Source organism: Chiroxiphia lanceolata, chromosome 5 (assembly GCF_009829145.1).
Source record: "Chiroxiphia lanceolata isolate bChiLan1 chromosome 5, bChiLan1.pri, whole genome shotgun sequence".
NCBI classification, from domain to species: Eukaryota; Metazoa; Chordata; class Aves; order Passeriformes; family Pipridae; genus Chiroxiphia; species Chiroxiphia lanceolata.
The window spans coordinates 37,463,812-37,535,900 of NC_045641.1; the positions used below are offsets into that span (position 1 = coordinate 37,463,812).

General features: G+C 37.1%; 1 long non-coding RNA gene across 3 annotated transcripts; it reads right to left on the bottom strand.

Annotated features, from left to right (window-relative positions):
- Nucleotides 1-28,890: 28,890 nt before the first annotated feature.
- LOC116787157 lies at nt 28,891-53,967 on the bottom strand. Of its 3 annotated transcripts, XR_004357194.1 has the most exons (4): nt 53,788-53,967; nt 47,262-47,388; nt 43,862-43,992; nt 28,891-29,065 (listed from the first exon to the last, which is right to left on the bottom strand). It is a non-coding gene; the product is annotated as an uncharacterized LOC116787157 (long non-coding RNA). The 3 variants fall into 3 exon arrangements; XR_004357195.1 differs by lacking the exon at nt 47,262-47,388; XR_004357196.1 differs by lacking the exons at nt 28,891-29,065; nt 43,862-43,992 and adding an exon at nt 46,986-47,137.
- Between the last annotated feature and the right edge of the window lie 18,122 nt (nt 53,968-72,089).

The following is a 72,089-nucleotide window of genomic DNA, read 5'->3' on the forward strand; positions in this document are numbered from 1 at the left end:
AATGATGACCTGAACCACCAACTCACTGAAATAATTTATCAATACTGATAAAATAAAGTATCAGTAATGTAGGATAGAGGTTTAAACCATTCTCTAATAGTCTCAACATTTCCTTTTACCTCCTTCCCTACATTTTATAGTCCTCAGTGAATATTCAGTGAATAACTAACAGTTATGATAACTGTACCACCTTGCTTCTCAAAATAAAAAAAAATATTTACGGAGGAACACTGAAGCATTATGCTTATTACTATTATTAAAGTCCAGATTCAAGATATGCATAGTTATGGAATGGTTTGGGTTAGAAGGACACCTCGAAGACTTCTAGTTCCAATTCCCCTGCTGTGGGAAGGGACACCTGCAAATAGACCAAGTTGCTCAGAGCCACATTCAAGCTGGTCTTGAACACCTGCAGGGACTGGGCGTCCACAGCTTCCCTGGGCAACCTGTTCCAGTGCTTCACCACCTTCACAGTAAAGAATTTTTGTCTAATATCTAATCTAAACCTACCATCTTTCAAATTGAATGCATTTCCTCTTATCCTGTCACTACATGTTCTTGTAAATAGCCTTGCCCCATCTTTCCTGTAAGTTCCCTTCAGGTACTAGAAGGCAGCATAGAGGTCACCCTGAAGCCTTCCCTTTTCAAGGCTGAGTATATTTGATGTAGTATTTTTGGAGATGAAAATGCAGTACCAAGTATCTATTGCCAGCCTCTTGAATGAGCTACAAGAAAGCTGTTGTTGGAAAAGACACAATTTCTGTCCTATTGCCTAGAGTAAATGCTATCACGATAACGTTTGTTCAGAGAGAGGAACAAGTTATTTTACTTCACACTAAAGGAGATATGACCTGGAATGATGGTTTGGCTTTATCCAGTCTAATGAACACACTGCCAGGCTATTTATGTACAGAGGGGTAGTTCTTCAGGCACTGCAATGGTGTAAAAGATCACTAGAGAGAAAACTGGATTTTGATTTGCTTATACTATGGACGAAGCTCTTTGAAGGTATGCTTTGCAGCTTTACAAAGTCAAACTGTCATCCAGCCTTAGATCAAAGAAATTCAAATACTTTTTTTGATAGTTGCACTGGGCTAAATTTTACTCTTTGAAACTCTGTGTGTTTAGTTATGGTTGACTTCTGTGCCTAAGGCACAAATAGCCAATTCATGGGTATGGAGTTGCATATGGCACTTAAGCAGATGAAATATGATTTCTATACTGGAACCATATCACGCAACTGCAGCTTTCTTTACTGGCATGAAATCTGCTGCATACACTACAATGCTGGCTGGAGGAGGTAGCAAGCCAGCAAGATAGCTCCAGAAAGTCACTTTTAGCTCCCGAGGTTCCCCAGGACCATCTGTACACTTAGTCCACGTCCATGCTACTGCAGTAGTTCCCCACTACTGATCAGAATCAGCTGTGATTCTCCCTCAGATCTCTTTTTCCCCTCAGAATACTAAAAATAGAAGGTACTGCATAAAAGAACTAGATTGTGGAGTGATGTTTTAATCTGATTAAAATAGGATAGCTGCTGTTAGTATTTTTAAAAGTAAATTTCATAAAGAGATGCCATGAAAATAATAAAATGTTGACATTGAAAACATTCATTTAAAAACTGGAACAAGTTAGAAATGTTTTCACTTTTCCAGTTTTCTTATTAGGGAAAAAAAAGAATTATTTTTTTCTTCTTTTCCAATTACAAATATCTGTGAAAGATATACAAGTATAAATGAGCCAAGTAAGTAGCTAGAACCTGATTGCAGCAACTTTTATCATCCTGGTTTCCTACACTTATAATTTTTAATACATGATGATAATTAGTGTTTCTGTTGATCATCAGCTTACTAAACAACAGATGTGTCTTTTGCTTACAAAACTAGAGAGCAGAAGATAATGAGGATAATACCTTTAAAAGTGTATCTGTGTTCAAAATAGAGATAAGCTCACCTTTGGGTCTTTAACTTAATAGGTTTTCTAATGTAAGAAATATTTCTGTTTATTTAATTCTTACAAATGCAGGACTGTATCAACTGCCCATCCGAGCTTCTTTCAGAGAGATTCAAAGGCAAGGAAGTCAGCCTTCCACCTCTTTGTACTGAATACACTTTCTTACGCATCCAGATTTAATAAAATAAAAAAAATTTTACTTATCTCTTTCATTTTTAGATATCACTGTGCACTTGCTGTGCAGTGTTACTGAGAAGATGTTAAATTCTAGTTCCAGGGTTTTAATTGCCTAAGAGTCTGTAGATTCTTACTGTCCAATAAAGATCCTGTGGACTTGCCTAAATGTTATTAGTATGACTCACAACATAACTGAAATACTTCTGTTCTACTTGCATTCACCTTATTTATGTGATATTACAAAATATTTTAAAAGTATATTTTGTTTTTAACTTCAATTTGCTGAACAGTGCCAAATGGCGATAAAAATGAGGGCAAAAATAGAAGATCATGCAGAACAAAAAGTCTCATTTTTCAGGTCAGAAAGTCCAGTCCTCCTAAACCTGGTATTATCCCATTTCTAAGCTAGTTCATATACGAAAGTACCAACAGGTAATTTTCTTGGGTACTATCTGAAGTCTCATCTTTTGATCTTTACTGTAAATTTTTGTGGGCATTTAACCTGTGCCACGAATGTGACATTTAAATCAGCAGAGGTTTCTTATTTTGATCTGCTTCTTGTACAGCTTTTACAGAAGTGCCTTAAAGCTTTAGTGTCACACGTTCCTCATGTGAGAGGGAGATTGGCAAATTTATGAGGACATATACACACTCAGTCAACAATTGATTGCTATTAGAATGGTTGAAGTATGTTCACACAGATGTGGAATTCAGACTGTGTAGCAGAACTGCTCTACCAGATACGTCATTTTAAAACTGTTATTATACATTCTTATTTCAAAGCATTTGATATACAGCAGCAAATTTATTGTGTTTGGTTGTTTTGTAAATCTTACTCATATAATAACTCCATGCGTAGTTCCTTGTGACATAGCAAGGAGTTAAAACCAGGAAAAAATACCTCTGTCTTCTTCATAATTTTCTTATTTCCAAATATCTTCAAGCATTTTATAAGCATAAAACAATACTGAGAAAATTGCTTTAAGGCTGACAGGTTTTAACCATTCTACAGGCAGATAAATGCAGACACAGCGAAACTCCATAAATTTTATTAGGAGCAGAGAAGACATGGCAGCTCATATTTCAATGCAGTCTGGTTAAGAGCTGAGAGTACACCTCTTCTCTGGCATGCTGGAGAAGTCTATGAAAAAGCCAAGAAAACCTCTGTCTTTTTTTTTCATGCCTATGGCTGCTAGTTAAGCCACATTAACACCCTCTCCCATATGCGTATATCCATAGTGTAACAACCACCCTCCAAAACCCATCTAAACAGCCACATAGAAGGATACACAGGGGAGGATTTGGGACAGGCCGGTGTCACACAGCAGAACAAGTTCTACTATACAGTGAACTTATGCCTTTCCTTTCTACACAGATTCCCAGATTTTAAACTAGCAGGTGCCACTGCGATAAGCTGGCCTGATTTTTTACTCAGACGTTCCAGCTCATCAATAGGCATTTTAGGGCTGGAGTAATGATCTGAACTGGAACTGGAATCCTCCTAAACCATCTGTGTCAGAGACTGCTGGACCAGAAAATAACACTTAGAGATCTGATGAATGCACAGGCATGTCATCCCACAATATGATACCCTGAAGGACCATATGGAGTACCCAGTGATTTTTTTTTGTGCTTTGTTTTGTTTTGTTCTGATATATTTTCTCAGCTCCGCTTTTACTGTGGCTACTGAGTGCTCTACAAGGAGAAATCTTTGAACTGGAATCAAGAAGCTTAAGGTAAGATTCATTGTGCACGTCTAGATCTGGGCTTGTCACCTAAACACCCCTTATAATCAATGAAAAGACATAAGCACTTGCACGATGTGATTGATTACAGCAGGAAGCTGATGTCTGAAATATGTCAGATGAACCACTGCTTTTTTTCTCTTCCCTGATTATAAAAGGAACATGAGTCACCTATAATCAGACATCTACACTGGAGATTTTTGGTTAAATGGGTTGAATCCCACTCTGAGCTTCTTCTGAGGCTGTCAGACCACTTTCTGAAAAATTTAATACCTGAAGATGTTGGATTCCAAAATATGATATCTGCAGAGAGAGATTTGAGTAGTCTCTGCAGAAGGCCATGGGCTACAGAAGCTGTGAAAACCCGTCTTCACTAACCTCATCTCTGTGGATTCTTCCTACCTTCTTCAGCAGGATGTAAAGAGACTCCTTACATGATGTTATCACATGCCCTGCCCCAGCTAGAGAGTCTACACCCTGATCTCATCAGACCTGTGCAGAAGAACCATTCTACCTTATCTCTCCCTTAGAATCCTGGCATTTTGAAGACCCAAATACCCACTTCCCCCCTAAGATAAAGTGGGTTTTTCCACATGAGGTAATTCCTAAGACCCCAAGATTTGTCAGCCTGGGTTTTTCCCTATTGCTTCATCCTTGTGAAACCCTCCAATTTTAATAGAATGAATATGTAAACCCTCAATGAATATGTAACCCCCCTGTTAAATATGTAAACCACAAACCCTTTAAATATGAACTTGTAAGTCCAATAAAGCATTCCAGTTTTTTCATCTCCCTGGGATCATCATAGATTTTGACTCGCTACATGAAGATGAGCAGACCTGTCACCTTCCATGTATTTAGAGCAGTGGAACCTATCCCTGAGCACAGTCAACAGACATGGGCAGTTGTCTTTTGCTCTTAGTGAAGAAGACGATTGACAGGTCAAAGTAAAACATTTGAAAAACCTGTTCTCCCAATATTACTGTGGCAGGGACACAACAGCCTGCATTTTATTTGGGAAGATTGGCACATGTTGACACTCATGCATTGCCAGAAATAAGGAGCACACAAAAGTGTTTCTGTATACGACAAACAGAAAAGACCTGAATTCATACAGAAAAAGCATCCTAATTTCCTTGATCTAAATGAACAATTCTTTTTTTTTAATGAACTGCACAAAATGGAACTCCTAAGAAAAGGAATTTTTAGAAACAAGTTTTTTAAACATAAATTGCTACCAATGTAATTAAACGTATATACTAATGCTTCTGTGGAATTCACTAAAATTTTTTGCACCTGTCACAGCAGTCTGGTTAGTGGAAATGTTTTCCAATATTGTAAGCATTTCAGCACTGTCTTTCCTAGTTTACCTCCTATTTGTTTCCATTCCTGTGTATTGTCACAAATTTATAGCATCTGTATGACTGTAAATTTTTCAGCACTGGGAAATACGAGGTTGCTTTTAGGACATTTATTAATTTTCTGCCATCTTTTTCATTTCCTGTATTTTATTTGACATATTAGATTATTTATGAACTGCTTCTTATTGACATTTACTTTAATCTTGTTTATTTCTCTGTTTTACTTTAATTTAGGAAAAAGCTCAGCTGGTCAGGTCTAAAGGGTACCTATGACAAATTATTAAGAACATACATCAGCACCAAGACAGCTGCTTTTCAGACACCGAGTAATTTACTCAGTAATAGTGTAAATGCATCACAGCAAATAATCTAGTCAATAGGGTACATTCTCTTTTTCCTCACATTTATTGAACAAATAACATGTCAAAACCATAATATCCTTCAGACTGATAGGTTTGAAAATCTGAGCAATGCTGCTTGACCAATAGTCATCATGTGAAGTTATTCCTGTTCTTTTATTTAATAAGCCAACTCACTTTTCCAAAAGCCTGCATTTCCCCTCTTGCCTCTGATGTGCAGGGAACAAGACTGCACTGTAATTTGGATGGATGGCTGCAGCACAGGTTGCTGCAGTTGATACCTTTAGCTCCACACATGCTCATTCAATAACTGAGGTTGTGCTTTTACATAAGCACAATGTAGCACAGAGGCTTCTAAGTGCAAAGCTGAGGTTTGATTTCAATGATTCCTGAGAGGTGCTGCTCTGAAATTTTTTTTCCATGTACTTTTCTGGAAATGAAAGGGAGTCTTTGTGGAGAAACAGTGCAGTACAGAAGGAAAATATCTAAAGTAAATAATCTTATTGTTTAAAAAAATCATCACAGACATTTTTTGCACAGTTGCCATCATCCCAATATGAGTCTTGTTCTGTAATTGAATTCACTTCTTCAAAAAAACCAAATATGTGTTCTATAAAAACCCTAAAACTCCAGATTTATTTGTAAGGATTAAAATACAGTCATCATCCTATTCTCTGTGTTAACTGATAAGGATGTCTGAAGGGTGTCATGGAGCTACTTCGCAAAGATGTGCTTTTAAATTAAAATCAAAGGGATGAACTGTGCCTGCTTAAGAAAGGGCTGATGTTTTCTGTCAGACCTCCAGTTGGGTACAAAGAGAAAGAGCTACACATGATGTGAGAGTTTTGATGTTCCATGTTTCGGTGCTGTGTCCTGTAGATTTTACTAACAGAGAGACTGCCAGTGAGACTTTCAACAGTTTGGGTTGAGATGAATATGGTCATGATAGTTGAAAACATGTTACTAAGTGTGGTCCTGTGCTTGTAAAAGGAAGGGAAGCAGTTGTGAGATTTATCTAATTCAGTGTGCACCTGGTGGAATAAGCTTTGTCACTGATGGACTGACAAAACTGTAGATATTTCTGTTAAAAACTGTTCAAAGACAAAAGGGGTGAATATGTGCTGTTGGTGTTTTACAGGGCTGATCAAAGAAGGCATATGTTTCGCAGCTCTCAGTCTGAACTCTGCTGAACTCTGCAATTCTACATTCATGTCGACAAACTTTTTTGCCATTTTATGTCTAGATTCCCACTTTTTAAATTTACTCTTTATTTTCGGAAAAGAAAAGAAAAGAAAAGAAAAGAAAAGAAAAGAAAAGAAAAGAAAAGAAAAGAAAAGAAAAGAAAAGAAAAGAAAAGAAAAGAAAAGAAAAGAAAAGAAAAGAAAAGAAAAGAAAGGAGAAAAAGTAAAAAAAAAAATTTACTCTCTCACAAGTTACTGATACTTTCTAAATTCTAGTTTTGATATTTGTTTCATTTGGGATGGTGGTGTGGCCAAACAACAGATGCTCTCTGATGTTATCAGGTTACCAAAAGAATTCACAGACCTTGTGTCAACAGACTTGACTGATTGTGTAGGGAACATAGTAACTTGAAATGTATCACAGAATCACAGAATATGCTGAGTTGGAAGGGATCCACATGGATCATCAAGTCCAACCCTTAGCCCTGCACAGGATGATCCCCACATACCACATGCCCAGGAGTATCATCAAAGCACTTCTAAACTCTGTCAGGCTTGGTGCTGTGACCACTTCCCTGGGGAGCCTGTTCCAGTGCCCAACCACCTTCTGGGTGAAGAGCCTTTTTCTAATATCCATCCTAAATCTGCCCTGACATGACTTCAGCCTTGAATCCTATCACTGGCCACCACAGAGAAGAGATCAGTGTCTGCCCCTCCTCTTCCGCTCACAAGGAAGTTGTAGACTGCAGTGAGGTCTCCCCTCAGTCTCCTCTTCTCCAGGCTGAACAGACCAAGTGACCTCAGCTGCTCCTCCTATGGCTTCCCCTCAAGGCCCTTTATCATCTTTGTTGCCCTCCTTTGGATGCTCTCTAACAGCTTAATATGATAGATGTAACATTATTACATCTTTGCTCTTAGAGCTGCCAAATATTCTTATGTTTTCCCCTTGCTACCGTTAGCTCTGTAATCTTTCAGTCACCTGTTAGATTTTTATGGCATTTACACTAAAAACCAATCATTTTGTTGTGTCTGACTCTATGCCTTCAAATGTAAATACCTGCAGGTACCACAGAAAATGGCTGGGTGGACATTTTTGTGGCTGTATAACCTCATTATCTCTCTGTCCATTACCTTCTTTCACAACAAGCAGCAATTGCTGCCCTGCTTTAGCCAGGCATCTCCAGCTTTGTGCCTGCTCAGCCCCTGTCCTGGTATGTCAGGAGCCTACCCTTGTGACACAAGTGTCTCAGCCAGCTCTTCATTCTGATTGTTTTTCCCAGGTAATAGATGCCAGTCTTGAAACGATAGTTTACTTCTTTTTCATGCCAGATATTCTCATCTTCTGCCTGGTATACCAGTGCCTGAAAATACGTACCATGTGCTAATCTACACCAGAAATGATTTTTGGAGATAATGTCTTATATAATATAGAAAGCAAAATTCAGATATCAGCAGAAGTACAACCCTTACAAATGCTTTTGAAGTATGAATATTCATTTGATCTTCATTTTTCATGTTCTCATGCAAAGCTTGCAGCATTCATCATTTTATGAAGTGTAAATGGGAAGTCTTCTCTCAGGAAAACCCTATTTATATGACATCAGAACTTGAACTGGAAACCTTCCACTGCATCAGTCCTGTCAAAGTCACCAAATTTCATGGTAAGCCAGTAAGGATAGTATTTTAGAACATATAGAAAAATCAGCCTTTAAACCAAGACTATTTGTTAGCGTAAGTGGCTTTGCCAAAATTTCAGCTGGCCCCTATCCAGCTGACTCACCTGTCTGGACAGATATATCCTAGTAATGATTATCAATTTCCATGCTGTAAAGTTGTGGACACCTGTCTGTGGTAATTCAGCTCAAGTTGTTAACAGCATTATCTACAGCTCTATCTCTATATTGAAAATATAGAGGCGTATCATGAGAAAAAACGCTGCATTCTGAGCCTGCACAACCTAAAAGTGAAAGATTTTGCGCTCATGAACAATTCCTTAATACTGAAGTCTTTGTTATCCTTTGAATGTGTTCCATGTTTAGGTCCACAGAACCCTTTCCTGAAATGAGGGCTATAGAAATGTCATCACCTTTGTGCCTGGAGTGAGTATAACTGTCATTGCCTGGTCGTATGGTGAAAGCTTACATTAGCTTTATGCAACATCTGTAGTGGAAGCACAAATATGGGGTATAGATCTACAGTAAAACTGACTTATAAAATCATATAAAAATATAGAAATTATGGCAAAGCTAATTGAATAGTATAAACGATTGCTAAAATCTGATTAAATATCTTATGTAACTTTACTCTTTCTATCTTAGTCTCATTTAGAATATTTTTTATATTCTATTCCAGGATTGCTATTATTTGCTATCTAATTATGTAGTTCTTTATAATATGCAAGAAACTCCAGAGTTGTAAAAAGCTGTTCACTGAATAATTCACTACTTTTTATGAATATCAATTTATTCAAAGAATCATATAATTTCTTATTAAATCACGTAGGTAATGACTTTCTTTTTATTTATTACCACTTTTCATCAGACTACAGCAGCATCTTGCTGGATAAAATAAATTTCTTCAAGAAATACCTGCAGTTAGCTTGTAGAAAAGTAAAAAGATCATGCCAGTTTTCAGAGAGTAAGCTTAACATAAATGAAACTTGAAGCAAAGTTCTTAACATCTCTGCTTTATTTTCTACCCAGGCATATCTTTTTTTATTCTTACTATCAGAAAGAATCTGAAAAACACATGTAAGTTATGTATATATCCTCAGGTTTTTCTAACAGTAGGGAAAGCAAATCTTCCACAGCCTCCAGTGGAGGGAAATGGAAAATGGAAAGCAAATTGTACAGCAATTGGACCATCAAATATTTTCATATTTGACACCAGAGTAGCTCTATGATCCTAACACCTCATCTGGAGAGTTGAGTGCTACCCGAAGACTGAAGGGATGTGGCCATTAGAATTAGTTCGGAGAAAACCATATAAGTTCTTTAAAGTTTCATTGACGTTACTCAAAGCATATGAATTACGGGAAAGGAAACTTAGGAAACTAAGGATGAAACTTAGATCCCTGCATTAACATCTGTAGTCATATTCAAAATTAGAATTAAAGTTTCTTAGATTTTTTTTATGTGCATCTCTCCCTGTTTTTGGTAAAGAGTACACTCCAAATCTTGAGTGAGGCATGAAAATACCATGCCTGACAGATACTCTGTGTAGGTAAAAACGGCTGGGAATGAAATTTGGAACTAACCAACATACTGGGCAGCACCATAAAACAGCACGTACAGAGCCAAGGAGCCTGGCTGGAGGTAGCTGGCTGGAAATACTGAGCAAAAGCAGTGAGTTGAAGTTGTCCCTGTTTTCAGACCTCAGGGAGGAACTGCAATGGATTTTGGATACTTGTAGACACTGTTTGCTCCCTGGCTGAGTGAGAAATCACTCTCGCCGTTTAAGCATGGTCAGGAAAAACATTCTGGCAATCAGAGAGCCAGGGCCAGTTTCAGTGTATGAATAAAGCAAAGCTTGTGTGTTTTCCCATACCATCAGCAAGTGCCCTAAGCCTTGCAGGGCAGGACAGGGATGAGGGATGGGCATTACTGCACCTTCCATTGCAGCTCTTGTGCTGTGGTGCAGAAAAGTGTCCTAGCTCTTTTATAGCCAGAGAAAGAAAAAAAATCAAGAGGATGATTACTGTGCCTCTGCTGGTAAAGGTGTGTTAATGGAAGGTGCAGTTCTGGGTTGACGCTCTTCAAGAAGCGTTTATGCATTTTACACTTACTTACCGTATTCAGACAGTAATTTAGAAATACTTTTGGCCAATGAAGCCAAGACACAGGTCTTCCAGCTCCCAACCGAATGTCCTACTTCCCAAAATAAGCATGGTCTGTTTTACATTCAGGGTAGGACAATGCATCTAAAGCAGGACACTGCAGTCAGCTGATTGGTTTTCCCCACTCAGTGCAGCTTCATTTCCTGCAGATTTCTCATCCCCCTGTCCTGAAGCATTCCATGAATGGTAAAATTGTTTCAAAGGAATAGACTTGTCAGTGGGACAATCTCTGGAAAGTGTGGGATTGGCCCCTAAGCATGCCAGGGCTTTGTTTTCCCTTTTGCAGATGAAACTAGCAGCAATCAAGTGAGAGTTTTTTGGATCACATTGTCTTTTTACATTGGCACCTTAATTATCGACGAAGAAGTTCAAGTTTAGCAGAGCTCAGCTTTAGCCCAACTCTGGACCTGATTCTTAAAGGTACATTTGTGCCTAAATACAATGCCCTGATTTAAAAAAAAGCTGAAGAGGTTTTGGTTAACAGTTGCTAACTGGATTTTGAGATAGGTTGTATATAAGTCTAAGTAGAGGAGATTTGAATTTAATAGTACTTTAAGTAAAACAATCTGCAAAAGCTGAGATTCCATGGACAAACCCATCCATATTAAATATTTCCCCTGCCAACTTAGTAAATATTCATCCAAGTAAATAGCTTGGAAAAATTATTTGGCCCATGAGGAGCTGTCATGTTAAATTTGTATTCTAGAGTCAGAGTTAGAAACTGTGAAATAGAGAGTTTCTGTTCCTTTTTAAGGGCAAATCTAACGTATTCAGGAGTTGGTGACATGCCAGAATAATAAACCAGTTGTCAAAGAAGTAATATTACCTATTTAGATTGGTAAGGTGCAGGTTGTTTGTCTTAATCTAAAATTTCTAACAGCATCTGGCCATTAATTGAGGACATGGAACATGTACAAGTTAAAATGAAATGAAACTTCTGTTTATTAAACATTTACACAAACTTATGTTACTGTTAAAGGTGGAGCTGAGTGGATGATTGATTTTTTTTGTCAGCGAATGAAAAGAATGAAAAAATGCAATCCATATAGATAAATAAGGTACTGATCCTTGTGATCCCACTCCATTCTTGCCTCACTAGAGAGAGTGAAAAGGGAAGCTTGGGCTCGCTGCTGTCTTAGCACAATGAGTTTGGAAGCCTGACTAAAACGAATACACTGCTTAAAAGAAATTGTCATATCATCATAAGTGGAGGTTATTACAATTTGAAAATAATCCATAGTATGTTGATAGTTTCCAGAGCAGGACAAGTAGTCATCTTAGGAAGAAGAGGGAACCACCTATTGCACCTGCTGTTCATGCTCCAGTTGAGGCAAAATCTGATCACAGATTTGTATTGGGAACAAATTCTTTCATAAAAAAGAAAAACACCAAGAATGGTGATGGTGTAATGAAAACTGAAAGTTAATCAGGTATCTCCCACAGAAAGCAAATCTGATATTAATAGAAAGTGAGTCAGTCATGCTGTGACAAGGTCCTTAAAGAGCTGCCAGGGCACAGCACAGGATACACTGATCCCATAGTCCACAAGTTTGGTTCACAATTTGGGCCAAACTCTGATTTCCTCCTATTTCATGGGTTGTCAGAACCTTATCATACATGACAACTAGGAGCTATTATCCTTGCATTTTTGAAGAAATAAGATGTGACAGTTCCTTTTATCACATTGATTATATTTTTCTCCTTTACTGTAACAAAAGGAAGTGCTTTTACTTTCAGACCTGATGATGGTGTCAAAATAATCTTGGATGTTTTAGTTAATTTAAAGAGAAAAAGGTGCAAAGATGAATGCATAATATCCCTGGGAAAGTAAAAGTTTTTTAAAAACTTTGGATATATCCTTCATTAAATATTACAGAAAAACTCTTTCAAGCTATGAAGTAAATTATACAGAATCATATTGCAGATTCTCATAATGTATGGTACTCAGCTGAATACCTGTATCTAATTTTAAATTATTTGAATCACCACAAAAATCCTTTACTAACATTCATTTAAGTTTTAATAGAGTTTTTATTAAAATAGATCTGCAAATTCTGTAATTTTATAAGAAGCTTAAATCAAGGCCAGTGTGGGAGAGGGACAATATTACATTGCTCAGGGATATATATTACTTTGGGAGATGATTTGTTCCCTAGTGATATCTTATTCTTATCTCACTGCACATACTCAGCTACTGCACTTCGTCCCCTGAGGATGTCAAAATTACTCATTCACATCCTTCCAATGTCCTCTGTAATCTGGTATCAGTCACCAACAGTAACTAATGTTAGGTATTTCATTGAAGCATATATGTTGCTATAATCAGCCTATCTAGGCATTCATCAGAAACTTATCTGACCACATCTAGTTAACAAGGATCTGTAAAATCAAGACTGCTAAGTGCTGTTACCTGTAGAAGCTGACTCCATACCAGATGCTATCAGATACCAAAATGACCATGTTCAAACAGTAATCTCTTGAAACTGACTATCAAAATTCTTCTGATCTATTCTTTAAATAAAGGAAATATATTAACCTCTCTTTATAAGTAATATTTACTCCTTATAAGTACCATGTTTTTGTATCCACAAAGGAAAAAAAAGAACATGGTCCACAGTACCATTCAGGAAAAACCCTAGCAACTGCATAGATGTATATTTAAGTAAAACATCCTTCTTTGTGGGAAAATTTGGAAAGTTTTGTTCTACTTTTTACAACATTTAATACATTGAATTCTTATTCTATATGACTCCCACCTATTGTCCACTGTCTGCTGCTGGTACTCAGGAGGTGTCACAACATCTAGAGGTGCACTTTGAGAGAGACGCTTTCAATATTGTCAGAAGTATCAGCGGATTTCGGTTTATTCCTTTGCAAAAATGTACTGATTTCAGCTTCATTAGTAAATGGGTACAAATATTCTCTTTAGAGTCTACTATAGTTCAAATCACTGCTGCCACTGACCATAGACGGCTCATAAACTGACGAGGAGTGGCTGAAGGAGCTGGGGTTGTTTAGCTGCAGAAAAGGAGGCTCGGGAGAACTTATCATTCTCTACAACTGCCTCAAAGGAGGTTGGAGCCAGGTGAAGGTCGGGTTCTACTCTCACGTATCAAGCAATATGGCAAGAGGAATTGGCCTCAATTTGCACCACAGGAGGTTTAGATTAGGTATTAGGAAAAATTTCTTCACAAAAAGGTTGGTCAGGCATTGGAATGGACTGCCCAGGGAAGTGGTTGAGTCATCATCCCTGGACTTATTTAAAATATATGTAGATATGGCACTTTGGAACATGATGTAGTAGTGGACTTGGCTGTACTGGGTTAACAGTTGGACTTGAGGATCTTAAAGGACTTTTCCAACTTAAAAAATTCTATGATTCTATGTCATAGGCACTTTAGAAAATCTAGGTTAAAGCATGAATGAATATGCATGTATTGTCTTTTAACTATGAAGAATTTCCCCTGTCATCATGTTTCTGAATTATTCCAATATTTTGTGAAATCAACATTCAGTAGTATTCATTTATCTTGGTCATTCATTAGTGACAATGAGTATGATCATGCGTGTAAGGCCAAATCTGAGTCATCATTCACATAGCTATTCATGAACTATGAATCATAATTTAGGAATGAAAAACCAATTTTTTTATCCATAGTTTCTTAGTCAGTCTGAATCCTAAACAGAAAGCCAAAGTCAAGTATCATTGCATGCCTTCCTCAGTTTTTCACAGAATCACAGAATGGGTAAGGTTGGAAGGAACTAAATCTTGTCCAACCTCCCTGCTCAAGCAGGGTCATCCTAGAACACATGGCACAGGACTGTGTCCAGATGGTTCTCGAATATCTCCAGTGAGGGAGACTCTACAACCTCTCTGGGCAATTGATTCCAGTGCGTGGTCACCCACACAGTAAGATTCTTCCTCATATTCAGGTGGAACTCCAGAAACTCTATGTCTCTCTTGTCCTGAGGAGTCCAGAACTGGACACAGTACTCCAGATGTGGCCTCATTAGGGCTGAGTAGAGGGACAGGACCACTTTCCTTGACCTGCTGGCAATGCTTTTCCTAATGCATCCTAGGATACCATAGGCCTTCTTGGCCACAAGGACGCACTGCTGGCTCATGGACAGCTTGTTGTCTGTCAGATCCTTCTCTGCAGAGCTGCTTCCCAGCAGGTTGTCCCCCAGCCTATACTGGTGCATGGGGTTATTCTTTCCCAAGGGCAGGACGCTGCACTTGCCTTTGTTGAAATTCAGAAGGTTTTTCTCTGCCCATCTCTCCAACCTGTTGAGGTCCTTCTGAAGAGGTGCATAGCACTCTGGGGTATCAGCTACTCCTCCCAGATTTGTGTCATCAACAAGCTTACTGATCTATTTATCATTTGTTAAGATCTTGAAAAATAGTCAACTTACCTCGTTGCACACGAGTTCCCTTTTTATGCATGTTTACTCCATGCAAACTTATGCTGTTTTATGACTGTTTGAACAAGGTGATCTGTATCTTTTAACTTGATGTATAATCTCATCTCTGACCCCCTTCTCACCCAACAAGGACAGCTTGCTTACAACAACATTTTGCATTTAATGAATTTTGAATTGTCCCCTTTATGTTCTAGAGAGCTTCTATCTGTCTTTTGTCTGAAAGCTAAGCCTTCTTCCCCAAATCCATATTTGTTTCCATGCACAGACTTCTATCCTGTCTAATTGATTGATCCTGAGAGAGAGCTACTATCACAGAACAGATGCTTTTAAAACTTTTATTATTACTTGTTTTTGTTGAGGAAGATTAGGAATTAGGTACTTCTTTTCTCCTTTATTGTTTGTTGATGTCACCCTAAATGACACCTTGGGGGTTGGTTGCTGTAATGTTATTTTTTGTAACATTACAAGTTATCACTACCAAAATCCTATCTCAATACAGGAAGGGAAAAATTATAAATCTCTCCCATGATTTCTTGTTTCCACCAAGGAATCTTGTGCAATAGAATTAAATTATGTTTTTAAAGATAAAGTGATTTTGATTATGCTGACATTCTTTAAAGAGATATACACACATTATGTGACATTTGACATATGCCTTTTTGTTCTGTGGAGATAGGCCACCTCACACTTGACCTTGAAATGCAGTGGAAATGGCAATATAAAGGATTTGCAGGAGTTTAAAGGAAATTTACACAAACCTTCTGTGATTCATTCCTAACACAAGAGCATTTGAAAAACAATGCTTATTTCATGAAGACAGTTATAACATGAACTCAAGAGAGTTTCAAATTCCTTTATGAGTCCACACACATACATCCATCTTCTGTGTATATGCCTCCAGATAAAATTTAAGACTGGTTCTATTACATTTATTGTTCTCATCCTAAGGAATCTCAGACCAAAAATTTTCTTCCTGGGGAACTAGTAATTTATTCTTACTCTTAATTTTCTTCCTATCAACTATTTTTTAATCAATATGTCACCATATTATGTTATAATATATGTTAATCACTATATTAAATGTCATCTGGGGCTTACCGTATTTCTCTGAAAAGGTCTTTAAAGGAATTTTTGAAAAATATTTTAAAAACCTGGAAAAAAATTACGAAGACTTCCCCCTTTTTTATGTATAGCATTTTGTTAGCTCTTTTAAACAGAGTTTAATAAGCAGGTACAATTTGTTGTTAAAATATACACTAATTTTTGCTAATTAAGCAAATAACCTTTGAGTCTCACTTCACTTTTGGCCGGCCATAACCTCAGCCCTTTTCCCACATCTTCTTTGTGCTCTCTTTTCCAGCTACTCAGAGCAGATAGTTCACTATGGAAATGTTTGTCCAGGGAGCAGTGCTTACTGCAATGGTTTGGGACAAGCCAGAGGGAACAAGGTGAGAAAGTATTATGCAGCTTGCTGAACCAAGTGGTTGGTGTGGCAAAGGAAGCTGCCAAGATGAGGAGCATGCTCTGGTCTCAGAGAAAGTTATTATGGTTTCATGATCAGATCTGACAGTTCTGTTCTGACTAATTTCTGTTTTTCACTTTTACCTCTAAAGTCCTCCCTAACTCACGAGCCCTTTTATCTTGTTTTGTAAAATTAACAACAGCAGTTTTTCAGATTTTTTGTCTGCCTTCTATTTTCAAACTTCAGCAGAAATTTGAAGCAAAATCTATTCAACTTGTGCACCAAATGATCTCTTCGGTCAATATTAAGTTACATAAATAAAATATAGAATATTGTCTTCATTAGGAGTCATTGTGGAAGATGTTTCTGTGCTAGGATACAGTTCTTATATACTCTGACCTCTGCACTTCAGAAGTCCAAGTTGCCATTTCAAACTGCAGTGGATTATATATAGTGAATCAAAAATCAATAAAACATAAGTCCTCTGATACATTTAAACTCTTTAGTGATTTTTCTGACATTATTCAACTTTGTATAAAAGAAGCAGAATATCATATCTGCTTAAGACTCTAGGGTTCTTTGTTGCTTAAATTACAAAATTATCAGGAGATAGAAGAGTAATTTTGCATTTTGTATCACTATTTTTCCGTGCTCACTTTGTCTTAGATATTATGTACCTTTTTTTCAGGCAATATCAGTCTTGCTACTCATTTCCAAGGATAAATAACTCCAGCTTGAACTTTATGCAGACCTAGACACAGGAGATATATTCAAGGTTAAAAATGTAAGTATGGAATTCATAATTGTCTCCAGAGATATAATTATGTGATGAGGAGAGGTGTTTAAATTGCTGTCCTAGATAAGGATTGCATATAACTACTGTGTTCAAAGGTGCATGGAGAACAATGAAATTGTACAAACTACTCCTGAACAATTTCAGAAATTCTTTTTATATATATAGTACATGATTCTCTTTCACTTCCTTTGGCTTAAAAGTCATTTCTAGAAAATTTTCTCAGTCATCGAACATTTGATTTTGTTGCTTATGTTTCCAAACTGAAAAACTCTCTCATGGTAACACATTACTATGAGGCCTCACGAAATTCAATTCAATATAAGCAATTTTGTTAAATGAAAAATATAATTTTCTTTTATGGTTTTCCTATTTTAAGCCTTGTTTGCATTTACAAATTCTGCTTTCTCATTATTCTCAGTCTTGAATCACAGAATATTCTAAGTTGGAAGGGACCCACAAGGATCATTAAGTCCAACTCTTAAGCAAATAGCCCATTCTGGGATTGAACCTGCAACCTTGGCATAATTAGCAGCATACTCTAACCAACTGAGCTAATCTCAGGATCTAATATGTTTTGCTTCTATGGGACATCCAGGGAGGCCCTCTCTACAATGAAGGGGAGAATTCTTGTTTCCTTTTCTTTCTTTTTTTTTTAATTCCCTGACCTAAAACTACAGAAATGCTGAATAATGGGATGGCTTTTAGAAAGGCCTATACATTCTAGAAAGACTAAACATGCTCCTTTTTTGCAAAGAGTGGTGAAAGTAAAAACTAGTCTTGTGAAAATTTCCTATCTCTCTAATTCAACAGTCACAATAGAATATAATAATTTGATACTGATATAGTCAGTCGTTTTCACTTTTTCTGAAGAATACTAGTGAAACACGCAAATAAACAAAAAGGGTTGACTACAGAAATTATGTAGAAAAATCAATGGTATGTTTTACTTAGTCTTTCTCTATCCTGATTTTATCTGCCTTTTTTGTAGATTCAAAGTACTTTGCTTATGAAGCCTTTCATATCTATTTCCTTAGATAAACTATTTCATTAATCAGCATAGTCAATTATGTCTAACTGTTAGCTTCAGTGATTAATGAAAAGGTTTATCTTAGGAAATAAATATGAGAGATGGGTGTTCTGGTTTGATTGGCTTTTTATCTTATTTTATTTTATTTTATTTATTTTATTTTATTTATGACAAGTCAGCAAATGCAGGTTATTGCCATAAAAATTACAAACACTGAGGTGTCATACTTTTTTTTATGATTTAGTATTCATCAATTCCTCCTGGCTTGAAACACACAAAAAAAATCACTTAACTAAGGTTCCTCATTAAAGAAAGAGAAAGATCTAAATGCTTTATTTTTGCTTTTTATCTTGTTAGTGGTATGAAAATAAATGCAAATCAAAGTTCTGTTTTTAAAGAAATTGTGTCTTCTTGTACAGCTTTGTCATTCTGCGTGTGGAAATACTGTGGGTGCTACAACTAGTAAGTAGCTTGGTTTGGATAAACCCTCAAGTCTTTCTAAATGAATCATCAGTTAGGAGGGAAGCTCTGGGAAGGTGGAGGCAGGGAAGAAAGAGGGGAAAGGAGTCAGGCTCAGGATTCTCAGGTGTTTTAGGAGCTCAAAGCATGAAGAAAGTCCTGGATCATTGAGTCTGGTAGCTTGGTACCACTAGCATCATGTATTCTACTCACTCATATCTTGTACTCAGTCATCGTTAAAAATTGTTATTTTTCTGCCCTCCCTTATTCTTGTTTGAATGTTTTTATACTTTCTGTTGTGATAATTGAAAACTTTTAAATCACCAACCTAAGTTCCTTACAATAATTTTGATCACATTTTCTAGACTTCTACCCGTCTGTCTCTATAGACTGTCATTGTATACTAGACTTCTTGGTTTGATAGATCAGATGAACCAACATTCTTTTCATCTCAAGATTTTCTGCTCTTGATCTCTTTCTACACCACCTACCTATATGAAAAAAATCTTTCAGGAGTAAGAGCATTCAATACTACGTTCTCCAACAGCACTAGACTTTGTCTTGTGCTTCTCTTCCTTACTCTTTAACTTTAAACTCTATCAGTTTAACCTGTGTCGATACCGAGTTAGTGTGCAGTGATACAGCTTACAAAACAGTCAGTGCATAAAAAATTCTTTTTAGACAAATTCAGGATCTATTCCATAAATGAAAAGACAGCATAAAACAAAAATTACAGAGTCAAATTTAGATGCTTACAGCATAGGTCTCAACTGCTGAGGGGGTTAACCTATGCTCCATTTATGGGCAATTTTAGGCAATGACTCATCTGATTTAATTTGGATGCCTGCTTACTGTAGGCCCAAATGTTCTTTTCTCTTGACTTCAGTGATGAGCTTTCTACTAACTGTAAAAGGGAACTCAAGTGACTTATTCCCATCTAAGTATTCTTATTATAGGCATGTAGATTTAAATATTTAAATCTCACTCATTAGTTCTCATGCAATGAGAGAGTAGAGAATTAGTTACACAAACGTTGAGAAAATATTTAGAATGAATTATAATTGGGGAGAAAGTAGTTAACTATTATAATTATCTATATATTCAACAATAAAACTATTAACTGTTTACTAGCTATGCAACGAAATAACAATATGCACATGACATCAATGTATTATGCTTGCACATGACCTGTTGAAAATCAAACCAATATCTGACTAATTCTTCCATCAATTTAGTTGTTGACAGGCCCATGTTAGAACAGATTACAGTGAGTAACTCTCTGGCTTGTATAAGTAAAGATATTCTTGAAAACACTTTGTCTCGAGGAATTCTGGTCTTTGGAAAAACAAGAAAAAAATAAAAAGGAAAATCTTTCCTTCACTTTAGGTGAATCTTCCCTTTTCTGGGTCTCTGGTTCTAGGAGAGAAAAGCAACAGTGTATTTTGTGAGCTTCAGCATCAGTTTTTCCTGAAATACTTGTGTACGGGGTGACTCCCAAGCAGAGATTAATTCAAAAATTATCAAGAATAAAAGGAGTGATAACATATTAGTAACACTTACGAGCAAGCAGATGAAACACTCCTAAGAATCCAGGCTAATACTAAATGTTTGCAAATTTTGATTACATTACTCAGTGTTATTCAAAACTTTCACCCAGATGTGGCGTCCCAAAATGTTCATCACCCAGCCAGTGTCTAGATAACTTGCCAGCATGAGTGAGAGCAACATGTAAGTGCCAAGAGTGGTTCAGGTTAACTGATCTTATTGTTCAGAATAAGGGCAACTCACTGGAAGGAGCAATTTGCACACACATTGCAGGACTGCTGCTCCGAGCCAGACAGACTTGTCTGCCCATCCATCTGAATGATGGCTATGGGTAACTCCAGGCAGTATTCCACAGTCATTGGTCTTGGGTAGTAACCAAGGACTGCAATTGGAATCTATCAACACATGACAGTTAATGGTCGGACTCGATATTCAGGGTCTTTTCCAATCTAAACGATTCTGTGATTTCCAGGAGTATTTCTGTGCCTGTTACAGTAATATATTCTACTTAATATGACATTGTGTTAGTATCATCATGTATCAGACTTCCACACTGTACAGCTCAGTTAGTAAGGGAAAGTTGGAGGGTCTAATCTGGAATCCAGATGTTTCCATTTTTCTGAATGTATGGCTGTCTATATTTTCAGTGTTCTGATACAAATGCTGATGGAAACATTGTTTTAAACAGTAGCTGTACTGTATCGTTGGTAAGGCTGAACCCTGTGGTGAAAATTTGGACACATATTTGGAGACTAATACCCTTCTCCTGTCAGAAATATTTCTTGTATAATTAAAGTTATTCTAAAAGCTGCATGTGCATGGAAAATGGTGTTGAACAGAAGTTTGCTACCAGAGTTAAAAGAAAAATGTTACTAAAGGGCTGTGAGTATGGGAGTGCAGATGGAAATATGACCATAAACTCTGAAGACAGGTCACCATTTGGAAAGTCTAGAGACCTTTTTTCCTGGAATAGAACAAAAGGTACAGAACACTCCCCTCTAATAATTATTGGGTCTGGATTCAAAACAGTATAAAATACAGAGATTGATTTCCTAAAAAAATACTTTTGTTGGATTTTTGTCAGGCTGTCAAACAAAATTAAGCAACGGGGCCAAGCATCCTGTAAATTCACTATCACTTAGCACATAGGAATAAATATCTTTTAGAACACAGACTGGAGAAGTAGAGGTAGTCCATCAGCCATTAAGATGATAGAGTTTTGCTTCTCTCTGAGGGCTTGCTTTCATCTGGCATGTCAGCTAATATTAATCTGAGAAGTAACAGGTATGTAAGAATTTCTTCATACCTGTACATTCAGTGGAGCATTCCTGCAGTTGGAATTTTCTCATTTTCATGCATTAAATGAAAATAGGTTTTCAGTTCCAGCCATTGGTCAGTCATCTTAAATAGAAGAGAATCAGTGGACCTTTATTTTGTCTTGGTATGACTGGAAAATATTTTGAATATTGTGGCCTTCAGTGATAGTTCATAAAATGTTTGGTTATTTGATGCACTGATGATTTGGAAAACCAATTGTTCATCTGGCTAATAAGTAATTTCAATTTTCTGAACAGTGTTTCACCTGCTGCACTAGATACTTCCAGATGGAGTAAATAACATAACTGGGAAGCTAAATGCTTTTTTAGCCTCTGCTGCTGACACTGAGTACTGCACTTACGTAGTTTTGTTGATTCTTTGCTCATTTTTCAGAGTGACATAATTTTTAATAATTTTTATTTCAACATCTAAAAATTACTTTGTACATCCCATCAGTCACATTCAATCAAAGAAAGAAAGCTGTCATTGCCTTTCATGTGGTTACTTTTAATATAAAAGAATTATTTCACATAAGTTTATTATATTGATGTCTGTAAATGCCTTTGAAGAGAGATTTCCAACATGGTTAGTTGTTCCAACATATACTTAGTTCTCTATGCAGAGAAGGTAAAACTTATTTTCTGGTAGGACGTAACACCTTCTTCTGTGAAGGTTAACCTTACTTGTAGATTCCTGTGCCTACATAGTTCATCCAACTGAAAATATGATAATACAATACAAAAAGTAGCAAAAAGCAACACCAGAACACCTTCAAAAGCAATTGTTTTACTTCCATATTTTGCTGTCATGAAGTGCAATTCTTTTTTGCCTAGCACATGAAAATTCAGACAAAGTGCATGTACTTTCTTGGCACTTAAATACAGCAGTAAGTCATTATGCCTTGCATTCAGGAAGTGCAAAACACAAAAGATCTAAATCAAACTATATGGACATCACTGGGAACCACCTTCAGCTACTTGGGTTTTATTTGTTTCTGTTAAACCCTGGTTCTGAATTATTTGGTTATATTTCAGGTTTTTTCTTCATGTCATATTCATAGTCTGAACCATGTAATAGTATTAGAAAACGATGCATATTCAATAGTTATTGGTGGGAATCACTCATATGCCAGGTTTATAAGTCTACAATGCTTTACTGTAGCCAAAACATATACTCACACCTGTCCCCAGAGCAGATGTTCCTATTCACAATCTAATCTATATTGGGAAATACAATGGTAAAATAAGTTGACAAAGACACTTGGCTCAGACCACCTCATACCTGGATATTAATAATTAGAAATAATATTTGCTGAGGGGAGGAAAAGAGAGCATACTTAGTTGAAACTTCGCTTGATATTTCCTTCAAATTAAGTTTTGTGCTAACTAGTAGGTTGCAAATCTGTTTGCCAGATGATGCCCTAAAAAAGCTGCGGTCACAGAGAAAACAACTTAAAAAAGCAGTCTGTCCAGTGTATGTTCCCTCTGTTCTCTATTTGGCCTCTTGCCAAAAGGTTGATCTTTTCAGGTTGTTGGTTACTGAGTTTTCTCTCCTGTCTTGCCACCTGGAATATACTTGGGACAGGAGTGCAGAGAGATCAAGAGTAAGGCAGACTTATCCACTCTTTCTCCATCTCCATCTATCCTTAGCACTATGGGACTAGGAAAATTAGAATTAAGGTAATATCTTCTACACCATTTTCCTGCATTCTACTTAAAATCATTTTAAAATGGAATTGTCTTGATATTTAAACATTTTCTAGAGAAGAACACAAGGCCTATTTCCCACAGTCTTTATTACCTATATTCTTAGCTACTGTTCAGCCCATGACAGTGAATTTAATTTCCCTATTGGACTCTGCAAGGTCTATCAAGTAAACTAGCAAGTGCGACCAAAATATTTCTCCCTTTTTTTTTTCACTTCTGTGAACTATAGATGGTTAGAATGAATAGCATATATTTGAAAGTATGATCACAGTCCTGTTTTTACCCTTTTTTTTAAAAAAAACCCAATCTCTTATTCTTCAAGAAAGTATTTGACTTTCAATTAAATCAAATCTGACATAAAAGAAATCTGTTGTAAAAAGGTTGAATTTTTGTTTCTTTTCTTAGGCCAGTGCTCTCCTGACTGTTTTTAAAACTGTGTAGAAAATAACAGGCTTATGATGTTGATGTAATCTCTACAGTTTTTAAAGCTTAATGACAAAATAATCTGTTCAAAAACATGGTCCACAATCATTGTCCCCTTAAATGCATGTTAAGGACAAACTGTAACAAGCAATCCAAACGCCATCTGACAGCTGAAGGTTTTACCACCTACATGCATCAGTGGCTGATTTTTTTTTTCAGGACGTTGTATAGGCAGATTATTTTTAATATGCTAGTAGCTAAATACTAGCCACCTTTACCTAGTTGTATAAGAGAATGAGCATTTGTTTAATAGCTTGGAGACCAGGGATGAGTGCCTTTCCTTGAGTTAAAGGCCTAAGTCTCACTTCTCCCTGAAGCATATTGATTACCACATTAAAGAGTAGGTAATAATGACCAAAGGATAGATTAGATCATAGTCTTCATTTCCTTGTCTTTCATCCTTAGTAGTTAATCCAAGACTTGTGGAGCTAGGAAAATGAAGCTGAAAGGAAGACATACTCTGCAGTTTGTTGCTTAGCTTAGTGCCTTGAAAGAATAAAAACCTGGACTCAAGATTCTTGCTTCAGGTTTAATTTTGGATTTTTGTGAAGTGACTGTTTAAAGTAAAAAATCTTGTAGGGGAAGCCTAACTGAGTTTTAGATTACATTCTACCTCCAAGAAGAGTCAAATGCTGCTGTGTAGGCTTCTAAATCAATTATATACCTTCACCCTTTTCTAAGTACTCTGTTCATAACTTGAAAGGAAAAAGCAACAGTGTATGCTTTAGTCAATAGGTCCTTTTCATTAGTTTGTCAATTCCCGTGGTGTTTTATGTAGAAGGTGGCAAATTCTCTTCTGGAGTACTGCTAAGGAACAAGGCTGGTGGAGAGAATAATATATAGAGATTATATAGTATTGTAAAACCTTTCAAAATTAAGACAACTCAGAAAGAAGTGCCTTCTATGGGCAAAAGAGATATCAAATATTTTCACCACCTTGAAATTAATGCAATACAAATTTATAAAGTAGACAGAACAACTTTAGAAATAGGTCTTTTCTACTAAACCTGATTTATATTGTAAACCTTGTTAAACTTTGTTCAAATTATGTGATTGCTTGAACAACCTTTCTTCCCCATTTCATGCTGTGTTTCATAAATCACTAAGGAGATTCTTTATTGTAGATACTGGCAGCATGCTAAAAAATTCTTACTTCTTTTTAAATACTTTTCTTGTTTTAGAATGGCACATAATTATTAAGAAATGCTGGATAAAACCTGTATTACATTTCATCCACTGATGAGGATGGATTAGCATATTCTACCTATAAGTTATGAAGTTGTTTTATTCATTAAAAGCTGAATTTTTCTCTAATTAATTACTATAGTATATTTAGCTCTTTGGTGAATAATTGGATTTATACTGAATCAAATATTGAGTTCTACAAGGAAAAAACCTGGTGCTAGTGGTAAGAAATTGTCACTGAAAATGTTACTAATCTATTTGGAAAAATTTTATATCCTAGAATAATTTAAATATGACTCTGGATTAATCAAGTTATCTATGCTGTGCAACTGTGAATAGATCAATTAGGTTTCATGGCTGTGGATTTGCAACAGTTGATCTAATTTTACCTGACCAGAGCATGTCCAGTGCTCAGAAGCTTCTATGAAGATTACTTTTCATGCTAGTCACACTGTCTCACTGTACCCCAAAACCACAGAAGTCTGGGGAATTAGATATGCAATAGGATTTGAGTATCTCATACCCCAATTAAAAACTGTTTGAGAAATGACAAACAATTTATACTCTTTAAAATGGACATCAATCTGTTATTTTTTGTCCAGAGGAAAGCATGAGATCCCTCATAAGATTGTAATATTAAGACATTGTACAGTGACTATGTACAGATACTTTCACTTCACATTTCAATTCAAGGTTTTGATAACTGATAAAACCTTATGCTACTTAAGCTGTAGTTCCAGGTTAACTTCGTATCTCTCCCAATGAAAATGGTAATTCTACCTTGACTCTTGTGGGATGCAAAATGATCGTGGATTTGACCTAAGCTAAAAAGTAAACATTTTTCCACTCTGGGTTAAGCCCCCATTCACTTTGCCACGAGGCTGTAACTCTTGGCACCAGTACATAGAAGGGGCCAGGACAGAGGTGGTATGTCTTCATATAATGGTTATGTCAACTCAGGTCAGCCACAACTGATAGAGATCCAGATGGTATCCACGCTTACATATAATCCTTGAAAATATAGAAATTGCCATCTAGCATGACACTGAACATTATTCCTTCCTTGCATTCCAATGAGCAAGAAATCAAGCAAAGAGGTCAAGAGACCTACATGGATGAATAAAGACCTCCTGTCATTACTCAAGCATAAGCAAAAAACAGGAGATGGAAGCAGGGTCAGGCCACTTGGAATGAGCAGACTATGTAGAAATGAGATAAAGGAGGCCAAGGCCCATCTGGAGTTAAATCTGGCCAAGGATGTCAAGGACAACAAGAAGGTCTTTTTCAAATATATCAGTAACAAAAGGAAGCTATAGATAATATGGGCCCATTAGTAAATAGAGTTGGGAGGGCGGGAGCTGCTGGCTAGTAACAGAGGATGCAGAGAAGTCAGAGTTACTGAATGCCTTCTTTGCATCCATCTTCACTGATAAGACCAGCCTTCAGGAATCTCTGACCCAGGAGACCAAGGTAAAGGAATGTTGGAAGGAAGCCTTTCACTTGCTCAAGGAGGGTTGGGTTAGAGAACACCTGGTCAAACTTGACATCCAGGAGTCCATGAACCGTGACAACATGCATCCAAAAGTGCTGAGAGAGCTGGTGGACACCATAGCAAGGTCATTTATGATCATCTTTGTAAGGTTGTGGCTATCAGGAGAGATGATTGAGGACTGGAAGAAAGCAAATGTCACCCCAGCCTTCAAAAAGGGCAAGAAGGAGAACCCAGGGAACAGCCAGCCAGTCAGTCTCACCTCAGTCCCTAGAAAGGTGATGGAGTGCCTCATTCCGAAGGCCATCTCTATCCACATGGAGGACAAGAGGGTGATCAGGAGTGGTCAACATGGATTCACTAAATGAAAGTCATGCTTGACTAGCCTGATTGCCTTCTGTGATAAAACAACTACATGGATAGATGACAGGTCAGCAGTGGATATTGTCTACTTTGACTTCAGCAAAGCTTTCAATACTCTCTCTCACAACATCCTCATAGTCAAACTCAGGAAGTGGGGACTGGATGAGTGGACAGTGAGGTGGATTGAGAACTGGCTGAATGGCAGATCTCAGAGGATTGTAATCAGTGGTACAGGGTCTAATTGGAAGTTTGTCACTAGTGGTGTACCTTAAGATTCAATAGTGGGCTCAGTATTGTTTAATTTATCCATCAATGACTTGGATGAAGGGGCAGAAGACTCCTCAGAAAGTTTGCTGGTGACACAATGCTGGTAGGAGTGGCTGATACCACAGAGGGTTTTGTAGCCCTTCAGAAGGACCTCAACAGGTTGGAGAGATGGGCAGAGAAGAACCTTCTGAAAATCAACAAAGGCAAGTGCAGGGTCCTGCCCTTGGGGAAGAATAACCCCAAGCACCAGTACAGCCTGGGGCCTGACCTGCTGGAAAGGAGCTCAGTGGAGAAGGACCTCAGGGTCTTGGTGGACAACAAGCTGTCCATGAGCCTTGTGTGTCCTTGTGGCCAAGAAGGCCAATGGTGTCCTGGTATGCATTAGGAAGACCATTGCCAGCAAGTCTAGGGAGGTGATCCTGCCCCTCTACTCAGCCCTAATGAGGCCATATCTGGAGTGCTGTGTCTAGTCATGGGCTCCTCAGGACAAGAGAGACAAGGATTTCCTGGAGCATGTCCAGCAGAGGGCTGCAAAGACGATTAGGGGACAAACATCTCTCTTAAGAAGAGAGACTGAGGGAGCTGGGCCTGTTCAGCCTTGAGAAGAGATGACTGGCAATGATCTGTAATATCTGAAGGGAGGGTGTCAAGAGGATGGAGCCAGACAGGTGGTGCCAAGCAATAAGACAAGAGGCAATGGGCAGAAAGCTGTGTATAGGAAGTTCCACTTAAATATGAAGAAGAACTTTACGGTGCAGGTGACTGTGCGCTTCAACTGAGTGGCCAGAGATGTTTTGGAGTCTCCCTCACATTCAAGAACTGTCTGGATGCAATCCTGTTTAATGTACTCTAGGATGACCCTACTCGAGCAGATGGGCTGGGCCAGATGACCCACTGTGGTCCCTTCCAAACTTACTCATTCTGTGATTGATTCTGTGATTCTGTGGTTCTGACGTGTCAGTTTAAATTGATAAGGCTTGACGGGGACATACTTTGGCTCTCCAACATGGCTGTCCTATCATGGTTAAACAACTTCATTTCCTGCCTTCTACCTTCAGACTGTGACAGAATTTATCACTGTATCTGAATCTATTGCTGGTCACAGTCTACTACTTTTTTTTTTTTAAAGAAGGTTGCAATTGTTATAAGAAAACAAAGGAAAAAGGTAGGTTATGCTTGAAAGCACTTGATTCTGTGACTTTCTATATTCTTAGGGAAGGATTTAGGTTTAGAAATAAACACTTAAATCTCAGATTTGATCTTGTCTTGTGTCTCCTTTCCTAAAATGTCTTGGTGTTTTGAAAACATAAAAAGTTAAAAATATGTTAGCCCAAATCCAAAATTTTCATGAATTAACCAGTGAACAATTAAAGATTAATTTTTGCAAGGAAATTTTTTTCCTACACATCATTACCCATATTTCTATCACAAATCGAAATAAATACTGATCAGAGTGTCATGCTGCAGCAATCAATTCCATTGTTTAGCTGTATATTTAATATTTTTAAATTAATTTTCCCTTTCAAATTAGTTTCTCTTTATTCTTTTCATGTGGGAAAGAGAGAATGGAATATTCTTCTTCTGTTTTCCTGTAATAATATTTACTAGCTTATAACAGTTCTTACAGTCTCAGTCAAAACTTCTTAACATTTTATGCAAAAATTAAGAATGGGTAGCTTCAGTTTCAACTGTAAAATGCAAAGGAAAAAACATTTTCTCTGTCATTGTTTTACTTTGTTGCCTTCTAACACTGTTTCTTTGTTTGTTACTCTTTTAGAATCCTTAAAAATGCTATTGTGTTCACCTACAGTCACCTGTACTTTATCTGTAATGCTGAACAGGAGAGGTCTGATTTCTGCCCTCAACACCAAGTGGAATGTGTAAGCTGATATCCAAGAGTCTTGAGACTTGTCCCATCTGTAGTAGATTGATCCTGTAGTGAAATAGGTAGAGTGGTCCAATGTGAGAGAGGGAGCTAAAAATTAAATTGGGCAGATTTTTAGGGGTTGCATATGCAAGTTCAGTTTCAGGACCTGTTATTTATCATTACAGTCATTGCCATATGCTTATGTAATCTGTGATCCTCCATGCTGAAAGATGAATTCTTAATGTCAATCTGAGGTGGAAAGCATTCGAAAAAGAGCCAGGAAGTAAATGAAGATTTGTCTTTATAAAGTAATTTCTAGCAGAGATCTTTATAGCTAATCTGCTACTGCCCACAATAAATACCTAACCAAGAGGATAACTGAGAACTTAGAAGGCATACTACTATACCACAAGATGGATAATAATTTTAATATTCATTAAATTATTAATAACAATTACATCATTTAATCAAACCGACAGTTTATGATTGAAAATGTAGTTTAGCTCAAGGGAAGGGTGAAATCAAGTTTTTTAAGGAGTTTTGCACACTAGTTAAATCATTATGTACTTGGGAACTGTGGATCTGAATGACAGAATAATACCCAATGCGTATTGTGTGTGAATGTGTATGTGATAGGAATATGGGAAAGGTGTGAAGGATTTTTTTTGTACCATGCAAGATTTTAAATAACAAGCTTCTTTGTAAAACCTGCAAAGCTCAAGAAAGAAAGAAAAGTAACATGTAAAAGTTACCCTTAGGAAATTATTCATTAAAGGGCTTCTCTGTCCTGGGTGTTTATGATAATGAAAACACATTTCACAATTAATTGTGAAAGCTAAAACTGAGATGTCATCACTGGATATAGAAACAAACAAAGAAAAGAAAAAGCAAGCTTGAAGTTAATCAAGAGAGGACAGAAAAATAAATGAACTGTGAGACATATTTAAGTATCATAAACATTTTCCATAGTGTTGATTTGCTAGGAAAACTTAATCATTGCAGGGGCTACACCCCAGGCATACACTTGAGACTAAATAATGAGTACATTTAGTCAATGAAACAAGTGAAAATAAGGTTTCCCCAAGAGAAGAGACAGGAAATCTATTCCTTCCCAGTAAAATGATAAATAACCTACCATTAATGTCCCAATGGAAAATGCTACAGAAAGGTCATAATGTAATAGCTTATTGTTGGCTTTCCAATAAATGGCAAAAGAAAAATAATATATACACATATAAAGAACTTTGACCAAAGCAAGGAAAACAAATAGAAAACTGGAAAGGAAACAGAAAAGCTGTGTATACAAGATATTATAATAATCCTGTGCCATAAAAGTATAACACTTCAGTGAAATTGTTGGCACTGCCATTCTGCCATTCGTGGAAGTGCAATTGCTTCTTATTTCTAAAAAGAAATTGTTATTACTTCAATAAAACTAGGCTGAAAATTAGAAGTCTTTCCTGCACCTTAAAACTTGTGTGATTAGAGAGTAGGCTTTCCAATAAAGTAATGAGAACAGCCAGCCTCATTGGTTTTCAGAGGTATACAATCACATTTCTGAACAGGATTAATTATAGGGTTCCTCAACTCAGAGGATACTTTCCACTCTTTTTAAGAAGTTTAGCACCAGTTGTGGGGTCATCTGCCTCATTCTCTGTAGCCATTTTTCCTATTAACTAAAACACCTTGTTAGTAGCTTTAAAAGTCGGTACTCTGTACAAAGAGCGAAAATAGAGAAGGCAGAAGATCTTTTGATTTTAGCTTTACAGAAATGCAAATGGTACACATATTCACTAGAGAAGTCACATTTTCAGATTTGAAAAGAAGAAGGAAAACATCATGAATAGGGGGGCAGAAGACAGTGCAAGGAGTTTAATTTTCAGAGTATGGTGGTAGTTATAACAGTCAGAACATGGTGAAGCCGATCTCGTAGATGATGCTCTTGCTAGCACCACTAATTATAACACTTGCGACAGTGTTACAAGAACGATGATAATTGGAACTGCATGATGCATTCAAAAGGGTTTTTTCCTAACTTCACACTGTAATAGCTGTAACCTGAGGAAAAGGGACACTTTTGCAGTTTCAGTGAACTGCCCAGTGAAACTGGAATGTCTAATCTCTCTATAATTATCAAGAAAAGTTTCTACTGAAAGATTTTGTTCTTTTAACTTTGGTAGACGTAGGTACATGTGGCTTCTAAAAGAGAGTTTTCCATCTCAGTATCCAGTAATTTCAGGCATTTAACAGTATACTTTCACAACAGATATTTGTGATTGCTTTGATGCATAAAGGAAAATAGTCATTTAGCTAGGAACAAGCAAGCAAAAAGAAGGGAACCTTATCTTCTCTTAGAAAGTTGTCATCCCTGTTTCATCATTGGTGTGTATATATAGAGAGAGAGGGAGAGAGATAATTTGATAGCGTTTTGTTTTCCAAAGTATCATTAACCATTCACATTTGCCAGAAAGTTTCTGAAATACATGCAGGTTATCCAGTGACTACAGATACACTGAAAATTTATTTTCTATATTTAAGGGCTTTATTCCTACCAAATATTTGAAGAACCCTACAGAGAGCAACCAAAAGCCCACATAATCTTCAGGCAGGTACTTATGAAAAGAGAGTAAGACTAAGCTAAGTGAGAACAACATTTCGCAAAATATTTGCTATCAGCTTCTAGCTATCAGCTTGCCTATATGAAACAGAGGTTGCATTTTCTGGGGTGTGTTTAATAGCTCTTGACAGAATTTCCTCCATGAGAGATATTTTTTAATAGTTTATGAAGCCATTTGTACTTGTGTTACAAAAAGCATTGAATGGCAATGAACTCCCAAATTAAATTTGCTGTGTGTGAAAAAATACACTGCATCAATTGTCTGGGTTTTGTACAGTGAGGAAAAGCTAGCACTATTTTCTAATACCTTTTCTGTGTCATCCATGATTTTATAACCTTCTACAGTATCCCTCTCATCAACTGGCATGTCTTCAGCTAGTGAGTCATAACCCAACTGACCTCTTCTCCTGCAGTAATGTCTTCATCAGGTGCTCCTTTTTTCCTTATTTTACAGCTTTCTGTAAGTGGTTGCAACAGGTTGTAATGGAGGATAACTCAAATCATGGAACCATGTAAAGAAAGAGGCAGAAGAGCAATCTTCATTATACACCTAGAAGGAAAACTGCTTTGCCACCAGTTTTGAAGAAGCAACTTGTCTACACGTCCATAATATATAAACAGAAACCACACTTACAATATCACTGCATTATTTGCCTGTGGAGTATGCACTGTCTGCATCTTATCTAGCCATATTAAAATAATAGCAGAATTTGTGGTCAGGGAGAAACTACAACATTCTGACATTTGTTTCAACCGAGTGGAAAGAAAAGTAGGAATTGAAATAAATATTTTCTGATGAAGAAATTTCCTTTTACATTATTTCAGAATTCTCAAAAAGTTTCATGGTCTTGTTGCACTTTGATGAGATTAAAGCACTTCTTTGATGCAAGGTAGCACTTCCTCTTGACTGTAACACTTCAGCTTTTATTTATCTTCATGCTAATTATACATAACAATGTTAAGATCAAAATGCAAAAGAGAAAAGTACTTTGACCTTGTCAGAATGAAATTTTTCAATGTTGTCAAAAAAAAAGTTAACATTTTTAATAGTTTGCTAAATTTTCCATTAAAATTAATTTGCACAAAACCCTTGGACTTCCATGAATCAATGTACTTTTGAAGAATGCTGTTCACAGATCAAATATTTGACAATTACTAATCATTGTTCTCTCTTTCCTACATATAGGTGTTGTCAAGAAAAGCATATTTCCTGTTGAATGAGATGCAGAGAGACTAAAGCGCTTAAGGAACCCTCAAGGACCTTATGCTCAAAATTTAGGTGCTGAAACTTCCATCCCAGCTTCTGTCTAAAGATTAAAGTGCCTGAAAACTCCAAGAGGAAAGGATAGGAAAACTTTGTTTACAGGTTTTACATACTATATTATTAGTATTTAATTTCACCCCTAGCCAGAGGTGACTATGGGACAATGAAACTGGTAGAAGGGAAGGCAGACCTCTAACTCAACTACTTAAATTCTATATTATTTATATTAGCTTGAACTGGTGCAGGAAATGAGCCTGAATGAGCAGCAGTATTCAATGTTATGTTGCCTCTAATACAGGGCTGGTGTGGGCCACTCCAGTGTCCCTTGCTCCTTTCCACAGGGTCTTGCCTTATTGCTGAAGCTCACAGCTTGCCCTGAGCTATGTAGAGCAGTAGCTGATTGAGCTGGACGGTAAAATGCATGACCTAAACTATCTCTTGGAAATTAAAAGCAGCAGGCTGGGATAGTGGGAGGGCTAACAAAATCTGACACTCATATAACTTTATCCTACGACATGAGACTGAAAAATTCAGGGCTTTAGGGGATATTTTTAACCATGGTCAGGTATGTGCAAAGCTGCACAGACTTCTTGTAGCAGCACACCTGATGTGACAACTATAAAATCATAGAATCAAAGAATGGTTCAGGTTGGAAGGAACCTTAAAGATCATCTAGTTCTCCCTCCCACACACAGTGGGCAGGGATGCCACCCAGCAGATCAGGTTGCCTAGGGCCTTACCCAGTCTGACCTTGAACACTTCTACACCCCATCCACCAGTTCTCTGGGAAACTGTTTCCAGTGCCTCACCACTCTCTGAGTAAAGAATTTCCTCCTAACATGTAATCTAAATCTCCCCTCTTTTAGTTTAAAACCATTTTCCCTTCTCCTGTCACTATCTGCTCAAGTAAAAAGTCACCCTTCCTCTTTTTCTTTTTTTTTTTTTTTAAGATCCCATTAAGTTCTGGAAGGTTGCTAAAGGTTTCCTTGGAGCCTTCTCTTCTCCAGGCCGAAAACCCCCAAATCACTAAGCCTGTCTTCATAGGAGAGATGCTGTAAAAACTAAGATATCAGAAAAAGGGGAGCAGATAGTTTTGCAGCAGATAGCACACTGAAAAGCTCAGGTAAATTCAATGTATAAAGGGTAAGCAAGCAGATGATGGGTTGGACCCCAGCAGCCCCAAAGCATCCTACTTGCCAGCCCCACAGTTAATCTCACAAGTAGATCAGAAACTACCTGATTTGCAACCAGTAGTATAGCTCATAGTTTTTGGACCACATACTCTATGAAGCATTTCTGAAAATGTTATGACCTAATCTGTTCAGTTGGTTTAGCTCTAAGAATCTCATTGTCCATGTCAGATATTTGGTGAAGCCTGAAGTGTGGTAGGATGACCACATTGTCCTTTTTATAGCCAAGAGGGAGAGGGTTTCTAGCAGCCTGAATAGAATATGTCAATACTTTTTTGGCAGTGTAGCATGACAATATAATATAAAAAAGCTGAACAGCAAAGCACTAGATGATGCTGATATAATTTCTTTTTGTTTTCTTAATTAACTTTTCCTACCATACTGCATAGCAAGAAATAACATATGCTCTGTGAGCTCCAACTGTTCTCCACCTACCTTCTTTCCCACAGTAAAAACAAAGGAAGGAAAGTGTAGAGCTATTTCACTTATACAAAACACATATTTTGGATATTGTCCTAATCTTAGTCATACAAGTTTCTGAAGTGTAATGTTGAATACTGGAACTTTTAGTAAATGACTTATTTCTTCCTTCTGAGGTTTAGTGGTGCATACATCTGGTTCCACTTCATTCACAGAATCACAAAATGTGCTGAGTTGGAAGGGATCCACAAGGTCCACCTCTTAGACCTTGAACAGGACCATCCCCAAGAGTCCCACTATCTGCCTGAGAGTATCATCCAAATGCTTCTTGAACTCTGTCAGGCTTTGTGCTGTGACCACTTTCCTGGGGAGCCTGTTCCAGTGTCCAACCACCCTCTGAGTGAAGAACCCTTTTCTAATATCCAATCTAAACCTCCTCTGAGACAACCTCAGACCATTCCTTTGGATTCTGTCACTGGTCACCTTAGAGAAGAGATCAGTGCCTGCCCCTCCTCTTCCCCTCAAGAGGAAGTAGTAGACCGTAATGAGGTCTCCCCTCAGTCTCCCCTCCTCCAGGCTGAACAGACCAAATGTCCTCAGTTGCTCCTTACACAGCTTCCCCTCAAGGCCCCTCACCCCCTTTGTTGCCCTCCTTTGGACATTCTCTAATACCTTAATACCTTTCCTATATTCTGGTGCCCAAAACTGCACACAATATTCAAGGTGAGGCTGCACCAGTGCAGAGCAGAGTGGGACAATCCCCTTCCTCAACCAGCTGGCGATGCTTTGCCTGATGCCCCCAGGACATGATTGGCCCTCCTGGCTGCCAGGGCACTGCTGACTCATATTCAACTTGCCATTGACCAGGACCATCAACAGAATGTTCTAAGTATAATTTGAGCAGCAAAACATTTTGTAATTCTGGGGTAAATAAAAGTCTCCTAATGATACCAAAAAGTGAAGAGATGTCAGATACTAGTGGAGATATTCCAACTACTTGTTGCTTTGCCAAATAAGGTTTCACTGAGCTAGATAGCTTTATTCTATGGTGGCAGAAGACTGGGTATTTTCTAATTTTGACTGGTGCAAAAGAAGAAAAGAGTTAGCTTTTTGGGACTTGACTGGACCTCACAAATTATTTATTACCTGTCCGCATAAAACTGTCTCTGCACAGTTGGATAAAATTCTCACAAAGAGAGTAGATTTGCTTTCTTCTGCTCAGACATGACTGGAACAGATTATTCAGAATTACTCTTGGTTTTAACCATGTTGTGACTATTAGTTTCAGTCAGTGGAAACTTCCAGGGCAAAAAGTCTAGCTAGAACAATTGCTAAAAATTTGTTTATCACAATCTCAAATTTTCCTTGGGGGGGAGGGAATAAAAAGAGAATAATATACTATAAAAAGTTCATCCAGTTGAGTATTAAGTATCAGGTTTTGAAAACTAGAAAGAAACACTTCCCTCTTTAAAGAGGTTCATTTCCACATGATGGGAAATCTGTCTTACAGGCATTCAACCAGGCATTTTTGCAGAGAGAAAAACAAACTTTCCTTCTGCTTAGTAAGATCCTTGAGAGTTTCTGCACTGTATTGCAGTTCTCATTTTGCACTGACACAGTCACCGAAACACATTTTTCCAAGGATATTATAAACAAAATCTCTCTAGGAGAATAATATCTCTTGATACTTCACATATCCTCGCTAATTCTTTCATGTTTGATGCTTGTGTTTGCTTTCTAAGGTACATAAAATAAATTCATATATTTTTCTTTTATTTTAGTACCATCTAGCAGTTTTCCTCAACTATCTCAGTCCTACATGCATGTCATGCATTACCTATTTCTGTACATAACTATATCATTCACCACACCTTTTACGTCCTTTTATCACATCTTTGAGCAATGTTCTGAATTATTTTTCTTCATATTTCTCTAGCTCTACTTTGACTGCTAAGAAATATCTGTGGCATTTGCTTGCATTGCTTTTGTAATTTTTTCTCCACAGTCTTGAATGTGCCTCTTTTTCATGTTATGAAATGTTCTTCTTATTAGAAAATAACTATGATGTTTATGTTATCATTAATGATAATCTCAACTTGGAAAAGGCTTTTGTACAAAAGTAGATAGGTGTATTTGAAAAAAACTCTAGCTATTCAAATTACAGTCCATAAAAGAAAATTTCTAAACACTTGTTATATTTTAAGCTTATTCAAAAACATTAATGTAAAATGTGTAAAACTGCCAAACTTAAATGGCTTGTCTTCTAAATAGAACAAAGTTATGTGATGCCTGCTTTGGAGACAGTACAATTTAAAGGCCCCCCAAAGCTAAATATTTGTTTATCTTTTCTTGGATTTTATCAGTATGGCACAAATATATTTCAATTAAGGGAGTATATTTATGTCAATTAGCATATGTAAAATGCTGTACTGTTAGAAATATCTGATGCAGGGCATTTAGGCTTGTCAGTAATATAGTGAATACATCTTGTTATTATGAAGTGTTCAATGGATATCTTTATGCATTACAATTATAGCTTTGTTTTCTCATTGGGCAATTCATATAGAAAGGATTCCTGGATATAAGCGGCTGCTATATTAAAGTGCAGTGCAGGCATACTTCAAAAATAGCAAGATTTATAGGAGGAGATGGTAAAGTTGCAGCCATAATATGCTTTTAAATTCTTTGACTGCTTTCTATCTAAGCATATCTTTATGATGATACTTGTTTTGCAGTAGCCTATTAATATTTGGAAAATGTGATGAAGTTTCCTGCTTATGCTAGTAGTTGTTTATCTGGGAAATAGATGATAATATCTCATTGTAACAACAGATTTTTCTATGCAGTATTATATCAAAGACATTACTTTTTAATCACTGTTTTTCTAGTTCTTCATTGACAGCCATTGTGAACATCAGGTCAGTTACAGTACAAAGCAAAAAAATGGTACTCTACTATGTATGCTTTATATTCTTATTCTGAACATTTATTCCCTACCTATTTTTAGACAACTCTAGTGAGCAGTAATCACTAAAGATCTCATCCAGTATCTAGTGACGTCAAGGAACAGGATTCAGTGGGTTTTAGAAAAATACATTTATAACAGAAGTCTGTTCTTTAACATTTATTCATGTTAGTAATAATTACTGGGATACTTTTATGAGCTTTATGCATTTGAAAAGTTTTTGGATGAGGCCTCTTACATAGCAAAGGCTACCTCCTTTATGCTGAAACTGCTGATTTCTTGAGATTAGGTGTATCCCTTTATGTAAAACTTACTCAGAGGACATTCTCCAATTCTGTGTAGGACAAATGAAAGTTTGTATTTGACAATATATGAACAGTCTTTCTGTCGGTCAAATAACGTCCCACTGCTTCTAACAATATGTACTTTCAGCTTTACAGAACCATCCAACAATATTTGATGACCAATTCAGTTCAATTCTATTAAAGCTGTTATTGTCATTGTCACTGTTGTTCCTCCCTTCCCCTTCCTCCTCCTCCTCTTCTTCTGACAAAACACAAGTATTCAATATTCTTAGTTAATGTTGTTTTATTTGTTACTAAGGCAAAACTTGTATTTTTCCTCTGGCACTAAATCTGTACTAAAAGCTTCGCAATTTCGGAGTTTGATTTTTAAAAAATGGAATCTGTTTGACTGAAGATAGTACACAGGCTCCCCATATAATGCATGAGAGGGATTAGGTAGCTACATGTTGCATTCATTAAAAAAAAAACAAAACAATTCCACAGCAAGTTGAAGGAGCATCTCCCTACCTTAGCCCACTGAGAAATGAGAAGACAGTAGGACAGTAGACATCTAAAGTAAGTAAACTCACATCCTTTTAGGGTCTATTTTTCTCCACTTACACTACAGAGATCCTGTGTTACCCTTTTCAGAGATCCGTGTAGATACTGTGTAATAGTTCAAATGGCTTCTGTCTGATTTGCTACTTTTTCTTTCTATTTCCACTTCACTACACTGGTGCAACCTCATCAGTTGTTTGTTGTCTTGTCACCTGTGTTCACCTACAACTTCTAACTAACTACCAGCATTTCATTCTGTAGGATTTTCTACTCTTAAAGCTATGATTCCTGGAATTTCAGGAATTTTACCTCCAGTTAAAAGGATTCTTGTTAAAAGCAAAATAAAGGAGCTAAATTTTTTTACTCAACTTTAACCCCTTTAATTAAATGGTCCCAACTTTATGTTCACTTAACTGTAGTTCTGCATTGTAACAGAGATTTGATTAACGTAGTAGGAGTGGTAGTTCCTGAGAGTGATCTTTAAATTGAAAGATTTTTTATATTTATGGCATGGTAGGATGCTATCTTTTAGCAATTATTTTATCTGCTAGAAGACCTTTCTAAAATGAGGCTTACAATGAACTCACAAAAGAAGTTATTTTTATTGTGTGTCTCAAGTTAGCTGAAGATGTAGTGAATATAATACCACTCCACTTGCACTAAATAATACTCATCATAAAGAAATGGATGTTTGTCAATTTTGTGGATGGCTCCACAAGGCAGACTTCAGAATTTGTAAAAGGACTGGTGACAACGTTGGCTTTAGCAATATATATTGGTGTGAAAATAGTAATGTCTCTTTTAAAAAAAAATAAATTATTTTGTTATTGAAAACTGCCTTATTTTCAAGAAAGAAGGCAATTCAGTATTTTTCACAGGAGTAAAAACACATGCAGACATTAGCTGTCAGTTTCAGAAGTGTCATTCAAACATCTAAAAGTTTTGCAAATTCCAAGTCCATAACATATATTCCACAGTCACTTAATTCTGCAACAGTTATATTAATCTCAACCATAACTGCATGTCACTGAAGTGTCCATTTCCGATAGCAGTCTAGGCTTCCTTCGGAGTCAATAAGAAAGTGAGAGATCTCCAGAGAACCATTAATCTTAGGAATCATTCTTAAAATAAGATTCATTACTCCTCTTGGAGGTCTGTCCACTGCATGGAAAGGAAATTTATGCTAAACACCTAAATCTCTGCGAGATGGAAGGAGTGTTTCAGTTGTGTACACATATGTAGCCAATGATGTCTGAGACACTTTTGAGTATATGGGATGACTGGCTATAGCTGGAAAGTTCAATATGCACCTTATACAATCTGGACCCTTTTAGAGTAGTAGTCTAAAGACTGATGCAGATGTGTAAAGCTGATGACTACATCTGACCATATGGATTTATAATCTGTGAAGAGAAACAAGAATTTTTACAGCACAAGTATTCCCAAAGGAGACAGTAGACTAATTTTTCTCTGGAGGTAACTATCTTTTGTTAATGAGTTGTCAATGAGAGAGCCAAAAGTTCATAACCAGATGCGGGCACCTACACAGACAGTGCATACAGTTAGGTGAGACCCTGGGTAATTACTCTGACTGTAGATGGCTCAGCGTTGTGTGATCTACAACTTGGCTAAAATAATATGTCTGAGGGATAACCTTCAGTCCAGGTCTCCAAAAACATGTAGATGTTCTGCTTAGGGGTGTGGTTTAGTGGTGGACCTGGTAGTGCTGGGTTAATGGTTGGACTTGATCTTAGAGGTCTTTTCCAACCTTAATAATTTTATGATTACTTTTGTGCTTCGCAGAACAATTAATTATTCTGAATAACAGGTTACAAACAATTAATCACCATCACCATTCACACCTGAAATAAGTGGATTTACACTGCATGGTGTAGGAAAGCATCTGGGTTCTACGTTTGCTTAAATAAGTTTTGGGTACTGCTACACTTTTATATGAAAAAAAGGTAGAAATATCCTCTGTGTTGGAACAGAAGTTGTGGTTTGTAGTAAGCTTTGGGACTTGATCTGATTTGAGAAAGCTCCAGTGTGCTTGAGAAATGTAGTTATTTGTTACAATTTTCTGTTTGGAGCACTAGGTGATATGTTGCAGTTGTAGGAACCAGGCCATATTGATCACCATATCTGGTCTACTCTGGCCTCAAATCGGGAGGCCTGGAGACACACCATCTATAACGCAGCTGTCTCCTTCGAGAACACACGCAGGATCACTCTCGAGGAAAAAAGGCAACGCAGGAAGAACCGTGTCTTGCAAAATACACCATCTAAGGAGTCTTTCTGCTGCGCCTTTTGCAATCGGATATGTCTGTCACGTATTGGCCTCATAAGCCACCAGCGTGCCTGTAGCAGAAGTGGATAGTGCCTTCCCAAATCTTCATTCGTGAAGCCTAGCCATGAGGAACCAGGCCACAGAACAAAGAGGAGAGTGGTTCAGTTTATATATTTTACAGAAGGCAAGAGAGTAAGTAGAATGACAGGTCTAACATTTATGTTGTTTCCCGCCTTACAGAGAACACACTTTAGAGGGCTCTCTCCCAGTCCCAATTTTGTAAAGGGTGCTGCTTCACTTACACAGACATGCTAGAAAGGACCTAACAATAATGCTTAGAAATAGCAGAGTATAGATGCTAAGTTGTATTCAGTGAAATTAGAAAAAAAATGGGTGTAGAACACTGTTCTCAGTTAAATTAATTACTATTCTTTAACACTGTGTTTTCCTGAGATATGCCTTGGTTTTAGTAGGAATAGGTTGGCTTACTCATTTTAAAGTGGTATGAATATATTAATTTATGGATGATAGTATCACATTCCCAGTGAGTAAACTTGGGTAAATAAAAAGAAGACATATCAGCGTTGTCTTGTAACAGATTAGAAAACTGCACTATCTAATTAGCATTGGCTAACCCAACATTCATTCTTTTAATAAATATAAACCCATAGAAGTGGGTGGAATCCATTGTACCTAATTTATGCACACAATTTATAGAAAAATTTTAGAAGCCTCTTAGGTCATTCACAATAAAAGAAAATTTTTTGGTTATCAAGAGGAATGAGTATGTGTGGTGCAGATGTAAATATAATTAAACATATTTACCTCTGGAGACTTTCTAGAAATCTGAAGATTAAGAAGAATATAGAAGCTGGGAATCCTCTACAAAGACTCTGAACTTTAAAACTGTTTTGGGTAGTGAAGATAAAGAGACATCCTACATGTAGGATATTTGTATTTACTCCCTTCCCAAAAGAGAGCAAGAAGGATAAATACTGGCTACATTAAAATGTTTTGACACCCTGTTGGAGTTCATGGAAGAAATATCCAGAAAATTGTTGTTCAATTTCCTCCTTGTGATATTTCCTCAGTGGTTTTCATAAAGGTTCATTACATGAGGCAGCATCCTTTTAATCACTAGTTCATAGTTATTACATTTATAGAAATCCAGTACAGAGATATGTGAAATACCTCTCTGGAGAATGTATAAACTAGCAAGTTCCTGTAAAAGACTCATATACAATAATTACTGTGCCAAAGCTGCTCTCAGTAAAAATTACATATGGAATTTAATAATATTTGGAAATGAGAGAAATAGGTCAAAGAGCATTTAAAAAAATCGATATTTTTATTGATTTTAGTTTTGCTAACTGTGAAGAACCATTATTTACCTATCATGTAGAAAAGATTTAAGAATTTGATTCATGGTGTACTGAGTTCAGATGAGTAAAAGTTTAACATTTTCCCTTTAATGAAAACTTGCTACAGTTTTTAGACAATTCTGAAACGCTAAAATCTTTCTTCTGGAAAAAATATTATCAACCTAATGAAATCACCAGGTACAAAGAAGGAATTAGAGGCATTGGTGGTTTTGAAATCTGATTTTTAAGCAGACATCTCAAAAAGACAGCTAAAAAGACAAAAAATACAGTATATTAGTACTTACTATATTAGTGAACTTTACAGGTCCACTAGAGCCCATTTTTAAACAAATCTTGATGTTACCTTAAGAAAATTGTTAAAATTATGAATAGTGTTGCACAAAAAATTTTGTATGTTTCACTTTATTTTTTTAAATCAGTAGGTGGAAAAATTAAATAGGAATTAAAAAAATTAATTAAGAAGAGAGAAAACATTCATGTCTCATTCTATGAGTGGTGCATAAGACGTGCTATTGAAATTTAATGCATTACAGACACAATCACAGAAAAACTGCAGCAGAATGTATTCCATTTGTGCTCACTTTTCAAGTAACTTCCCATGGGCTTGCTGAAATCAATCTCCTTTAACTCCTTCTACCCTCTGCATCAAACTCATCATTGCATAGCCCTTCCTGCTTCTTTACAAAGTTTGACATTTCTAGAGCAAGTTCCAAGTAGTAGGTTCTTTATATATCTGCCCCTTCTTTTGTGTTATACCTTTTTCTGATTTCAGTGAAAATACTGCTGGTCTGGAAAGCATTCAGCATTTTTTCAGTAGGGTTTTTTCTGCAGACTCATTTTTCTTCACCTGCAAAACTGATCTTTAGAAATCATTTTTGTATGCATATTTCAATGCACTGAGCTTACGGGCAGCTGATACTACTGACTTATGGAGTCTACACACTGAGTCCTTTGAGTTTATTATACTGAAATCAAATGCTTTGAGATACTTATAAAGGACTTAAATTTCTCTTACTTTCTCTGATTAGTGATCAGAGGTAAAGGTATAGTGCAATGAAAACGCACTTGTATCCATGAGTGCAATTCTCCTTTCAGATAAAAATAGAAAATATGAAAATAAATTTTAGTGACAAAGGTCTGTCACTAATTGTTCCAATTGTCTGAATTCTGCAGTCATGTCAAGGGTGCACCAGCTGTAAATCAATACAGCACTTTTGTACTCATGACTAGGCCTCATTGTTGGACCAGAGAGTGAGATGAACATCATAATATACCAAGGCCCTGATGAAACAGGAAACATACCATAATGTGTTTTGTGTGTGTGTGTGCGCATAACTCAGCTGTGATTCTTTCTGCATAATGCCTATGGACTTAGGATTCTTGTTCTTCTGTCATGTTTGGACACTCTGCTTCTGAAGTATTACCTCTTACTTCTTGCAAGAGTCGCGCTTGCTTCTTACTCCTGGAACTTACTTGAAACATTGCATCCAAAAGCAGTATCACCTGTCAGCGTCTCCCAAACAAAATATGCATCTGGGTAGACTCCTCTAGTGCACCTCCTCATAGTTGATAACAGCAGTTCTGCTGCATTGGAAATTGTTCTGGGAATAATTTCCTTTCTTTTGGGCAATGGCTTTTCCCTGCATATTATCTGCACATATCAACTAGCCTGTAACAAGGATTGCCTTTAAAAGACATAATAATAGTCTAATTTTTATTAGCTTTTTCTTTTGCCTACTTGCCCACTGGAAGCTGGGATTCAAAGTGTTAAATAGTTTGTACACTTTTAGTTTATACTTAAAGTCATGCGGTGATGATTATTCTTGATTTGATTTTAACTATCTCATGATTACTTCACCTGAAATAAGTAAATAAATATTTTATAGATTTCTTACCAAGCAAGTTTTTGACTCAGTAAGATAGAGAGTGGTGTTTTCTCAGCAGTTATCCTTGACTTTCATGTTCCTCATACATCTGCAGCCAATCTTCAATAGGACATATGACACATGCTTCCATTTTTTTTATCCTGTAATTGGATTGATAGGTAGCTTTCAGGGGATTTGAAGATATAGATTCAAATTCCTTCTAGACGAAGACAACTGAAGTCCGCAACTCCTATGAAAGAAGTGGTCTCACTACATGATTATGGCAGCAGTATTCTGCAAATTAATTTGGTATTGCTTCTCTGCAGCAGATGGGATATCAGGCACTACAGAATGCTCTAGCCTGGCTTTCAGCTGCTACTCCAAAATGGTGTACATAAATTCTGTATTATATCTGTCATTCCTGTATGAATGCCAGATACCCTAAAGCTTTTCAGATAGACCCAGATGAAAGCTGAGTTATTTGGCTTAGCTAAAGAAGGGATTCAGACAGCTGTGGACATCCGTAAAACACCTGTAGACAAGGAGCTTTAGCATGTCTTATGCAGTTGAAACAATGTGGGTCATTTTTCTTGGCATTAGACTCTTACATTTTGTATAAATATCCTTTCTGACATTTTATGTTTGTTATGTGTCTGCCTTGACTTTCAACTACATGCCCTTGGTGAAAGAGAGAAGTATATCTGAAAAAGAAAACCATAGATTTGAAAACATTGGCCCCTAAATTGCCTCTTCCTTCATGCTTTAGAATGCATTCTTCTAGCTTTCAGATCCAGATAACACTCTTTTTCTTCCTCCTGCCTTACACGTCAAAGACAAAACCCTCTCCCTTTCTATTAATAAAGCTGAATTGTGACTATTTAATCATCAGATTTTTGCTTTAAACCATGGATCTTCTGTGACTGATATGAAACTACTGGAACATGGATAATTAGGGTGCCGTATTAATCACTGTTGGCAAACTGGAGGAATGATTAAGGCAAAAAATGGCTAATTTCACAGTTTATCTGTAACATAAAATTCTCAAAGAGGGTCATTTGTATTGCTGAAAATATCTCTAGCTATTTTGTTTTATTTTTCCTGTAGAACAAAGTAATAAGAAAGATTAATACTGGCTCTCAAATGGCCTATAATTTATTCTTTTAATCAAAAAGTAAATACAGAATATTATATCACTCAATTCTTGAAAAAACCCCAACATTCTACTGGATGAAAAGCAGACCTAAACAGAATTCTTGCTGGCTGCTACTACTCTTGCCTTTGAAAAGCAAACCCTTAATGTTTTATAGACCCAATGCAGGAAACGAAGATTGTGTCTGACTTTTCCTTTGTTTCTTTTTCCCTGCAGGAGAACCAAAGTCTAAATAACCTGTTTCTGCTAAACAGTGATGGACTCCTGTGGTGGAACTCGCAGAATCCTGTGGGTCCTTCCCTGTGTTTTCACCACATATTTTAACCATACTTTATGAAGCCAGCTGTTGAATGCAATCTTAGCTCTACTTGACATAAGGAGTTCTTCTGCCCCCTGCCATTGCTGCCCAGAAGAACCATTTATTTTTGCAATTTTCTTGTTTATTGTAGCATCCTTCAAGAAGAGAAGCATTATAAGTAATTATAAGTCAGTTTAGAAGATGTTCAGTAATAGCCACATAAAGGGGTTGAAGTGCTGAACATCTTTCAGCAACTAAATGCAAGTCTTACTTTCAGAGGGGTTCTAGGCTAAAGGGCCATTAATGTCCAGACCGCAGGAAAAAAAAGAGACCTCAAATCATGAATTCAGCTGCTCATGCATAGGAGAGCACTCAGCAGTCTGGGCACTATTCATTATTGCTACTTCTCTCTAGTAGCAGAAGGGTTGAATGAAACAAGACAGGTAAATTGCAATAGTGTTTTTGTTGTAATTCCTCCATCTCTGACCAACTTCTCAAACATTTTGATGTTAAAATCATGCCCATGCTTAAACAAGAAAATATAACCTTTAGGATTATAGAAAGAAGGAAAAAGGAAAACACATGCATGGGGGAAACATCATGAGATGCCAGAATGGGGTATTATAGTTTCAAGAAAACAACTCTATTCTCCAAATGTAAATAAATGTATAGTAGTACTAGAACAGATTAGTCAAAACTGTCTTAAACTCATTCAAATCTCTATTAAACACCTATTTGCAACCTTTCATCCTGCTGTAGGACTAAGGGTACTACATTGCTGGACAAGGTGGATCTCAGTTCTAATTCATTCCCAAAAGCTGACACCATTAGTTGTCAGAATTAATCTGTATTTTATCTTCATTGTCTGTTAAAAGGTAGGATAGGGAGAAAGCCAAAATGAAAATCTAGATGACTCTAGAGAAAAAAAAATAGCTATGGCAAAAATGCCTTTATTTGTAATGAAGTACATATCAGCATTTGTGTAATTTTCTCATTGTTGACTAGAACAGCCATGTTGCAAATCATGTGAATATGTATTTATAGTTTTGTTTTGATATTTATTATTAGAACAAAATAAATATAAACAATTATTGGGTTTTATGGAGCACACATTAAACAGTAAAATCTGTAAAGCCATGCATTAAAGTTTTATCATTTAATCCTGATGTATTACTTTTCCTTAACATTTAAAATCAAAGTTTTGTTTTGTTGATAAATACAAGCAAGAATACAAGTTATATACCAACACTTTAGGTACAGAGCAAGTGAAGGAAACTGTCATTATTGGTATGTTTTGTCCCTGCCTAGTTGCAAGTTCTTTCAGTACCTTCTAGAGGGAGCTGTCCAAACAGTGGTCTTCATGAATGGACCTACAAAGCGTGAACTTCATAGACACAATCCAGAAAAAAGGATAATCCATTAATAATTGTATATGGTCTTCCCTGACTGTTTGCACTTTCAGAACAGTTACATGGTTGCTGTTTCCTGGTTTCAAAAATTCTAGATGGTATGTAAAATTTTGCAAACATTTCTGAAGGCTGAGAATGGCATAAAATTTTAAAAAGTAACATCTATCCTCTTTTAATGTTTTTGAAATTCCATCCCCTTTCTCTTCCTCACACCTCCTCCCTGCCCCCTGCCTCCTCATCCAAACAAACAAACAAACAAATAAACCAAAAAAAGGAAAAAAAGAAAAATGCTTCCTACCTTTTATGTAAACATTTGGGGGTGATTTATGTCATAGCAGCTGCTCTCAAGTGCAAGCTGACAGATAGGACACAATATGACATAAATCCTAAACAGCAAGCATATAACTGCTGCATTCAGTTGATATTGTACTGTTGATTTCACATAGATGCTGTAAAAGAAGAAGGATAACACCTTATGGCAGATATGAATTTTTATATTATCCCTTTTTTTTTTTCTTTTTTGCACATTTAGTCCTGATAAGGAAATATGTTGAAATCTTTATTATTGTTCACCTGGTTTTGATTTTCCTGATGTTTGGTTCCTTGTTCCCAGGGAATTTTCTTTCTATCACTTTTAACTTTGTCAGTTTGTTCTCAAAGTTGACAGCCCAACAGACATCCCTCCACACCATGTCCTCTGCTGTTAAATCAAATGGCCCAGAACAGTTCAGTCATTGTAGTAAAGGAATAATGAAATGCCTATTGTACAAGGTATTCAGGAAATTACAAGACATCAATGGATGGATAAACATGTACTTTGAACCTAGGAAAAAATAGGGATCTCTGATGGCACATAGAAAAATTAAATAAAACAAACAAAGCAAAACACACAATTAATAGAATAATGAGAAACTAATTCCTCATGATATTTAAATGAAAGTCATAAATTTTTCTATATTGAGAGCTCAAAGGTACTGAGAAACAAGTCAGAAAATCAGGTCAACCACCCTACTGGCCTCTTCCTTCAGTTTGTACTGAAGAGAAAACTTCATTTTAAAGCCAACACCAGGTATTTGTAATCTTTATTTTATAGCTTCATAGTTGACAATGCTACTAATAAGGAAACCAAATGCTGTTGAGATTTTTTTGTTTGTTTGTTAGAATTTAGCCAGGGAAAATCTATTTCAAATCCATCCCCCATCCTAAAGTTTTTCTGTAAGTATATCTGAAAGCTACTAGGGAGGCTCTGAATTTTAGCATGCTTGATAAAACAAAATAAAATGACTAAAATCAATAAACAGAATGAGAAGGTCATTGTTATTCCAAACTTGTTTCTTCAAATTGACAGTTTTTAAGTCTTTTAAAACTAAATTGAGACACAGAGTGGATGACATACCATTGACCAGGGCTTACCACATGACAGGTATTTTCTTTTTAGGCTCCTGTGAATTTTGCAGTGATTTGGAAGCAAAACTTAAATGCAGCTGTAGTATTGCATCAAAAAAAATTACTCTCTAATGTCAGTGAAAGGAAAAATTTGCTCAGTTTGTTCTTTTGGTGACTAGTGATGTTTTTAAAATGTGATTTAAACATATTCAACTAAATATTGGAGAAACAAAATTTTCCATAAATTGAAAGGTTGGTGGGCATTGTTCGATGCCAATATCCCTGTTCCTGATGCGAAGCTTTAAAAAAAAGTCCGTAGTATTGTTTGTAAATCTATAGCCCTAATAAATTTTTTCTGAAAATGTAAAAATTCCACTTTCTCATCACTTTTGCATTGTTAATTCCCCCTAAAGAATTTGGTAGCTTACAAAAAAAGGCTCAGGGGAGACCTCATCACTCCCTAAAACTACCCGAAAGGAAGTTGTAGCCAGGTGGACATTGGTATCTTCTCCCAGGCAAACAACAGTAGGACAAGAGGACATGGTCTTAAGCTCTGCCAGGGGAGGCTTAGGTTGGATATTAGGAAGAAGTCTTTTACAGAGAGAGTAATCAGACATTGGAATGGGCTGCCCAGGGAGGGGATGGATTCACTGTCTCTGGAGGTTTTTAAGTGACTGGATGTGGCACTTAGTGACCTGGTCTAGTAACCACGGTGGTAGCGGATCAAGGGTTGGACTTGATGATCTCAGAGGTCTTTTCCAACCTGGCTGATTCTATGATTCTATGACATTGAAAATAATTCTCTTAGCTGAAAATGGCTGATGGCAGGAAGGGGAATGATAAACCCTCTAGGGTCATGTTATGTTTCTGTATGTGTGTGTCTGTGTATCCTCAGGAGAGGCACAAGTGGAAGGATGTGTGAGGAATCCTGAGAGAGGCTGCCTCGTGCAAGTCCGTTTGACCCAGGGCTCTAAGTAACACACTACTGCTCTCTCTAGTCTGCAGGTAAGAGATTATGGCTCTGGGGGAGCTCCATATCCTGCAGTTTAGGCAGTGGGTTAGAAGGATCAAATGAAGCACCTGGAAGCCTCCAGGCTTCTTTTACATACAGCGTGATTACTGACTTCATACCAGTGAAAGGAATTTCACCTGTGGATTGCACTGCAACTAATCTTAATCAATGTTTTAGACTGATGGTCTATCGTTTTAATCCTTCAGTAATATTGTTACGTACAGAATCCCTCAAGAGCCCATAATACATACCGCAAAAGAGTGAATGCTTTGTTGTTTTTTTGACTCCTCTTTGAAAGTAGTGGTAAAAGTGAACAACAGGAAACTCAGCATTGCAAGAGATTTTAATTTTCCCATTATTTGAATTCTTTTGGAGCTCAGAAATACACAGCATTTAATCACCATCCACGATTTGTGAAACACTGTGAGTATGCTCACAAGTAAGTGAGTGAAATAGTTTTGTTTGTGGCATTGAGGCCAGAGAAAAACCCTTTGCATCAGCCTAATACTTAAAGACTAAGGCCATAATGTAACGAATGAAGAACTTCTTAGTAGCCTGCGTGGTAGACAAAGGGCTGCCCTTAAAACCTGCTACAGGTCAGGCCACAAGGTCTTGGTGATCCCAAGTCGTTTTTGCACCAGTGGCCAGAGCAAACAGGGGAGCTTCCTGTCTGAGAGCTGGCTTTCTCACAGAGCTGGCTGTGTTTAGGTAAACTCCCTAAAGATAACAAGGAAAGATGAGCTAATCTAAATGCAGCTAGGCAGTCAGGTTTAGGTAATAGTCATTGCCAGGATAATTTATAGTTTTAAGCTTTTCTCAGCATTACTGACATACCAGATCCCAGAAATTGTATTAAGCCACAGGCTGGCATGAGTGCAAAGTAATTTGCACAGAGCATGAAAGAAGAATTGCAAAGAACTTCAGTATTGTTAAGTTTTATTTTAACTTTGTCTTCACACTAGTTTACAGGCATTAATCCCTATCATCATTTCTAATAGACAAAGATTAATTGGTCTTCTTTATCAGAACATTTGGTGATTAGGAATGTTCTTCTCTCTCACATATCTTTCTCACAAAGTGTAGTTGCTCAATAAAAAGATGTGCTCCAAACCAGAGCATCCATTTTTCAATATAGCAATGTACAGCAACAGGTTACTGCTTTTGTAAAGCTATTACTTTTACTGTCAACATGTCTGCTGCTAGAAGTTGTCTCATTAGACAGGATAAATTGGAACTGCATAGGAAAATTTGACCAGGCAAGAAATTAAGTTTTATTTTATACCTGTATATACCTAAACACACACACATATGCATGTGTGCACACACATACAAGATAGCATGACTGAAAGAAAAATCATAATATGAGTGGTAGGGTACATAGGTGGATATGACATTTGTGAAACAGAAATAATTTTTATCTGAATAAAGACAGAATAATAATGTAAATATGTCACCCTCATCAGAGACATTCAAGTGAACCATGAAGCAAAAATGTTCAGGGCTGTGGTGGGTTGACCTTGTCAGGGTCCCAGGTGCCTACCAAGCTGCTCTATCATTTGCATTTCTCAGATGGACAGGAGAGAGAAAATAAGATAGAAAACAGCTCATAGGTTGAGATAAGGCAATTTTCTAAAGCAAAAGCAAAAGGTTGTGTGTGTACAAACAAAGGAAAAAAAAATTATTTTCTACACTCCATCAGCAAACAATGTCTGGCCACTTCACAGGAAGCACTTCACATCTCAGCCAGACCCACTACAATCTTTACCCCTTATTCCATACCATTTGCTTCATGCTCAGATCCCATATAATTTTATACACTATATATATGTGTGTGTGTGTGTGTGTTTATATCTCTTCTAACTATTCCACTGTATTTACTTCTCAATATTGAAATCCCTTCTTATCAACACTTACAACTTTAAGTACATAAACCAGCTTTATAGCCAACATACAGATGTATACATTTTCATTAACTATTCCCTGTCCTTTCACACTTAGATAGATATTATTTTCTCATTCCATGGATTTCCACTACCCCTCCAGATGGTAAAAAAAGGGCCATGACTTAGGCTTTACTCCATCATGGTGGGTGCTCAGGACAGGAGAAACAGCACACTCAATCATTGAGCACCAACACCAGCCCATCCTGGGTCATCATGGCTCTGTCCTTGCTCCTCAGAAAATCCACTCTTTGTTGCTTCATGTTATTCCTTCTACTTTACTTCCTGTAATAGGTTCTTTTCCCCCCAAAGTGAAATCTCCTTGAGGTGCACCAGGTTTCCTCATCCTGCTGCCTTATCCACCTGGTACATCCAGGCCTTTGAGCAAAGACAATCCCACAAATGGGTTTGCCTTTTCCCATAGGAGGAAAAATCCACATCGCCTTTCCCAGCCAATTCCCTATGTGTAGTCTGGGTACCTTATCTCCTCCCACAGTACATAAGAGGTTTGTTTGGGCAAGACCAGGATGGTTAGCAGATTCTCTGGGGTTAACCAGACAAGTGCCTTCTGCTGAATTTGCATCCTGATACTTCCATGCCCCATTGCCTAAGGCTCTTAACGTATTCTTTAGCAATCCATTGTACCAGCCTTTCCAGAGGCTTGTGGGTGACAAGGGATGTGATATATCCACTTAATGCCATATTTCTTTGTCCAAAAGATATATTTTTGGGCAAGAGTAGAAAAGTAGAAACAGATACCCTAAGAAAATGAAAAGTTAAAGTGATATTAAATAATGTTGTAGTTGTGTCATTTCAATATGAAGTCCTGAAGATGGCTCTGGGATGTCAAAATGAACTCAACAATTTGAGGAGTAATTGATTTCCCTATGAAAGCTAGTTTAATTGTGTAATTTCCTTAGCAACAGAGGCATTGGAATTGTAATCCCTGAGGGTACACAGATGAAGGAGTGAAGTGAGCCAGCACTGGAGTTCTGGCTTGGGCTGTCACTCATAATTAAGGCTACAAGTGCCTGGGTTGATTGCATGTGGACCAGTGGTTCAATCTGCTTTAAGTATTCATCCAACAAAAGGAGATTCTCTGTACAAGGTCTTTAGGAGTTGAGAGCTGGCAAGTGAAGCTTGTATCTTCAATCATTTTTCTGACCACTGATTCCACTATATATAGACAGCTTACATAAGTATGAATTTGCAGGATACATAAATTAGTAGGCCTCTACTGCATTCTGAATTTTCTCAATTGAAACAATATTTGTGTATATGTATGAAAGAATGTTCATGCGCATATATATTAATCTGTCTATAAAAACATGTATTTTTCCTCACCATTCATTTCTCTTATATTCCTATTTGTATTTGAATCTAAACTGCTGTTCTTGCGCGAAACATGGGAAACACAGTCTGCAAATTCTGCCACTTTCATAATTACATTTAAATAGATCTTAAAAGCAGCAACAACAATAAAACATTCCCTTTCCTCTTAGTGGCTAAAAGCTATCTAGGACAGTTAGGGTGACATTTTTTGAACACAATTTCAATACATTATTATGGGAACTAGAAAACTGGGCCAGTACCAAAATGGCAACTGCAACTTTGTGTCAAGGAAGGGCAATCATCTGCAGAGGAAAAGCAAAATAATGACAGCATTTCCCTACAGACAGCATTCATGAAAGAAGTGCTTAATACTATTGACATTAGGGAATTACCTTTGATATCTTTTGAATTTCATTTTTTGTGAGGACTTGTGTCATGCTTTAGGAATGCTACTCTGCAATTTAGTTCTCCCACTGAGACTCTCCAAACCACACTGCCAGTCTCTTACTCTCCGTTCCCCTCCCCCTTCCCTCCCCTGCAGGTGACTGGAGAGGAGAACTCTACTAGAGGCACAAAAGGTAAAGATGGGTTGAGATAAGAACAATTTACTGGAAACAGCAATGAGATAAGAAAACAAATAACAGCAACAATATTAATAACAAAAGTGTACAAAAGAGTGATTCACTGCAGAGCTCAACTCAACCATAGCTGTGCCACCCTGACTGCTCCCTCCAGCTCATGACCAGCATTACCCCCCAGCTACTCTGTCTGCAGCTCCCACTGCACTTGCTCGACTGAAATAAACCCCTTTTCCTCGGAAGAGATTCCCTTCCTCTGCCCCTGGCAATGACTGTGAGGTGGTACAGAATATTCTCTGTATCCTAGCCATGCCCTCTCCTGGCTACCGCAAAAATTAACCCTAACTGGGCCCAAAACAGGACAACTTGAGCAGGATCTCCGTGATGGTCAAGTATTATACCTGTGGGTCATCGTTTGCAGTTTTGGAGTGGGATTTCTATCTGATACAACAGAATTTTGTAATATTTGATTTGTTTCAGTCCAGATGGGCATTTTTCTTTCGGACACTTACATTCCTATTTCAGTTCCACACTACCAGAAACTGTGGCAATTCCTCAAGAGACAGAGCTCTGGGTACCATAAGACTTTCCAGATACTGGATTATCCAATTATAAAGAGGGCAAATCTATATTGGGAAGGTCTTGGGAAGCCAGTGGATTCTGAAGCTTTGCCTACTTGGTTTCAGCAACCTGTGCTTACTTGGCAGCAATTCACGCACCTCCTCTATGTACAGTTCTTCTTACACTCTGCTGTTATATCTTTCATTTATTGTGTAAAGTGAGTTTGCACTTCTCATTCTTTTTCTAGTTCTGTATCTACAAATTCTATGTTGCAAACCAGTATCACTCACAATTTCATCTGTGCTTCTTAGAGCAGTTGTCAGAGCAGCTGGGGACCATTGTATGATGAATTAGCTTCCATGGAAATAAATATAGTAGGTTGGTGCTTAAAGATGCCGCGCTGTGGCCCCGGGCAGCCCCAGGTGCGTGCACGCCGTGGTGCAGCCTGGCCCCGGGCATTTGGGCCCAGCCCGGCTCTGGCCCCGGGCGTGGAAAGGAGTGAGAGAGGAGGAGCTTCGCCAGTGCGGACTGTGCAGAGGGGGAGCCCAGAACACACAGAAGAGAAGGACAACTCTAAACCCGGGCAGATGGAGCTCGATCAGCCCTGTAAGGCCATCCAAGAGAAGGCCACTCTAACTAAACCTACGTCCTGAGGACCTTGCTACCACTGTCCAAGCTCACGCTGCCCTGGCAGATGAACCTTAGGATTAAAGGGTGGGTTCAGTTCTGCGCTCACTGCTTCTCACCTAAAAAATCCATTGCGCAGGCTCGAAGGCCTTACCCACATTTGCAAAGCCCTGTATAGTCATCTTCTACAAATGCAGTCACACAAAGATCAAAAGACAAAGGCATATACACCTGCCTCCAAAGGTGTACCCAAATTAACTCTAGCATGCTGGAACATCAGAACCATGCTCAATTCTGTGGATAGCGGATGTCCTGAGCGTCGATCTGCTCTGGTTGCCCATGAACTGTCACGTCTTCCCAAATCTTCGTTTGCAAAGCCTAGCCATGATGATGGCGCTTAAAGGTGAGTTTTGCCCAGTGGAAGAACATAAATTCTTGCCTGGTGGTACTTTGACAGAACTTAGCTTTTTGTAGTGCAGAAAGGTCTATGTAATTTTTGCATCCAACAGCAGTTATGATACTGCTTCCTGTGCAACTTAATGTCAGGAAGCAGTAGGAGTGGGATTGCTACATGGAGAGGGGCTGGGGTCCATCCGGGCAGCCCCGCTGGGCTCAACAGGGCCTAGGCTGGGCACAGGGCTGGGGTCCCAGGCTGAGCCTACCCTGGCCTCCTTGATCTGCAGATGGGGCTGACCTGACAGGCTTCATGTGGACACACAGCCCTGTCAGTGCCCTCCAGGTCCTGACACAGGAACCAATGGATTGTCTCCAAAAAAAGTAAATTTCTCAAAAAATAAATACATTTTTTAACCACTAGATTTATCCACTGTCTCATTTGACTAGTGAAAACATTATATGATATAAGGTAATAATATTCTGAAGACACATGTTAAAGTTCAAATATTTGTGTTTATTCTGATAGGTTTGATTCACAAAAACTAAACAAAAATATTAGATTATATTGTTCCTAGAATGGCTTATAAGTGGATAGTTTTATTTACTAAGTATAGGACTGCCCTCAATTGCAGCAGTTAGTTAAAATTTCTCTGGCTTTCTGGTCTAACAACTTTTATAAAGAGCAATGGCGTTGCAGTTTTCCTCTTAGAAAATACTGTATTTGTTCAGCTTGCAAAATATTGACTGTAATACTTTGAAATTCATCGACCTTTCCAAAACTCTTTTTCCATGCTGAAAATGCAAATGTTGATGACACACTATTAGAAGAAAACTTTATGCATCATATTTATAGCTAGCTACAGTAGGGTGTAACTATCTTAAGGATTAAGATCCCATACAAACACAGTAAATTAAAATGTAAAGTGGATTTGTGACTGCACATGATGGCAGTTATTTCTTCCACTTATTTGCTAAAAACCAGTCAATAAATACACCAGTTCGCTTAATCTAATGCTCAATTAGCAAAACAGTACAGGCATTGCCAGCCTCTCTGTAGGCAGATGTGAAGAAAAGGCAAGAAAGATATTCTGAACTCCAACTTAGGCCTTGTCATTGAATAAGTCTTGTACAGATTTTGAGCTCTTTGGTGAAACAGGGTAAGTTCGTACAATCATGGACCATGAAATACGTGGCTACAGTTAACAGTCTCTTCAGGGGAGAGAAGTAATTTCCATATGAAATGACTGTTGTAAATTTAATGAATTTCCAAATAGTTGCAAGACAAGATAGAGCAATTTTATATTAGACTTAATCTTTAAGATGAAAGAATCTTCTTGCAAATGCTTGCTTTGACATTCTTTTTTAATCTTTAAAAGAGATATTGACTGGTGATAGGAAGATATTTATTTTGCTGCCATAGATCAACCAGTGAAGAGTGTGTCTTTACATTGTATAAAGATGTAAAACCTTCATGAAAAAACCCTGAATTTCCCAGGGGCAATTTTTTTTTATCAGAAATCTGATCCATGACTGTTCCTATTTATTTGACATTGTTTGCACTGCATTATAGATTCACTTTTCCCCTGCAGGCATCAAAATTTGATTAATTTTGAATTTCTACACAAACATAGGTATTTATATGGAAATATGGAACTTTTTTCCTTTTATGGTAATAAATTCTGATTGAGGGTTGGCAAAGATATTTTTGCAATTTTATAGTCAGTTGTTTACTGTGCTTTTATATGTAGATTTCCCTCCCCTTATGTTATAGTGGCGAATATGAAATACCCTTTCAGTGACATTTTTTCACATAGGCTTTTGAAACCCATTTTTTTCTGGTCATGACTCAAGGAATTCTTCACACTTTCAATTTAAGTTGAAACATCTTGGTTCTTCTTTGATGTATGCAAAGTTTGTCTATGTCTGCTGTCTCACCTTTATGCTTCTCTTCCAGTTCTGAGATTAGGACAAAGAGCAAAAAGCTGCAAAAAACTTGTTTTCTGGTTAAGAGTGATACTTGAAAAATTAATGAGGAAACACTTCCTGCAATAAAATGCGTATGATCAGATCCTTGTTCTCATGGAAATTCTGTGCATGTTTAAGTCTGCCCAAGCTGCTGAACTACAGACTGGAATGTTTTATTATCATTACTCATTGCATTTAAATAGATTGACTAAATTCAGATAAATATCTGAAAGTTTGCCTGCTAATCTGAACTAAATAAGATTTCAAGTCTAGTGGGATTTGACCATTATTGCTAATTAGGTTTTTTTTATTGTCACATTAAAAGGGACATGATGGAACTCTTTTGACAAACAACTTTTTGTTTCCTTAGGTTGGTGTGATCCTGTGCATCACATCTGGGTGATAAAAATATTTTCTTTGGAAGAGCTTTCTTAAGGTTTTTGAGACATTATGGTATTGTCCAGATGGAGGAACTCAGTTCTGAAATGTAATGCAATGTCATAATAGTAGTGTGTAATATATGTAATAGTAACTTGTAATATATGTTGTTAAAGAGATTTGTCTTATGAAATCCGCAATCAAGCTATGATGTAAAAATTCTTCTTCAGTTATGATACAGAGTATCACTGGCAATTATTTTCCATACAATACAAAGAAGATAAGTTCTTCTCCTTGTTTCCAGATGGAAAAGATAGAAGGTAATTGTAATGGTGTGCAAGCTACAGCACATAAAAGTAATACTAAACAAGTCATATTTTATGAGAGCATCATTACAGTGATTTAAAGGTAAAGGAGCCTTTGAGAAACTAATAATTGGTAATTGTCAGGTATTTTTACTGACTAACTATCTACAAAACACATTGTAAAGAGTTAGAAATATATGATCTATAACCTCCTGAAAGATTATTTTGACATGTAAAGATAAAAAAGACAAAAGAAATTGCCTTCAGTTTTGTTTTATAGGGTAGATATGCAGGTTCATATTCTTATAGTCTCTAGGATCTCCTTTATCTCCCAACTCCCTCTTTTTGTTGGAATGGATGACCAGCTGAGCTACAATCAGGAAATGGTTAAAGGGAAGCTTCCATAACTTGACAAGTCCTCAGATACAGCTGGTATAAATAACAAGATCAGAGGAGAAGTGGAAATTTTACTGTCATTTTACAAATATTTAGGTTCTTGTTCTACTGTGTAATCCACTAACCGACTTCATAAACCATAGGGAAGGCAGGTTTGGAAACTTTTCTGAATAAGAGCAGAATTTTCATGATCAATATCTGCATTGTTATCTGTGATGACAAATTAGTCTTTCTGCAAAAAAGGAAAACAACTTGGTTCTCCTAAAGAAATACCTTTGCCATTTACTCTCCAAGTGTGCATCAGGAAGGGTTTTCCAGTTGCGAATTCAAACCTTGCACTGAAAAATGATGGAAATGTCGGTTCCTGCAGTTTTGCCAATGCAATTAGATAACTCCATTCCCATTTGCCAAAACACCACTAGATATTTGAGTTTTAGAGTTTTACGGTTTGCAGCAATGGAGCATTTTTAATAGGTTTATTCATTTCCACTGTAACAACAACAGCTGATCTGCCTCTGCCACATTGGGCAGCAAGTGCCGTTGTGGCAGTGGTCACATTAGAGTGAATGGACAATGAATCCTCACAGCAGTGGGCTGACTCCATAAGTCAGAGAAGCCTTGCACAGTGGTGCAGTTTGCTATTCCTGTTGTATCTTGAAGTCTGTAGCCATTGATCAGTCCTTTTCCCCTGAGCCTCACACACTAAAATGTGAAGAGATCCTAAAGAAAATTGCTTGTGAATCAGCACCTCCGAATGTGCTACTTCCTTGCTATTCCTTTCTTTTCATTCTCTTCATTTCCCAGCTGCAGCTGGGAAAGAAAATGTAAATGTAACTGCTGCTGCTGCAAAAATTGCAGCCAAAAGCTATTGATTAGTGCAGTAATTGCAAAGTTGCAGCTGTCCAGATAAATATATCTATCTATGCTCCAATCTAAGGTCTACAGCCATGACAGATGGTTTTCCCCTCACTAGGGCTGCCATATTTTAGACTATGACTTTTCAGCAGGAAATAGTTAGCTGTGAGCCAGAACCTATATGCCAAGAATTCCTGGACAAATAATAGAGGCTCTCAAATTCCTGAACAATAAACTTCCAGCTGGAAAAGACAAAGTATCATGGAAAACCTAGACATATGGTAACCTTAGCTCAGATGGTGGTTAGGAATATTAGAAAGACTCTGGCTACCCAGGAACAGATGGGCTGAAAGAGAGGAATGATGGGACTTTAGAATTTTTCCCCATATTCAAAATGTACTGACTTGTAGTTGGTTTTCAATAAATACAACATCATTTAATTGAGCATAAAGCCTGGAAACAACATAAATTAATTTGGGATACTATTCACAGTATTTAATGCTTAATATGGAAGAAGTCTCACTGGTGGGAAGCGATTATTTATTAGGTAGGATTTATCCCATCTGATGCTACTCATGTAAAAATTACCTGTCTAGTCACAGCCGGTCCCTTTCTACTCAATATTCAGGGCAAAGGAAACTCCTTTAAGATTGAGTTCCACTCAGATTAGAGTGTCTGAAGTGTCTGAAACAGGAGAGAGAAATTTCTCCACTCTCTTTTTATGAGTGGCTCGCACTTGACAAATCATGGAATGGAATAATTCTAATTGTTCTCAATTAAAGGTGTCCAGATAAATTTTTCTGGTTTTGACTGCTATGCTGTTCAGCTCAATGATCAAAGTATGTGCCAAACATAGCCATCAATACTAATTAACTTTATGGCAGCAAAGACAAGAATTACCATACTCATATCATATGTTAACCCTGATTACCCTTTTGAATAACATCTAGATTTCAAGAGCTGAACAGAATAGGGAAAAATCTTTTGAATACAGGATAGCAATTAACTGTGTACAGAAAAACATTTTCCACCACTGGTGTGAAGTGAGCTTCTTTTAAGACTATCTTAGTGAAATAAGTGATGACTACACTTATACCATCTGTTGGACTGAGAAAGGGTTTGAACTATCATCACATTATATAGAAGTATGCAGGGAATCTAATTTTGTCAAATTATGCAATTTTCTTCTGCATGTCTAAATGTGATGCTACGTTTCTGTGATTATGATAAGAGCAGATAAGATTCCTTCCTGTAACATTATGCTTATCTTACCCATAATATTTTTAATTACCCTTCCCTTGCCTAACCTTCCCTTCCCAAACATTCCCTTCCCAAACCTTCCCAAACCTTCCCCTCCCAAACCTTCCCAAACCTTCCAATTGCCAATTTAGTACCTTTGGAAGAGAATTTCAGAGCAAACCTTTCATATCTTTAATGAAAAGAGTGATAAAATTTCAAAACAGGAATTAGATAATTTTCTAGAACTCTGAGTTTCTTATTTTACAGTGATGAAACACTAATTAGACATGGTTATATAAACTACTGTAAATTTTATTAATGAAAGCTTTCAGATTACTCTCTCTAGATGTCTTAATTACTGTCTAATTCTTTGCATATTTATATGTAAAGAAATTCTTCACTGGCTGAAATTCTTCTTCTTAACTGACTGGCATGGACTTGTGTTAGTCTAAGGTTTAAACAAAAATCAAAATATAAATATCTACAACTAAAAGGATATCCAAAACCTCCTTTTCTGTGCTAGAATTGACTACAGAAAAGAAATTTCCTTTTCCCCATCTAAATGACTAGTATTGATTGACAAGTTGAAATTTCAGTACAATTGTTCGTCAAGGTCTAGAGTTAGCTTGAAATAGTTGAATAGTTGTATTTTCACTCAATAGTATGTTCCCACAAAAACAGCACAATAGTTTAAATTACACTAGCTACTTCACTGCTAAACAACTTTGTTAAGTAACAGCCCTGTTTGCTAAAAAAATAGAAGAGACATAGCCATTTCTCATGGTTAAATTTTTCAGCTTCCTTAACCTAGAAAAAGCTTCCAGCTTTCCCTAAGGACAGCTTCCACAAGCACTCATGCTTTACCAATACACAACTTTGGAATGTACTAGAATTTGCAACAAGATCAATAAATTTGAATAACATGCTTAAATTAATATTTGGTTTTTGAACTTAATGTGTAGTCCAATAGCAGTCCACATGTACTTGTTGTTAATCGAAAGTATCAGTGCTCTTTAGAACTTACCAGCACATAATTATTTCTTGTTGCATAACCTAATATGAATCCAAGGGATCTTGTATTTAAATTACTAGATCAACAGGAAAAAAAATTATTTTATTTTTAAGTGTTAGATGAGCTTATGGTTCCTGTATGTTTTTCGTTCGGTGCCTTGTGGCTATTTTCCTCTATGTTTTACCTGATTATCCTGAGCACAAAATAACATTTATGAGAAGTTAAACCGCATTTTACAGCTATCATATCAAGATTGGGTTGAGAGGATGGAATTAAGAATCTACTGCAAATCTGGAGAATATCTCCTATGTCCAAAATTTTCCATGAACTTTAACATAATTGTGCTTTTTACCTACATTTAGAAATCTCATTGGACATCTTTATATGTAGAACAAGCAATGAAATTTAGAAATTAAATACAACACATGGATGATACTGCATACAACTACTCACAGAAAATCGGAGCAATGAATTTTCTAGATGTGAATTTCTCCAAATGGTTTTCCTTTTGAAAGTTTTTATGGCTACTTTGTCAGAGAATGAATGTTTAAATTAACTACTTTACAACACTTCCAAGTTTTCTGGATCATTATTAATTATATTTCTAGTATGTCTAACTTCTTGTCTAGGGAAAAAATCTCCAAGGTAGTATGCTGTCATGACTATTTTAATGCACATTTTAAGCTTACTAATGACCTATAAACAAGGCTCCAAAAATTGTCTTCTCAAGTGCAAATTCAGAAACCGTATTCGAAATGTTTGACACAGAGCTGTGCAATCAAAGCATCTTTATAAACTCATTTCTCATAGGAAAATGTTGTTTTTTGAGTAATATATCATCAAATATAACGTTCTATTTCTGAAGTCGTCTAACATTGTTAGACGTCTAACATCTAAGAATAAGAAAATAGCAAGTTTTGTAAGGACACTTATGTGACTAGAATGCAAACTGTGCTAATGGCATCACACAATGGCACCTATCTCTGCATAGTATGTGTTTAATTTTATCTAAACTGCAGTACAATATGGAGGAGATGAAGATCCCAAACTGATCATGCTTCACCGACCCAGATACTAAGAGATCTACAAAAGCACAACTTTTTCTAAGACACTAGTTAATAACAATAGTACTGTTTAAGTGGTTTTGCTGTGAGTTTATATTTAGTTTGGCTCTGGATGTGAACTTAGTTCGCACTTCATCTCTTTAATACTCACTTGCCATTATGTCCAAATCCACCTTCTCTGACTGGCTAGTTACATGGTTTATATACACTAGTGCCTAATGCTGTGAATCAGCATCTCAAATTAACAGAAAAGCAGAGCCATGCTATAATGGTTCCCTTCTCCTATGGATCTTTCCCTATTATTATTACTAGTGATATTTATTTAAGGTTGCATCAGTTTACCATGTGCCATACCAAACTGCAGAGCGTAAATTGATTGGGAATATTAGATTTTGTTCATTACAAGCAGGGATATTACTCTACAGACACTAGAAATTGTGTTTTCTAGCCAGTTTTCGTTCCAAACTCCTTTTAGTGAACATTAAAGCATATGGCAATCTAAGGTATGTATGTGCTTTTCCTGCATTTAAAAAATTCTCCAGGGAGAAAAAACAAATGCACCACCTCATTTTGAAAACTGTAGTGGTAACTCTCAATGATGGCTTCAAATAAAAATTAATTTTTCAAGTTCTCTGTAGTTATGAGTACAACCATTAGCCGTGGCAGTATATAGTGCCTAATAACCAGTATGCCAGAAAACTGAGTTTTATAAAACTGTAATGTTTCTACTAAAAGTATAAAACTTCTCCCAGAAAAACTGGCAGATTGGATGGGTGGTCTTCAAGACGGGTAGGAAACTCGCTGATAGGTCATGGTAGTCTATGTTCAGTGTCTTCATAAATAATCTGGATAACGGAATTGACAGCCCTATCACCCTATTTCCTGATGACATCAAACTGGGTTGTGATGTGCAAACAACAGAAGGGAGAGACATCTTAGAGAGAGACTGGACAGGCTGGAAGAGTGGGCTAACAAGAACAGGATGAGATTAACATAGAGAAGTGCAAAGCCCTGCCTGTGAGACAAAATCACACTAGAATCTGCATGGCTGGGGAGCAGCCTTGCTGAAAGGGACCTGGGGGTCCTGGTAAACAATAAGCTGAACACAAGTCAGCAGTGTGCTGCTGCAGCAATGAAAGGTAAATGAGATCCTTGCCTGCATCCACAGGGATGTTACTAGCTGACATGTAGATATGATCATCCCACTCTGCTCAGTGCTTGTCGTGTGGGACCTGGACTGCTGTGTCCAGTTCTGGTCCCCACAAATCAAGAATAATGTGAACAGAGAATAGAAAGGGTCCAAAGGAGATTCAAGAACATGATCAAAGAATCTGCCCTCTGGGCAAAGATTGAAAGAGTTAGGTCTTTACTCTCTGGAAAAGGTCTTTACTCATGGAAAAGACAAGAAAAAAAGAGTACAGGTTGCATAGAATAGGAGTTTTATCTTGATATAGGAAAGAATTCATTTACTGTGAGAACAACCAATCATTGGAAAAGTGTAGAGTCTCCATCATGAGAGGTTATAAGATGCAATTGGACACTGTATACTTTTATCCAGAGACAGTTGCTTCCCAATATTTGTAGGAGATGAGTTTTTTAGAAATCATCTTTTTTTTTTTAATCTTTTCTATGGATATGAAGGCATATTCAGAAGTACAATGTGCAAGGCCTAAAAGATATATTATCCCTGTACATTTTGATAATGTGTGTTACCTAAAGCCATCTTCTGACTTTATCCAGAAATACAAAATTATCTAATTCTGAGTTAACCTATTATTAATTCATGACAAACAGCAGTATCACAAAGGCAAAACAGTCACACTGACAACTCCCACAGTTTCCACATATTTTTCAGAAGAACAACTGAAAATGCAACAAAGCGTCATGTATTGAAGAGTATCTTAGCATAGATAAAAAAATCAGGCTGATCAAGTGTATCCTTAAGCTTCTCAAAATTAAAACCCCAAAACCATATATATTAATTTATTAATAAAATTGTCAGACATTATAGACTGGCCAATGATGTCAGAAATTTTACCTTTACATCCCACCTACAAGAGAATTTTGCTATTTTCATACAAATAACTCACTATAATTTGTTTCTCTTAAAAAGAATATTTTCCGAGTCTTTAATGTTAGTACAAGGGGTCTCACAATTTTGCAGACTTTCCTGAGACAACACTGGAAGTACCCTAAGACACTAAACACATGGAAACACAAAACAGTTTTGCTGATAAACATCAAAGTGATTTTGAGAGGACTCAGTATAGATATTACAGTATAGACATAGTATAGATACTGTGTTTTCTTTGCAGTAGTGAAGACAAAGGAAAGTTACTCATTGGCTTGACTTACAGATATGTGATAGAACTCTTACTGTACTGTATGTAGCTTGCAAATATTAACCAAAGGCCAGACCATGCATCTAATGTTAAATCTTTTTTATCTGTACCTTAATTATTATTAATCTTCTGGTTTTGTGCCATAAGAAGATAACATTCATGCAGATGGTTTTTCACAGTTACCAACTATGGAACTAGGTCTGTGAATACTTCAGGGTCTTAAGGAAATACTTTCAGGATGAAAATTCTTGAAAAATAAATTTTTGCTCTGTTTATTACTTGTTTGAAGTAAAAATTGTTAATGTCCAATGGCTTTTTTTTATTCTTTCAGTTTTTTTATTTATTATTACTCTCTCACTCTATTTACCCTGAGAATCCCTCATTAACACCGTGCTATTCACAGAGCACAGTGTTAGTCAGTTGGACTAATGAAATCCTAATGAAGTAATTGTAAGTTATTTGTTTAGACTGATTGTGACCAGGATCAGCAAAATTTGCACCTAAGTTATCTCACAAGACTCATTCAGGAAATCTGTGGCACAGTTCAAGACAGACTGTGAAAGCTGCTAACCTCACAGAATTGTCCCTTGAGTGTAGCCCTGCCAGAGTACACAGACAGAGGGGTCAAGCTATATCACTTTTTAGTAATTAACTTTTGAATAGAGCTTTGGAAATACAAACTGCTTCTCAAGTGCTATAATTACCATTTCCCTATATAGCAGCATAATTTAGTTGCAAAGCATGAAGTAAGGAAGTAATATTGACCAAACATTTAGCACTTGGTTATAGAAATTATTGCTGGAGACTATAAAACAAATTGGATTTCAGGTTAAGCCTGCTGGTTTATTGTATATTTTTCAAAGTTTGATCATCTCTTGATTACAGACTGAGTAATCTTTATATCACCTCCAGCAAAGAGACAAACCATGTTTATCAAGTTCAGTGATTGTTACAAATGAACATGTTGCTCAGCAACTAGATATCAAAGCCAGATGAGTGGACTTGTGATGGTAACTTTTGCTTTAAATTTTCTATATTATGTTCAAAGTGCTTCTCCTGTGAGTTTGCTCTTCACTGTGGCATGTTATCCCTTATTTTCCACCTTTTTGAGCACCTTCTACTGCATTGCTCCATCTTTTATGCATGGAAGAGATGCAAGATGACTATCTGAGAAAAATCGTGTGGTCACTGAATTCTCACAGTTGGGATGTTCCCTAATTACCTTAATTGCTGTGGTGACTGGAAGTAAGGACACCCAAAGATTCTGAAGAGAAATCTTGGAGGCCAGCGTGTTAGGAGGGTTCCCCAAAGTTCCCTTTGGTAAACTGCCCATGAATGTCCAAATAAATCTCCATGGGGTGCTGTTGAGGAGATGGAGCTTCAGGCAGCTGAGGGAGCCTACCATCTTTTTTTTTCTTCTAAGAAGTCTGGATGATAGAATTGCTATATAAGGCATACTATTCCTCCCACCTTCTTCAGCATTGCTTTATACTGTGTGATTTGCCTTAGTAATAATTTGGGTCACTGCATGGCTACATCTCCCCCAGCAGTTGTCACAGACTTTACATATCTTCATATTCCCTTTTATGACCCACATAAAAAAATAAATATTGCAATGAAGTGCCTCTTTATAATAAGACGCTAATTAACTTCTGTAATATTTGGAGCTTCTAAAGATCCTCATGATTTCTAAGACAGTTACTCTTTCAGAGCCATCACTGATGCTGACAATGTGTGGATAAACTTTTAAAGTAGCTCTGTAAGTCACCAAGACCACTTGCCTGACTAATGATTCCCTAACAACATGCTGTTCATCCACAGATTCACAGTAATTGGAGATGCCCATTTTCAGATAGAGAAAGGTTGCTTTCTTTTGCAAAGAATAAAGAACTTACTTAACCCAAGGGAAACATCATCTCCTTCAAGCTATTGTTTTTTGTGCTGTCTAAAGGCTTCCTAGTCCTACTGGTTTCCATTTTGATTTAAGAATAAAGTGTGTATTTCCACACACATACAGAATCACAGAACATGTACAACTCTCAGTTTCCTCCAAAACACATGGTTTACAATGCGAAATCTACCTCAGAGCAAACTAGTACAGAAAGAATGAAAAAAATCAGCAAACTGCTGATGTAGTAGAGAGCGGTGTGATATCATTCTCTCTATGGTTTCCCTGCCCTCATATTCAGATGCTGGCTCGCTGGCTTGAATGAACAGAAGAGTTTTCTATTTGATGTGTCCTTTTGGTGTGTCCCTTACTTATCCTTAAAATACTTTTTAGTCTATCCTCATTTTTTGCTTCATAGGTATTTTTATATTTCACCACAGTTCTCAGCAACGTCTCAAGTTTTACTAATAGTGAGTCATGGCTTGTTTCACTGAGTACTTCTCCCAGTTGATCAATTTGAAAAAAATAACATGGATTGCTAGGGAAAAGATTACCTTTTCTGTGTTTGTTGACTCTGAGAAGGGGAGGAAAGGGAGACCTTTTAATGTCTTTTAATAACAAATAACAATGTCTTTTAATAATAATTAACCCAGCACAATGGAATGTATTGTTCTGCTAATTTTATGTTAAGGTAAAGGGAAAGGTTGATAGTAACAGCATGCTAAGCAAAGGACAGTGTTATTAGACAAATAATCAAAAAGGGTCGTCCCCATACAAGACACAAAATATCTAAACTCCAGTCTCAGGTTTTGGTTATAAAGAAAGTGCTGATTCTGAAGCAATAAGTGAAAGAAAAAAAAATGGTGTAGTACCTATTCTATGGCATAACAAGACTTAAAATAGTTTAATAAAATCTTGCTGATTGTTTCATTTTATTTTGGTTATGTATAAGGACTATATCAATATGAAATCACTCAGTTATAGATATAATCATGGAATAAAGTTGATTCCTGACCGAGAGAATTTAAATCCAAATTTTCAAGATTAGAACATATTTTGATATTCAAGGAAAAACTGTAGCCCAGATTAAGAATAAACATAATGCAAAAAAAAAATTTTATAGAGGTTCCACTCTTTTGGGATTTGTAGGTAAACAGTAGATGGGAGTGATTTTATAAGGATGTATACTACCTCAATTTAGAGGTATGGAAGAAATTTTTTTGGACGGGTGTGTTGGGTCTGGCTGAGCTGGAGTTCATTTCCCCTCACAGGAGTACCCCTCACAGTGCTGTGCTTTGCACTAGCAGCTAGAAGGGTATTGATAACACACCGGTGTTTTGGCTACTGCTGAGCACAGCATCAACACTGTAGCATTCCTTCCTTAGCTGAGGGCAAGATCCTGGGAGGGGACCCAAGTAGGCCCAAACTGACCAAAGGGTTATTCCATACCATATGACATCAGCTCAGATATAAAAGCTAAGGCACAGAGCAGGAGGGGGGGCATTCACTGTCTGATGGCTGCCTGCTCAGAAACCGTCACACGTACCGAAGCCCTGCTTCTCGGGAGTGGCCAACCATCGCTGCTCATGGGAAGTAGAGGATAAACCCTGCTATCCTTTAATTCTGCACATGCAAGCTTCGCTTTGCTTGTTTTGCTTTAAATAAACTGTCTTATCCCAACCCACAAATTGTTTTCTTTTTTTTTTTTTCCCCACCTTATTCTCTCTCCTGTCCCTCTGGGAAGGGGAGTGATAGAGCGGCCGGGTGGGCACCTGGCGTCCAGCCAAGGTCAACCCACCAAAACAGGATATGGAAAATCAAAAAAAATTGAGAGAGCAGGGCAAGTAGGAATAGGGCAGAGGGGACTGTTAAATATTTTACTGTATATGTTCACTTGAATCCTGCTTACATCGAGTCATACAAAGGAGATAGGAAAGAAAAATTAGTGCTTTACTATTATCACTGGAATGACATAAAAGCTGAAATACTCCCTGTTTTTTGTGTGAATATGTACTGTTCTTATTCCATGAACTAAAGGTCCATTGTTACATTTTAGGAGTAGTTTTAGCTGCTTGGAGTATTTCCTAGAACATTTTTTATGTGCTCTTCTATGAGCTTTTCAATCTAGAAGACTGGTTTAAGAAAAAAACACCACTGAGAATATTACTAAAATATATTTATGTTGGTAAAAGTATAATGTTATAAATATTTAAAAGAAAATCTGAAACAACAGAGTTAATGAAAAACCATTCTCTTATGTAAACATTTAGATGAAGTTTGAATTAAATCTCCTCTACCATGAACTTTTCTTGTTCTGCTGTTTTATTGGATATCAGCATTATTTTGTCCTAATTAAGTCCTGAGGAGTGCCATTTTGAAAAGAAATTATAGAGGTTGGGTGAAGAAGTGATTTAGAGCAGCCCTGCAGGGAAGGACTTGGGGGTGATGGTTGATGAAAAACTCATCATGAGCTGGCAATGTGCGCTCGCAGCCCAGAAAGCCAATTGAGGCCCAGGCTGCATCAAAAGGAGCACAGTCAGCAGGTCAAGGAAGGTGATTCTGCTCCTCTGCTCTGCTCTTGTGAGACTCCACTTGGAGTACTGCATTTGGTTCAGCATAAGAAGGGCATGGAACTGTTGGAGCAAGCCCAGAGAGAGGCAAGAAGTTTGTAAAAGGACTGGAGCACCTCCCCTATGAAGACAGGCTGAGAGAGTTGGGGCTGTTCAGCCTGGAGAAGAGAAGGTTGCACAGAGACCTCATAGCAACTTTCCAGTATCTGAAGGAGGCCTACAAGGAAGCCAGAAAGGAACTCTTCATCAGGAACTGTAGTGATAGAACAAGGGAGAATAGCTTCAAACCAAAAAAGAATAGGTTAAAATAAGAAAAGAAATTCTTTACTGTGAAGGTGGTGAGACACTGAAATGGAACAAGTTGCCCAGAGAAGTCAGGGATGCCCTAACCCTGGCAGTGTTCAAGGCCAGGTTGGATCGAGCACTGAGCAGTCTGGTCTAGTGGACAGTGTCCCTTCCCATGGCAGAGGGGTTGAAAGTAGACGATCCTTAAGGTCTCTTCTAACCCAAACCTTTCTATGATTCTGTGATGCTATTACCTTCCTTGTTGCAGGAGTTTTTATCAGCAAACTGGTGTTTGCTGATAATATCATGTACTCAGATTAAATGGTGAAGTATGTCAAACTGTACGATGTTTCTGAAAACATTGATAATCTGCACAAAAGGTAGAGATATTCTTTTGATTCCAGAGGTATAATATTAAATTCTGGAATCCTGCAGAATAAGTTTAAACTGAGTGTAAATCCATATATGTAAAGTAGTGTTCGGAAATACGGGGGTTAAAGGTGCAGATGAACAAGGTTAAATTCAATGACAGAATAGTCACTCCCAAACACCATACCATCATCAACTTGCAAAATACTCTTTGATTGTTTGATTGCAGGCTTCATATCTATGCATATAAAATAAATATATAAATGCATACATCTCTCTCTCTTTCTCTCTCTCTCCCCACAAAAAAAAATTAATGTGAAGCTCCTGAAGAGACTCAGTCCTTTGATCTGAGGAACTGCCCTGTAGGAAATGCTAACAGGATTGCACATAACTCAAATGGTGCAACAATCTTGATCAGTTTATTCCTGGGTTTAGAGGTAGAAACCAGTGTTTATAAATAAGAACTGGCTAGCAAATACTCCTCATCCTTCTCCCCATCATAACCCAAACCTCCCTTCATCTTTTTTCATATGTAAATAGAAGACTTTATTCTAAGGAAAAAAGTCACTCAAAAGTAATTGTTATTGCTATGCCAATCATACTAATATCAATGACAACATTTTGGTGAATATTCAAATGAACATCAAAATGACCACGCTGTGTCTATCTAGAAGAAAACGATCTCATGCTATTTTTCTGAACAGCACAACAGGGCTGGAATCCAGAAGCCAACTACTGTCCCAATTAAGATGTCTAAGCCTTTAATGTTGATAATTTTTTATTAGGAATTCTAAAAAATATGCTGAACAAAACTGTCTGTGAGGAAAGAAAGTACTGCAATTAAATAGCAGTTCACAAAGGAGATTGTAATTGTTGAGGCTGCAAGGATGCAAGAGAAGTCTTGGCAATATTCTCACTGCAGTGATTGCAGTTAATGTAGGAGAGGGCAACAGTGCCAAAGTACATAGCAAGTTAACAATATAAGAAGAATAGTAAAGTAATACATGTCACATTCCATGGCAATAAAGACTGACGTTCTTGAAGCTTCCCTTCCTGAGACTTGCAGCTAAGCACATGCACACCCACTGTACATTCATAGATCTCGTGTAATTTTAATATGATTACATCTTATATTACGCCTATATGCAGTTTTTTACTCCTCTTTCATGGTTCATTATAGCTGAACTTCAGGGCTTAATAGTACATTTGCAGACAGTTTCAAATGCCTACGTGATTCCCTCTAAACTTGAAACAGCTAGGCTTTCCTCTGCAGAAAGAACATAACCTTTACTATTTCCAGTTTTATTGTGACTATAAAGTTAATTTCATTTAATGAAATTTTATAGCTAGAGTTATTCACCATGATTACTGCCATGTGGCTTTACTTTCAGCATTTTACCCTGCCTTGCTCCTGTCTCTTTAATAGAGAGCTCCTGTTTTGATAGACTGCTAATACAGTCTAATGATGAGAGAGGAAGGGACCTTTGGAAAGATTATACCATCCATATGCAGACTGCACCTCTCATAGTGTTTACTGCTTTTATAAGTGACAATAATCTTTCTCACATTTGCTGTGCCAATAGTGAAGCCTTTGTTAACACCTCCCCCTCTTTATAGACTTCATAGAAGCAGATGCTCCATCTGCTTAAATATTGAAAAGTTACTATTAACTAACATTTATAAACATGCTCATGAGTACATCTGGAAAGAATACTGTGGATACAACATCGTCACACATTACTATAATAAAGCATATAATAGTCCTTACTTCTGTATTATTATTTTCCTTATTGAAAACTGGATTCATGAGAAGAAAACGGCTAAATTTGGGTTAATTTGGGTAAAATGTGAGCCTTTGTAACTTCTGTCGCAGCAATCTGTTTTATATCACATCCAAGCCCTGATTGAACCTATGATACACGTAAGTGGTAGGCTCCTAGTCCCCTTGATTATTTGGCTATGTGGGCTAAACTCTGAGCTACTGGAGGAGTAAAGCACTGTGGTGTTGCATCTTCAAGGCAAAACGACAAAAGGCTCCTTGTCTTTTTTGGGAGGTTAGGGTGTCAGCTAGACACCTTTAAAAGAATGTTACATTTAGCCCACTTTAAGATAAAGTTAGTGGTTGCAAAAGTGGTGTTTCTACACATCTCTATGATTTTGTATGAAAGCACTGGTACTTTATCAGGAACGAAACCTGCTGGTATATACTGATCCATTATTGGACATCTGACTTGTCCCATGGTTTCATTTAAACCTCACCAGACCCAAGAGATATATGTCACACCATTAATCCTGGACATTTGTAATGGTCTGTTGTGTTTAGGCTGGCAGGCAGCTAAACACCACACAGCTGTTCACTCATCGTCTCCCAGTGGGATGAGGGAGAGAATCAGAAAAAAAAGTAAAACTCTTGGGTTAAGATAAATACAATTTAATAGGACAAAAATAAAGGTAAAATAATAATAAAGGTAAAAGAATAAACAAAACAAGTGGTGAACAATGCAACTGTTCACCACCCTCTGATGACGGATGCCAGCCAGCCCCAAACAGCAGACTGCTACCCCCCAGCCAACTCCTCACATTTTCATTGTTTAGCATAACACCGTACTAAACGGAATACCCCTTTGGTCAGTGGTGCTTAGTTGTTCTTGCTGTGTCTCCTCACAGTTTCTTGTGCATCCCCAGTCTCCTCACTGGCAGGGCAGTATGAGAAGTCCTTGACTTAGTGTAAGCACTGCTCAGCAACAAGTAAAATATCAGTATGTTATCAACATAGCTCTCATACTAAATACAAAACACAGCACTATACCAACTGCTAGGAAGAAAACTAACTATTCTAGGCAAACCCAGGATATGACCTTTGAGACTTCACAAAGCTCTTCTCAGTATGTCATACTACTG